A 72,089-nucleotide genomic window follows, 5' to 3' on the forward strand; every position below is an offset into this window, starting at 1 on the left:
TTCTTCACCATACAACCTAAGGGATCCGGAATCGTTGACTGCGACGCACCCATACTTAACAATGGAACGTCGTCGACAACGAATACTATACACGCGTACTATTCAACAGTCACACCCGTTTCCTCTGGCAACAGCACCACGTGGTACGGTTACCAAGTGAAACGTACACAATAACAATAAACACTCAGGGAATTCCCGTACACACACAGCTGTTACACCAGTCACTATATAATCAATATTATGCCCTTTGGCGTAACTATACAGTCACCCACGCTATAATTCTCTATATACGAATTACCCGTCTATAACACACCCCAGTAACATCGTCTTTTACAAATAGCGGTTACAGTACGGTTAGCATAGGTCAAAGCACAAGTTAAGGTCACAATACAATTATTAGTGGTTATGGTGTTAAAACATGCAATTGACGACAATGATTAGTACTTATATACAATGTCAGTAAATATACAGGGTTATGGTACCGTGCACTATAATACAGCAACACACTATTAACACTCTCGCTAGACGGCTGAGCTCGCGCTATCTAACAAGATATACACTTTACTAAAACAATCGTTAACACATTTACAATTCCCAACTAAACTATTGGCCAGTACCTTGAATGGACTACCTAAAAACAATCTACATACGTTTTGGTTAGCCACACTGCCCAATCACCACATATATAGCGAGCTAGAGAACCGAATTTACACAGGCGCCTCTTAGTCGCACTATCAAAAGTCTAGTGGGTTCCAAATTTACACGCCTTCCCACTTAGCCCAGATAGGATGAGAACTAGCGAACCGAATTTACACAGGCGCCGCTTAGTCTCCCGGTCCCTCCGACCTAGCGAACGTAATATACACCCTAGAACGCTAGTCTAGACAAGACACCGGTGTCCGGCTAGGGCTATTTACACCAGAACCCCGCCTGACTAACCAAATCAAACGGTCTGACTAAAGAGCGTTCGATCGAGCGGTGCGCCTTCGCTCCTTCCCTCCGACAGAGGGGGCAGATACACAGATTCAAAACCCCTTTGGGCCTACCGCACAATCGGTATACCCCTAGTGGGTCCTGCCGTCTAAAACAGCAGTTGTCTTACCTCCTCGTTCCTGAACCTGAGTTCACACTCATCGACGGGGACACCCCAGCACTTCTCACGTAGAGGCCGATGATCTCCTGGACAACAGACCAGTGGCGCCGAGACGAAGGGAGGTCCACGCAGAAGTTCAGGGGTGCAGCCGTAGAGAACGTGGGCAAAGATAGACCGTCTCACGCCTCTGCCTCTCAGCTACCGTTGAACGATGAGTTTCCCGGCCAATGCACCAAATGATACCGGAGAAACTGACGGAAGCCAAGCACAGAGAGATGGACACAGGTTTCTTCAGGAAGGAAGAGATTCTTTATTGGATCACCGATCGGGACTCAGAGGGACTAACGTCACCAAGATACAGCAAAGTCTGAGCCCCGGACAATAGTGCAGGCTACTTATATAGGCATATAACTCCTCCCATATTAAGCTCCACCCGCACATTCTCTCAACCAATCAACCCAAATAAGAATTAACTTCCTGTTTGACCGCATGGCTTGTCCAGCACAATGGAGGAGGGGGAATACTATATCCTGTATTCTTGCACATGCTCCGTACACTACTGATCGTATCTTGCCTCGTGCAACCAACTGTAGCGGTACTTACCTTATCCGGGGGCCGGACGCGGTCCTCTCTTCAAGCCGCGCGCGGTCCTGCGGCTGCACGAGCCGCGCGCGGCTCGTCCGACTGTTCAGACAGGAAGGCGGGCAGTGACCGCGAGAAGCGGTCACGTGTCCCGCCTGCAGCTAAGAGCGCGCCGCGAATCTCGGGCGCGCTCTTAAAGAGACAGTGGGAGCCTAAATTGCAAAAAGGCTCCCATTGGCTCCTGTCATGCCAATCACCCCATACACTTACCTGTTGGGGGAGTGGAAGTGACAGGAGCCAATCACATTAGTTTGAAGGCTACTTATACTTACCCTTTTCCCTTAGTTCCTTGCCCTATCGTGGTTTCTGCTACAGTTCCCTTTAGTGCTTGTTGTGTTCAGTTGTGTTTCTCCGTATTTGACCTTGGCTTTGTATTCTGACTTCGTTTTCGCTTTATCCTATTCTGTACTGTTTGCCGGCTTGCTGATTCCTGTGTACCAGTCCCCGGCTAGTTTTCGTTTACGCTGTCTCTTTGTGCCCTTGACCTCGGATCGTTCCTGACTCTGTCTTATCCTATTACGTCGAGTCCGGCCACTCTAAGGTCCGGTAGACGCATCTCTCCTCTGTACTGTCTTCTGTTAGGCTGGATCCTGCGTGTAGGGGTATATACTCGTTACATTACGATAGGGCCATGGACCCCGCAGATTTAGCTCAACAGATGGCGACCCATGAGGCTAGATTTGTAGAGCAGGATCACCGTATGGATCAAATAGCTCAGGCTCTCCAGACGCTCTTAACTAGAACCATTCCAGCAACCGCACCTAACCCTCCTGCACCCCTGCTTCCTGAAGTATCGACTATGCCTAACGCTACAGCACATTTAACGCCTCCTCCTAGGTACGGAGGGGATTCTAAGACATGCAGAGGGTTCATTAACCAAATAGAGTTTCATTTTGAAATGTATCCACGTTCATTTCCCACAGAGAGGTCTAAAGTTGGATTCTTTATGCACCAACTTACCGACAAAGCACTTGAATGGGCAAACCCTATTTGGGAGGCTAATGGACCTATGGTGCATAACTTTCACAGTTTCCTAACAGCTTTTCGCAGAACTTTTGATACTATGAAAAGGTCTAAGAATGCCGCTAGAGCATTAATGAGGGTTAAACAGGGTTCTAGGTCTGTGGCTGATTACGCTATACAGTTTCGTACCCTTGCCTCACAGGTCGATTGGACCAATAATGGGTTAACTACGGCCTTCATGGAAGGTTTATCAGACTCTATATTGGATGAGGTAGCAGCTAAGGAGCTTCCTATTGCCTTAGAGGACCTTATTGACTACCTCATCGATATAGATAATAGGATTCGTGACAGGCTCTATACTAAGAACAGGAATAGACGTTTTGTTACACCTATTCAACCCAGAGTTAATATACCGGAGAGTGTTAAAGTACCTGAAGAGGAACCTATGCAATTAGGGGTTGCCAAACTCTCAGATACTGAGAAATTACATAGGAGAAGGGAGGGACTCTGCCTATATTGTGGTAAGAGAGACCATATGGTAAAGGAGTGTCCTCTGCTCCCGGAAAACTCTCGCACCTAAGACCTTATAGGGGACTGGCCTTGGGTGTGATTTCTAAGTCTCCTACATTGCCTCCTAACCGATTGCTTCTCCCTGTTTCTTTACATATGGGAGAGAGTTGTATAGTTGAAAACATAGACGCCCTGGTTGATTCTGGGGCAGCCGAGAACTTTATAGACTCTGGTTTTGTAAAGAGAAACAATATTCCCATCAGAGAGAAGGAGATACCCTTGGCCGTTGAGGCCATAGATGGTAGACCATTGATATCTCCTGTTGTTACTCACGAGACTGCACCGCTACACATGTACACAGGGGTTCTACACTATGAAACCATTCGGTTCCAGGTCATCACCTCTCCCTCTTCACAGTTGGTGTTAGGGTATCCATGGTTACGTGCCCACAATCCCATTTTTGACTGGGAGACAGGGCAGATAAAATCATGGAGTGAAGCCTGCCATGAGTCATGTACTATTGAAGTCACGCCTGTGAATTCTATTAACGTTCCTACTGTTCCTCCTTTATCTACGACAATACCCTCTCAGTATTTAACTTTAAAGACTGTCTTTGATAAAAGAGAAGCTGACAAATTACCGCCTCACAGACCCTACGATTGTGCTATTGATTTGTTGCCTGGTACTATACCTCCTAAGGGCAGGGTGTACCCCCTATCGGTTCAAGAAAACCGTGTCATGGAGGAATACATTAAAGAGTCATTAGACAAGGGATTTATTAGAAGATCCTCTTCTCCGGCTGGAGCGGGGTTCTTCTTTGTATCAAAGAAAGAAGGTGATTTAAGACCTTGCATTGATTATAGAGGTCTTAACAAGATCACCATCAAAAATGCTTACCCTATACCTCTAATAACAGAATTGTTTGACAGGCTCAAACATGCTACGGTATTCACCAAATTAGATCTTAGGGGAGCATACAATTTGATACGTATTAAAAAGGACCACGAATGGAAGACAGCCTTTAACACTCGGTCAGGTCATTATGAGTATACCGTCATGCCATTTGGGCTTTGCAATGCCCCAGCAGTGTTCCAAGAATTTATTAATGATGTCTTAAGGGACTTTATTCATTCATTTGTTATTGTGTACTTGGATGACATTTTAATATATTCTACAGACATTCACACTCATCACAGACATGTTACGACAGTTCTGAAGACCCTTCTTGCTAATGGTCTTTATTGCAAATTAGAAAAATGTCTATTCGACCAGTCCGAGGTCCAGTTTCTAGGGTATTTGATTTCCGCCGAGGGTTTTCGGATGGATCCCCAGAAGCTCGCTGCAGTCATAGAATGGCCTCTGCCGCAAGGTCTGAAAGCCATCCAGCGTTTTCTGGGTTTCTCTAATTATTATAGACGTTTTATCAAAGGTTTTTCGTCTATAGTAGCGCCTATTACTCGTATGACTAAAAAGGATGGCAATACACGTGTCTGGTCTACTGAGGCACTTCAGGCTTTTGACTTTCTTAAAACTACGTTCGCCTCTGCCCCTATTTTACAGCATCCTGTCCCCTCATTGCCATATATACTTGAGGTTGATGCTTCCGATATAGGGGTAGGTGCTGTCTTATCCCAAAGAGAGTCTCCTGACAAGCCATTGCATCCTTGTGGCTTCTTTTCTAAACAAATGTCCAAGGCAGAGAGGAATTATGATGTGGGTAATCGCGAACTCCTTGCTATCATTTTAGCACTCAAAGAATGGAGACATTTGCTAGAAGGAACTAAGGATCCTATTCTCATATTTACAGATCATAAGAACCTATCCTACCTTAGCGAAGCTAAAAGATTGTCTTCACGGCAGGCTAGGTGGTCACTGTTCTTGTCTCATTTTAATTATATAATCACCTATAGGCCAGGTGACCGGAACACCAAAGCGGACGCTCTGTCCAGACAATTCGAGACTATTGACAAACAGGAGATTGATGTCACTCCTGTCATTCCCCCAGACAGGATAATAGCAACTACTATATTGTCTATTTCCTCGTCCCTCTTGCAGGCCATACAAGCGAAACAAGGCATGGCACCCAGCGAGAGGCCTAATGATAAATTGTTCGTTGACATTCCCGAGAGACGGGATATTCTGTCACTTTATCACGATACTAAGACTGCTGGACATCCTGGTATTTCCAAAACAGTGTCAGCCGTTTCTCGGTATTTCTGGTGGGATACCTTACGTAAGGATGTTACTGACTATATAAGTGCTTGTACTACTTGTGCATGTATGAAAACTTCTCGTAGAGTTCCTTGTGGGCTGTTGCACCCGTTGCCCGTTCCCGAGAGACCTTGGTCTAATCTATCAATGGATTTTATTGTTGAATTACCCCCTTCGAATGGTAACACAGTCATCCTAATGATAGTAGATCGGTTTTCCAAAATGGCTCACTTTGTGTCTCTTCGCAAGTTGCCCACTTCCAAGGAATTGGCTCTTATCTTCGCTAGAGAAGTGTTTCGATTACATGGTATTCCCTTATCTATTGTATCCGATAGGGGTAGCCAATTTGTTTCCAGGTTCTGGAAAGCCTTTTGTTCGGAGATGGGTATTTCCCTCTCATTTTCTTCCGCTTACCATCCCCAGTCTAATGGAGCTGCTGAACGTGCCAACCAGTCTCTTGAGCAGTACCTCCGTTGTTTTGTGTCTCACCATCAGGACAATTGGTCTGACCTGCTTCCTTGGGCTGAATTTGCTCGGAATAATGCCACTCATGATTCTTCCGGCAAAAGCCCTTTTTACGTTGTCTATGGCCAGCATCCCGTTGTTCTTCCGGCTGCATTCTCCTCACAGGGCATGCCAGTTCTGGATGAGCATTTGGCTGGTTTGCGTAATACTTGGGAGCAGGTTCAGCGTTCTTTGGTGGACTCTGCTGCCCGCCAGAAGGCTCAGGCTGACAAGCATCGCAGAGCGGCTCCTTCCTATGTTGTGGGGGACAGGGTTTTGCTTTCCACACGGAATATTCGCCTCCGGGTGCCTTCTATGAAATTGGCTCCCCGCTTCATTGGTCCTTATCGCATTATACATAAGGTTAATCCCGTTTCTTATGCCTTGGGTCTGCCTAAGAATCTGCGTATACCCAATGTATTTCACACCTCTTTGTTGAAGCCTTACGTACGCAACCGCTATACCCGGCATACTCCCCCTCCCCCTCCTGTCTCTGTGGAGGGTCATGAGGAGTTCGAAGTATCTGCTGTTATTGACTCTCGTTTTCTCAGGGGTCGGCTTCAGTACTTGGTACATTGGAAGGGTTATGGGCCTGAGGAGCGCAGTTGGATTTCTGCGGATGCTGTTCATGCTCCCCGCCTTGTACGTTCTTTCCATTCGCGTTTTCCTGCCAGGCCTGGTCCTGCCCGCCCGGAGGGCGTGTCCTCAGGGGGGGGTACTGTAGCGGTACTTACCTTATCCGGGGGCCGGACGCGGTCCTCTCTTCAAGCCGCGCGCGGTCCTGCGGCTGCACGAGCCGCGCGCGGCTCGTCCGACTGTTCAGACAGGAAGGCGGGCAGTGACCGCGAGAAGCGGTCACGTGTCCCGCCTGCAGCTAAGAGCGCGCCGCGAATCTCGGGCGCGCTCTTAAAGAGACAGTGGGAGCCTAAATTGCAAAAAGGCTCCCATTGGCTCCTGTCATGCCAATCACCCCATACACTTACCTGTTGGGGGAGTGGAAGTGACAGGAGCCAATCACATTAGTTTGAAGGCTACTTATACTTACCCTTTTCCCTTAGTTCCTTGCCCTATCGTGGTTTCTGCTACAGTTCCCTTTAGTGCTTGTTGTGTTCAGTTGTGTTTCTCCGTATTTGACCTTGGCTTTGTATTCTGACTTCGTTTTCGCTTTATCCTATTCTGTACTGTTTGCCGGCTTGCTGATTCCTGTGTACCAGTCCCCGGCTAGTTTTCGTTTACGCTGTCTCTTTGTGCCCTTGACCTCGGATCGTTCCTGACTCTGTCTTATCCTATTACGTCGAGTCCGGCCACTCTAAGGTCCGGTAGACGCATCTCTCCTCTGTACTGTCTTCTGTTAGGCTGGATCCTGCGTGTAGGGGTATATACTCGTTACACCAACTGATCGATACGTCAGCATATGCACGTACACATGCCACGTGGTAATCTCGGCCTACTAAATTTATTTTTACCGAGATTCCACCACAGACCTCCAGTGTCACGGAATCCCCATAGGAAAGCATTGAGTAATGCTTTTCTATAGGGAGATCCTAATGCGTGCAAGGGACATCGGCGCTGGATTCAGGTAAGTGTCTGAAGGGGTTTTAACCTCTTCAGCGACGTCGGATGCGGGGGCAGGAGGTTTGTTTTCCTGGCACTAAAGAATCCATTTAAAGGACCACTATAGTGGCAGGAAAACATACTCGTTTTCCCTGCACTATAGTGCCCTGAGGGTGCCCCCACCCTCATGGACCCCCTCCCGCCAGGCTGAAGATGGAGGAAGGGGTTAAACTTACCTCTTTTTCCAGCGCCGGGCGGGGAGCTCACCTCCTGCTCTCCTCCTCCTCTCCGCCTCCTTGGCTGGAGCTGCGTGCGCATTCAGCCGGTCTCATAGGAAAGCATTTACAATGATTTTCACAGTGAGAAGCACGCAAGCGCCGGTAGCGGCTGTCAATGAGACAGCAACTAGAGGCTGGCTTAGCCCCAATATAAACATAGCAGTTTCTCTGAAACTGCTATGTTTATATAAAAAAGGGTTAGCCCTACCTGGACCAGGCACCCAGACCACTTCATTAAACTGAAGTGGTCTGGGTGCCTATAGTGGTCCTTTAATTTTATTCTTGCAATGTATGAATGTTATGCAGTATAGACATGTTGTCTGTCAACAATGATAAATTTTGTGTGCCCCCTAAAGCGTTGGCCAGATAATTAACCCTCACAGATTATGTAACCCCTGCCAGTTGGAAAATGGGATTTTTTTTTTCTTTTTTTATCCAAGCCTACATTTGAAGCATTCGATCGGGGCAAAATTTAAGCCTATTTATGTGCACTTGAATAGTGTGAACAATGTCTGGATTTTGAAGTCCAAATAGGCCTGTATACAGCTGAATGGTTTTGACACACACACACACACACCATTCTGACTTTGGGGAATAACCGCATTAGTTTTAATCTTCTCAAAAATGGTCTGATGTTGAACCAGAGGATGGTGCCAGCAGTCTGTCAGTGAAACCACCACAGTGGTATGTCTTAGTTGTGCTGTTTAGTAGAGTGCCCCTTTCAGCCCTCACTGGCTGCTGTTGTGTGGAATCAAAATAGCATGAGTTCCTACAGCAAATCAGAAACTAAGATTTAAACAAATTAGCCACTGTTCAATATAGAGGAAATGGCTGTTTGATCTGAGTGATGTAAGTCTGTGTCGCAAGGGAGTCCAGGTTAGAAATACATGTTTTATTAACACGTTAACAATTTTGAAGCTAATCCATAAGAACCTTCACTGGACTAAGTAAAGATCAGAAACATCAGCTGGCTCATCCAGTGATACATTCTATAATTATGAGAAACTGAAATGTAGTATCTGAACCCTTAAAGTGAACAGCCACCAGCTTAGCTAAGTAAACAAACCCAATGGGTGCTAGGTATATGCACAGTACTTGCAGCATAGGGGGGGTTTCCATTTCAAATTCTGTTTCTGCATTTTAGCAATTGAGTTTCAACCCTCTCTCTACATTCACTGCCCCATCTAATCTTTAACCAATGATGAGACACATGTAACACTCTGCAATCACCCTGTCATGCACTAGACGCAGGGGTGGGGAACCTTCTAGAGCATTGTCATACTGTGTAGCCTGCCTCCTCTCTGTGATTTGGTGTTAGTTTGTAGGACAGGGGTTACAGAGGAAGTACTCAGCCTGTTTAGTCCAGCCCATTCTGTGTGTACAAGAGCGAGCCAAGCACACTCTCCTTTCACAGAGCCTCACACAGGCTGCAACAATGTGGCTGTACCTCATCACAGGGGTCGTGCTGATCCTCATCGTCCTGAAGAAGTGGTTTGGAAGCCGGGGACCCAACCCGCTTGCTGTGGACACCAGGAAACCACCTAAACCGCTGGTATTTGATAAAGCACTGAGGAGAAAAGTGATTAAAAATGGTAAATAAAATGACTGCCTGTCACCTTGAAATACAGGATGAGCAATTACTGCTTGTTTCTACCTGCTGTAACACCTAACAAACGATTAGAATTGTTAAGATCTCATGTTTTGCCTGATATTCTACTCCCATTTTCTTTGTCTATGTTCATTAACCCTGGCAGTAAGAGGGAGCATCTCATTCATTTGCCCATATTTTAGTACAGTATCCCAATCTAATACAAACAATAAAACTCCCTAACCTGGCTGGTTTTGTTATATAACAGTGATTACATGTAAAAAGAAATGCACACCCTACCAAGGAGGACACATCTATAAACTATAGTAAATCCTTTAGATTGTAAGCTCACCAGCTATCTAGCAATCACTTTATATAAAAGAGCTTCAATGGCTAGATATCTGCTTACGGGCAGGGCTCTCTCTAGGTTTGTGTTTGTCTGTGTATGTTGTATGTCCTTCACTAATTGTACAGCGCTGCAGAATCTGTTGGCGCTTTATAAATACCAGTAATAAATAAAATAAATAAATGTCTATTTATTTATATAGAGCAGACCTGGCCCACCAGATGTTGCTGAACTACAACTCTCATGATTTTCTAGCTATCTATTTCATTTAAAGACTCATTCATAGAGCATCAATAGAGCAGATGCTAATAAGGTTTTCATTTTATTGTATGGACTAATTGTGAGCTTTTAGTCACTGTATAGATTTCCTGTACTGTGTATTTTGTTTTTTTTTTAGCTGATTGGTATAGTCACAGCATGTGATACATAATTAGTCATGTATTAGTTACCGGTTCACCGGCTTATGATGTTCAGATGCCAAATAGGCATAGTTTTGTTTAGGAACTTGGCAGATCCTCACATTGGGGTCGCTGAGCCTCACCTTTAACCAGGGGATGCAAGGCTACATTTTTATTTATTGATTTGCTAATAAAGTGTTTTACCAGGAAGTACATGGGGATATATACACAGAGGGTAAGAACAGGACCAGTTAATGTGTAAATTGGTTTAAAATTCCACAGATCTGAAAAACAAACCACCTGGTACGTGTTAATTATACTCCCCTGCCTCATAGATTTTACTACGTTTTCTATTGGTGATTGCACTTTATGCAATTGGAGCGGGACTGTATAATTTTGTCCACGTGCCTGCAGGTTAACTAGGTGTTTGTGAAAGCAGTATAATTAACATATACTAAGCACTTTATATCTGTTCGTAAGAAGAACAGTTTATGGAAATGTTATTGCTTTGAATAAAAAAATAATGTTGTAAATCTCATTAGACTGAAAATTGTAAATCATATTGTACCTTGTCTTTCACTGCTACTTCCTCTTACTTGTTCTTCAGTCACTGGTATCTTTCTAAAGTGAACAAACAATATATACATAAAGTATATAAAAATAATATTCCCCTTTAGTTTGCACCGGTATCTTTCTTCCTTTTGTTTTTTATCCATTTCTTCTTTCTTTTCCATTTTTTAAAGTATGTTTGCATGGCTGTTTACCATCTCACGTCTTGCTGAGAGCACATCTTTAATGCCATTTATGTGCTTGTATATTTATTTTTAATTCTTTTTTTTTTTTTTTTCTCGCAGTTTTCTCTCCAGATAAAATACCTCAGAATCTGGATGCCATTGTCATTGGCAGTGGTATTGGAGGACAGGGAGCCGCTGCTCTCCTTGCCAGAGCTGGAAAACGGGTTCTTGTCCTGGAGCAACTCGGTAAATTGGGTGGAAGCTGTCACACTTTCAACGAAAAGGGCTATGAATTTGATGTTGGTGAGTATGAAGAATGTGGGCAAGTATTCACCGGCACATCTGGCAGTCCAGCATGTGTGGACTAAATTTCCCAGTCAACCTCCTAATAACATGAATAACCGGTTGTGATGAACATAGACAATAAGTCAAGTAGTTGCGTGGATTTTCACTAATGTTGTGTAGGTACGTGCTCTAAGGGCCGATTTCTGAGCATGCTTTTTGGAAGTATTGACAAAATGCCACCCACAGATACCTCTGCAACATCAGATGACAGGATAACTTGCCACAGATTGTTATTGAATGGATAAACACCATATAACAGAATACCAGAGTTTCTTACAACAGCATTCAATCCCAAAGTCAGTATACAGGGTAGATACACAATCACAATCACAAACAATACAACAAACTTCGGGATACGGCTGAGAGTAATTCTAAAAGGAACATAAAAAAAATATACAAAATAGTGAAGTACAATTAACACATCTTATGCGCTATATATGAATGCACTCACAAGATAACGTAGAATATATCGCTCATAGGGTGCCTCCCCCGATGGATATGGGTGGCTGGTGGTCCCTTGATTCCTCGTTAGACTTCTTAATAATGCTCAGGACTTCAAATGGGTAATGGTAGAAAAAGATGCTTTTATTGATAAAAGTTGAATAATCACCATCAATCAAATATATTAAAATTAAATGAAAACGGTATGGTCCTACACGTTTCGTTCTGTAAAGAACTTCCTCAGGGACCGTATATAGAAATAAAATCAGTGTACAATCATAACATGTAAAAAATACATTCTATTCCCACCATCCCCTAGTCCTCTTTAAATAGGGCTACTCCCTATGTCCATTGGTGGTTCCGTGGGTGGTACCCGGTGTCCGTCGCTTGATTGGTCCTGTAGGTAGATAATTCAGCTGTTTCACATTCTCCTCGCTTTACTGGTGATAAAATTTGGCGCGTTCGGCTAACCGGAACCGGAAGTATGGGTCATATCGCACTTCCGCGTTCCATATGCGTTCCACCTACGGTTAATGTGCGTTCCACCTTCGTTTTATTTCAACCTTATCATGCAATCATAAAAATCAACAAAGAGCAGTATATCCTATCTACTGAGAGGAAAAAAGGTGTTAGTAACTTCATTCTCAGCACATTTTGTCTATAATTCAAATCATAACAGGTCACCATCCTTAAGTTATCATCAAACAGTGATACAAAATATTTAGATACACAATCCTCTGGAGAGTTTATGAATGGGATGTTTTGAAATAATGTTAAATATTATCAAATTACAGTTATCAAATTCTGAGGGTCTCCTGGGTAACAAATCATTTATCCTTTGCCTCTCAGGTATCCATTACATTGGACAGATGCATGAGCGGTCCCCAACACGAATATTGATAGATCAGCTGACTGATGGGCAGCTTCAATGGGCAAAGATGGATGACCCGTTCGATGTAGTGCTTATAGGGAACTTGGAGAATGCTCGTCGCTACAACATGCCTGTCGGGCAGCAGGCGTATACAGAGGAGCTGATAAAGGCTTTCCCAGGGGAAAAGAAAGCCATCCAAAACTTCATGAAGCTGGTGAAGGTTAGTCTAATGAGGGGCAAACATTGCTGTCATTATGAGAGGAACAATGTATGCATGATCTGTGTATTGTGGTACCAAACCACTCTTCATGCATCCTTAATGGTTCAGGCTTATCAAATCCCAACTATAACATAACTGGGAAAATATCTAATTTTAAAATCAATAGGACAACCTTTGTGTCGAAATGCAGTGTCTGGGATTAGTTGCAGAATGTGGAGCAAACCCTGAGCCCCTGTGCTTTCCTCCCCGTGTCTCCCTGCAGAAGGAGCTATGCACATAATCCTATAGCTTTCTGAATTATCTCCACAGGTGGAACAGAACGCTATAGATGTGCATGAATGTATTCTGAGCTCAGCCCCAAAATTGGTCAAATGGTTCTTATTGGCCCTCAAATGCTACATATTTTATTTATTTATTCTGTTTAACTGAGAGTGACACATACAGTTACAGTAATACTGTCCAGTATAAGTTCAGCTTTGTCTGTGTTTTTATAACATTCTGTGTTGAAGTGTTTTATTTGACATCGATAGTGTCCCTTCATTTTCTACCACTCCCATCTCCCTGACATGAAAAGGGACCATAGATACCAATTACCATTTCATTTTACAGAAGGCATCTGGCCGAATCTCAGATATGGTTGTCCTGAAGATGTTGCCACTGCCACTTGCACGGTTCCTGTGTCGCATTGGCCTTGTGAAACTGATCTCTCCATTTTTCCGGTATGCTAGCCGCAGTGTGTCTGACGTCATCAATGAGCTGACTGATAACAAAGAGCTGAGAACTGTATTAAGTTACATCTTTGGAACATATGGTATGGCATGGTACATGACTCAGGTGCACTATATCTGTCTGGCTAATCATTTCCTGTTCCCCTGCACCTCTTGTCTCAACTCCCCTTCATTACTTTGAGATTGCAAGCTCACATGCTATCTTGCAGCATACTTTGGATAAAGTTGCTATAAGATTTTAAGCTTACAGGGTCTCTCTGATTCTCTTGTATTTGTATGTCTCAAGTGTTATATTTGCTTCCCCTAATTTAAATCTGATAAATACAAAATAATATTAATAGAGATAATGATGAGCAATAAATTGATGATGTGTTCTGAAATGGATAAGGAATAAATCACAGAACAATTGTATGCGTGATCTACATGTAGCACAAATGTGTGTGTGTGTGTGTATATATATATATATATATATATATATATATATATATATTTAGATTATGGAGAAATTTTGACTTTTTATTATTTTAAATTCTTTTATTGATATACAATCTTTAGTTTTAACAAAAAAGTAGTTCAAAATATGTCCAGCAGCTAAGTAGGACAAACAAAACATAGGTAAGTATAAGTGGGTGACCCAGGCATGATAGAGAAGGCCTCTATGGGCATAATGATAAGCTTGTGAGGGTTAGCGGCAGTGACGCACTCACATTTTCACATTATACTTAGTGTAGTAGTAATAATAAACCTGTTAATATCAAGTAGCCCAAGTTACCTTCTTTTGACAATGGTATGCCAGTTGGGGGCTGCTATTTGTTTTACCAAACATGCTACGAAACCAGCAAATCAATCTGTGAAAAATTGAAAACTTAGATTGAATGACAACTATATAACTTCACACTATAGCCAGTGGTATTTTGTAAAGTTTAAAGATGCCGCCCTTCCCTTAGACATCCTAGACATATGAGCCATTTAACAATCAAGACTGATAAGTGCATCTAATTTAGATTTTATTTTTTTTTACTTTGCTGCACACTTGTCTTTTTTTTTTAAATGTTATACGCAAATGTGTGAGAAAATGTGGGTTTTTTGTTTTTTTTTATTTTTTTTTAGATTTTATGTATACTTAATGTTGCATTAGGTGTGTGTATAATATTTATAGGTGTACTTAAAGAGAAAGTTTAGCATTTGAAGTGGAACAGACACATAGCAGATGTTTGAGGCTTTGTTATAGTTCTGAAGTTGGATAATTGCCTCAGTCGTTAAGGGATTGAGGACTGGTACAGGAAAGCATGTATGATTATTGTGAAGATAGGAAATGGAGAGTAATGAACCTTGTATGGGCGAGGTTAGGTGGAGTACTAGAATGGTCATATTCTATTATCCATTTATCCACCTGAATTTCCTGAGGGGTGAGATAAAAACATCTGAATAGAATATTGAAAAACTTGATTTCTGATTTACCCTATATATTAATTTATGGAAAAGGCAGAGCTATCATTAAATAAACAACCACATTGATGTAATTGGACTGCGTGGTGCTAATTTATGCAACTGGGGATTTATTGGTTAAATTAAGTAATGGTGGAGATTGGTAACTAATATAATTTCTATATTCTCTCAGGTGTGTTCCCAGATAAAGCCAGCTTTTCCCTTCATGCTGTGCTCATTGACCACTTCCTGCATGGGGGTTGGTACCCTACAGGTGGCGCCAGTGAAATTACCTTCCATCTTGTTCCCACAATTGAAAGAGCAGGAGGTGCCGTGCTGTCAAAAGTTACAGTGGATAAAATCCTGGTCAATGGAGAGAGGAGAGCTTGTGGTAAGGAAAGAATAATGGCAGAAAATGTTATAAGGGGGACACTTTTCCTAAATCCGAAATGTTATGCCCAGGTAAAATGAGTTTTAAACATTTACTATTTATAATTCGATCATATTGTACTTTTCATTCTTATTTTCTTTTTTTCCTTTTTTTTTTTTTTATTCTTTTGACACAGGTCATAGCCTCAGTAGAAAACATTACATGAGATAAGCATTTGTATGACATCAGAAACATTCGGCAAAGCATAACAATGCGTCTAACAAATTGGGCAATGGGCCATGAGCTGAGGGAATTTGGTTTTAGGTTGTAGGTGCTAGCGCTTTGTCTTAGGCCTTTTGTGCCTAGGGATATAGCTGATGGGATCAATGGTTTGCTATAGGCAGTAAGGTTGGAGATGCTTAGAGTAGAATAGTGATATAGCGATATAAGCTTCCTACCAGGGTCAGATGGGATGCATTTCACCTGTAGTAGGGGCAGATAGACATTACGCCAGTACAGTGTAAAATTACCCCATAGCCCCAGGGAGTGGGGGGGAGATCTAACCCGATAGACAATTATAGGGACAATATCTAAAATGCTGTAAAGTAATTTGTTAAATTGCTCACATGAGTGAAGAAGAGTTCTGCTCGCAGTTAAAGGGTACCCCATACAAAGGCCAAGCCACTCTTCTCCGTCAGGTAGTGGCCTCTGTCCCAGATCGTCGGGGGACGAACGGTGTCACCTTTGTGGAATCCCAGGCTCTAGGTGGTGCCACTGTGGTACTTGGTCTTGCAAGGGACAAGGAGTCCGCTGTAGCCCCAAGGTTGGCAGGAGATCTGTAGCCCCTTGCATGTCTTGAATGTTGGACGAGGAATCGCAGTGGTGGACTAGCACTGTGCGAGGTTGCCTCCACTGGTATTTGATGTTATGCAAGAGAAGGAGAGCTGTGAAGGGCTTAAGAGAGTGGCACCAGGCCAGAGTGGACTCTGATCGATCTGCGTAAAAATGAGAGCTGAATGTTCTCAAATAGATATGGTGAGTGGCTTCTTGTTGCTTGTATCACTGCTGATCTGTCTCTGTGACTCTGTAAGTGCACCAGAAGGTCCCTTGGTGCTGCAGTCGGAGTCTTAGCTGGCCACGGAACATCCCCTCCAGGGCCATTTGTTTAGCCTGTCTAGGAGACAAGAGGGCCAACATAAGTCTCCTAATAAAGTGTGGTGCCTCTGGTATCTTCTCTCCGATTCCCCTGATATTGACGTTCAGGCTTCGCCTTTGATCTTCCAATTATGCAAATCCGAGATAGAATTTATGATTTTGCTGCTGCAGGTCGTGCACTGCTTGTTGCGGGAGTCTTCCTCCAGAGTACTCAGACGGCCTGTCAGGCCCTGCAGGTCTCTGAGGATCTGGGCCTTATCAGCCTCTGCTCCATTTATGAAGTCGTCTGAGATGTCAGAGCAGTCGTCGGCATAGTCGGTCATATTTGTGCGCATGACGCTGCGAGTTTGCTTCCATAGGTCTATTTACAATTTGCCAGGGTTTGTTGGGGTTTTTTTTTTACCCATCTCGCTATCTGCAATTTGGGGTCCATTGGGCACCGTTTCTGAGGAGTTTGGGCTATGGTAGAGGGTCCAGAGTGGCTGTCTAGTGCAGAGCTTAGGTGGCCATTCAGGTCAGTAGCTTGCCTCCACCCCTTTATTTTCTATTTTATTCTTCTTTTCCTCTACATAGACATTTTTTGGTAGAATAAAATCTCCCCTTTTGAACTGCTTGTCCTACTTACTCCCCTTTTTTTTTTTTTTTTTTTTTTTTTTTTTTTTTTAGTTTGTTTCTTTTGTGTCCACTTTATAAGTATTTGTATTCTTTATCTTTACTTTGTTCGCAGGGACATTTGTGAGCCTTAAAATGCCACTTACGTGATTTCCAACACAAAAGTTCCTTATGTTAAACTGGGAGACATGGTTCTGTATGTCCATAGGCTCTATGACTTATACTTCACCTCTGCCTGGTCACCTTATTGCAGTACCCCATGATCACAACCCAGAAGGCATTGAGGAACCTGACTCTCCCTCTAATGTTAGGGAGACAACTCATTACTTTTTATTTACAGTTCTGAGATTTTTCTGTAAACCTGCACTTCCACGGACAAAAATAGCAAGACCTCTTTTTCTATAGATTAAAACGGTGGCCCACAATATGCGTTTTAGGTACCCTGCAATTCTATGAATTTAATAAATCTGTAACATATTTGACGCTATATTAATATTCCTAAATGTTTTGCAGGTGTTGTTGTGAAAGCAAAGGGACATGAACCCATGAATATTTTTGCCCCCATTGTGATTTCTGATGCTGGTATTTTCAACACATATGAAAAACTTCTACCCCCTGAAATGGAAGCTTTGCCAGGTTTGTAAGAGTGACTAGGAAAATACTGGGTCTTTGATACTGGGCAAATATAAGCTGCCTAGGATGGGGATTGTAGGAGTTTTATATGAGAGAGAGAGAGAGAGAGAGAGAGAGAGATAGAGATATCACATAGAGTGATTTTAAAGAAAGTCTTTATTGCAGTGTTTCTCAACCTTTACCACATACCTGTGTCTCGAGAAAGTAATTTCTATTGATTTAAATTCCAAATAAAATGTGTAGACACTGATATTTAAGTTAATCCCATGTTGGAGAACTAGTCTGATTAAACACAGTAAAGAATATTTCTTTTTAAAATAAATATGACATAATGTGAATATTGTGTATGTAAGAGTAGCGTATGAACTATTAATTTGAACTCTGAAGTATAAACAAAATGAAAATATACTACACACATAAGTTACATACAGAAGACACTGACACACACATTTATACACAGAGGACACTGACACACATACTCTCACTGACACACACTCTTATAGATTTGACAGACACTTTCAGCAGTGCACAATAGCCACTATACTTACCCGCACTGTCGAGTGCCTGAGCTCCTTCAGGACTGCACTAGTATGCTGAACTTTAGGATTAACAATTCAATTGTCTATACTTAATCACCTTGACAGATTTCATGCCTTACTTATCATAGATAATTTCACATGGATTTTCACTTGTCACTCTCTATATTTCACCCTGAGCAAGTCTGTGCAGTTCCAATTAAGAGAATCTTTTGATTCAAATTAGTTCATGGCTGCCCCTCCTTGCCTCAAGCAAGAGCCTCAATTGCCTTTAGTGTGTTCGCCTGATAGTTCTCGTAATAGTTGTTACGAAAACCATGACTTTCGTGAACTAAAAGAAAAATTGACATCTGACACCAGCACGCACAGTATGCTGGTTTCAGACACCCAATTATTGCACAGCCCGCCAGCTCGGTCCTTTCTATCAAGGAGGCTATCCCTAGAGGTAAAGCTATGTGTGTTAATTGAGTGCAAATACAGACATTCTGTTTCATTTCCCATTCTTTTCATAGTCCTCTCTAATGATATATTTCATGCTTCCGTCAGAGATCCAGAATCAGCTGGGATTGATGAAACATGGACAGGGAGGTTTCAGCGTTTTTATCGGCCTAAAAGGAACAAAAGAGGATCTTAATCTTCCAGCTGCAAATTATATATACCTCCCAAGTACAGACCTGACAAAGTTGTAAGTAGATGTCCTACCCCTCCTCAGGACCACCACCATAACATGCATGCTGAATTTTCCTTCCTTATGTTAACTGGGTGATACTCTCATCTGTCACATTGGTTCTGTTTTAAGCCTTGGTCTAAGATAGTAAAAGTGGGGCAATTACCACGGAGACTGTGGAACCAGCAGGTGCATTCCATCGGTGACCCCTCCCCTTTTACAATTTTTGCATCACATACATTGTATCTAGTAATGCAAGTCACCCAGTGGAATATAGTGTGGCCATTGACTGCCCCAGCTCCCCATTTTATTTCCTATTAGAGAAAATGCTTAGGTGAATGGGCTTGAAAGTCAGATTCCAAAGACCCTGGACTCTTATTTGATTCAATACAATCTGTTGGTTAAAGCCTTGTTACAATTATGTGCACTGGCTCTGCAATTTGCAAATTTTGCATATTCTGTGAAATTCAGGCAGATTGCATTGGGGTTAGGATTAATGTTTTCCATCATGCTCCTCATCATAATGGCTTTATTTTATTATCTTTCTATTGGTGCCTTTATGCTTTACTATATGTTTATTTTTTCATGTACTGTTTTGAATGCATCACAATAAGTTTAACCTCTTAATAACATTAGGACGTTTTATGCAGTCCTAAAAAAAAGTGGGCTTTTACCCTGTTAGGACCACATGGAATGTCCTTGCATTTTGGCGTGAAAAGGTTTAAATCCCTGTTCACACTGGGGAAAATGGTTGATACCCTGGGCTTCCCACTGTCAGCTGGAGCCATTTTTAGAGGCCACTTAGTAGCACCTGAACTGCATGTAGGGTTCAAAGTGAGCGCTGCATATAACCTTGTAAATGAGCGATGGTGTTCAGTTGCTGTTTTTTCCAGCTCTCCCCAGAAAGAAAGACCCCCAGTATCAGAAAACATCCCTGCATTTCCCCTTGCTGACCGTGACCTGCTACCCAGCACCGACCACATAGTGATCGTCCGGGATAGCATGCAGCTCCCCCTCATGCCACAATCACACAGTATAGAGCGTTGTGTGATCTGAATTCTTTCTGCTAATGTCAGTAACCCATACCCTGGGTTAGGGTAAGAGTTAATGCTTGGTTAGGGATAGTGTAGGGTAATACATTAGGGGTAAGATTAAGATAGGTGTAAGCATAGGGGTAGGGTTGGTATGGCATGGGGGCGGGATGGTTGGTAGTGGGTTAGCATTAGCCATCAAAAATGTATTTAGATCCTTGCCATATGAGGCATTCAATAATCATAACTGGTACGTAAATTAATTTTGAGTACAATTTCTTTAGTTGCACTTGATGTGTTAAAAAATTATCATAAGCAAAACTGTGAAAAATATTTGGTTTCTATGTATTCATACTTAATGTTGTGTTATGTATGGGTGCAAACTTAAATTATAGTGGTGCAAATATTGTATGAATTTGACGTTTTTTTTTTGGGGGGGGGGGGGTTAATGTTAATGTAGCTAAAGAATGTTAGTCCCAGTTTAAAAATAAATAGATCAACCAGTTTCTTTTGGACAAGTTGATCATGAAATATGAAAAATCTCAAGCACACCAAACATAATTAAACATAATAAAGTTTAATTATTTAATAAATGCATATCAACAAAGTACTTATCTGCAATACCATGCAAATCTATACATAACCGCATCAATAACAATAAAGTGTTCTAGACATAAAGTGCTTAACCATATAAACCCATATACCAACAGACACAGGGCCAACTGACCTAGACCTGGAGACTACACAAACCCTAACGTTTCGGCACCTGGGGAGGGGGGGGATCTCAAAGCTAATAGTACTTATTCTCACTTTTTATTAAGGTGTTCTTGCATAGCAAGACCACTTAATGTTATCTCACATATATATTATTATTATTATTATTATTATAGCCAAATTTACCACCCTAACTCCTCCCACAGTTTTTACACTACATAGACAAAAATATACCAAAACGTGCGGATTGTTCCCGATTGGTGTGCTATTACTTTGTGGAACGTTTCGCCGAATGGTTCATGGAATATCGTCGTTCTCGAGGCAAAATTGGTCCCATAGGAATGAATGGCAAAATATTCAAAGCTAGTGTGGGAGCTGGCAAAAGCTGAAAAATCAGAACATGATTTCTAAACTGCCACCACTCCCTCATTTTCAAGCCCACCTACACAAATCATATATCAAAATGTTCAGCTATCCCTGCTGCCACTAAAAATGTCCACAGCTAAGCCATAGTCCTGATAGTTTTCACAATATGACCATTTGTTTGCAACTCACGCCGTCCATTGACATTCATTGAAACTCCACTCTAGCCAGCTCAAATTTGAAGGGCAATTTCTAAACTGCGACTGTGCCTTCATTGTTAATATTTCAGAGACATACTATGCATCGAAATGTAGGTCTGGGTCTTGTGATTCTCACAATATAAACCTCTTCACTGTAGGATTTATAGTTTTTAAAATATGACCGTTTGAAGATGGCAACCGCCAAAATACTCTGACCTGTGCCAGGCTGCAGCAGCAAGTGATGTCATAGGGCCTTTTGTATACCTGCTAATGTTTTTATAAATGTATGGTTTAATGTAACTGTGCAACAACATTGCAATTAAATGTGCTATATAAATGATAACAGTTACTCCGCCCACTCCAGTTGTAGACTACTGGTGGAGGCAAGAACACTTCACACAATTTCCCCAGAAATTGTAGCTTTTCTAGTTCTTATTCTTATTATAGCCAAATTTGCCACCCTAACTACTCCCACAGTTTTTACACTACATAGACAAAAAATTTCCAAAACGTGCAGATTGTTCCCGATCGGATTGCTATTACTTTGTGGAACGTTTCGCCGAATGGTTCTCGGAATATTGTCGTTCTTGTGGTGAAATTTGTCCCATAGGAATGAATGGCAAAGCTAGAGTGGGAGCTGGCAAAAGCTGAAAAATCAGGACATGATTTCTAAACTGCCACCACTCCCTCATTTTCAGGCCCACCTACACAAATCTTATATCAAAACGTTCAGCTATCCCTGTTGCCACTAAAAATGTCCACAGCTAAGCCATCGTCCTGATAGTTTTCACAATATGATCATTTGTTTGCAACTCACGCCGTCCATTGACATTCATTGAAACTCCACTCTGCAAAGCTCACATTTGAAGTGCAATTTCTAAACTGCGACTGTGCCTTAATTGTTAATATTTCAGAGACATACTATGCATCGAAATGTAGGTCTGGGCCATGTGATTCTCACAATATAAAGCTCTTCGATGTAGGATGTATAGTTTTTAAAATACGACAGTTTAAAGATGGCCACCACCAAAATACTCTGACCTGTGCCAGGCTGGAGCAGCAAGTGATGTCATAGACAGGGCCTTTTGTATACCTGCTAATGTTTTTATAAATGTATGTTTTAATGTAACTGTGAAGTACTTTGGGCAACAACGTTGCAATTAAATGTGCTATATAAATAAATAAAAGTTGAAATGCATTTCTCACTCTATCAATATCGGCAATATTAGTGGCCGATACCGATATTGCCGAAAATACCTAATATCGGCCGATAATATCGGTAAAACCGATAATCGCTCGATCCCTAGTTGTAGACTACTGGTGGAGGCAAAACACTTCACACAATTTCCCCAGAAATTGTAGCTTTTCTAGTTTTTTTTTTTTTTTTTGTTTTTTTTTTCTTCATTTTTTTGGTGTAGAGATTAATTCACAAGCTCTTTATGACATGTCAACAGAGGTACACAAAACAAGATAAATGACGAGGATGTAGTAGGACATGTTGATAGAACTGCACATTTTGTAGGAATTACATTTATCATGCTTAATATGATATTTGTTTAGATGCGTTTGCAGAAAGAAAAACGTCCAGGACACCGTTCTATGTGGGTAAAACAAAAAGGACTTGCATGCATGCTAAATAAGAGAATCATGAATGTTTGCAAGACAAACATATGTGTAAACCACTGGGTATCAGCAGAAAGCAGACGGCAGATGCAGGTAGATTGTAGTGTGCGGCCATGGGTGATAAATCCAGGTCGTAAGCTGGGAGTGTGAAGGAGTTAGCCGATTCCTGCCGGGGGTGAGTCCCCTTCTCCATCCCAGTCCTTCCACCATGCCCAGTCATCCAGACAGCTCAATAAGTTCCTCCCCAGGCAGGCATCTTGACCTGCAGTCAGAACTTGTGACAGCCAGCTGCATGTCTCGTACAGCTGATAGTAGGAGTGGCAAGCCTCCATGTGTAAGTGTGTGCGGAGATTGTACCCATGCTCGTTTGCCCGGTTTCGGTGCAAGTTGCAGAATGTGTAGTCGCCAGAATAATGAGGTGTCGACTGATGCTGCCTTGGCAGCTTCTAGTCATCTCCTCCGCAGTACCCAACCAGGGAGATGTGGGAACGACTATTTCAAGCTGCGTCTTCTATTGCGACTCACCTTGGGGGCCACGACTCGGCTCGCAGGAGTAGAAGTGAGTCCCGTTTCATAAAGCTTGGCCCAAAAAGCTGCGCAGATGCGTTTTAAAGTGTAAGAGGAGCAGGTGTTCAGACAAGGGCGTCTGCGGGAAGGTGCTTCCGGCTGTAGGCCTCTGCAGAGTGGCCATCTTGATAACTATGCCTCAGCCCCTGGGTTCTGCCGCAGGCTGGATTGTTTGTCGACGGGATTTCACCAATATACCAGTGGGGACCGGTATATCCGCCTCCCCCTCCCTGTTTGTGGCAATAGGTTGCAGGAAAATCCAGCACGGACTTCGAGCGCCAGATGCAGGCAGACAAGTAGCGTATAATCAGCAGGGTACTGCCCGGGGTGGCATGCAGGGTTGGTGCCTATATTTGGGCTTGTTGTGTCGAGTTTCAGACTCCTTGGGTTAATTACCCTTAGGAGCTCAAGCACCGTGCGACCCCCTTTTTCTCACTTTTATACAAAAATGATACTCCGACATCAACCCATAATTAAAAATTAAAGATCGGATAAAAAAATACACAATCTAATTATCCATTGGTGAAGGCTATTGCCAATACCGACTTCCGTGTATGACGTCCTCTCGCAAAACAGTATTAAACAGTGTGTCATTGGTATACGGGTTTATATAGTTAAGCACTCTATGTCTAGAGCATTTTATTGCTATTGATGCAGGTATGTATATATTGGCATTTTTTTGCACATAAGCACTTTGTTGATATGCGTTTATTTATAATGCATGAGATTTTTTCTATTTCATGATTTCTTTGTACCTGGTGGGGATACAGGTTCTTCTCATTTAGCACCCTTGGTTTTCATAACTGCACGCCACACGAACGTTAACCCATATCAGTAGAGCTTTCACTATAATATACTGTGCATCTTTTGGATAAGTTGTCTGAATCTGTTCCTCTTCAAGAGCCCACTGATGTATTAAGAATTTCAAATGGTGGGGACAGATGATAGTGGGATAAATCTCCTCCATTATGTTTGAATGTATTCATGTATTCTTTGTATTCAAAGTTTTGAACTCCGGTTCGGATGTACAATTTCTCTTACAGAGAGAAAGATTATTATACTTCCAGTGCAGATGAAGCCGCAAATAACATTCCAATGTTGTACATCTCCTCTCCTTCTGCAAAAGACCCCACCCATGAGGAGCGATGTCCTGGTAAGGTCTTCACCAAATTGTAGCATATCCATGGAATTCCAACATAAATACTTCCCAAACTTTAACATGTGCACTTAACTATAACCATAGTAAACAAATTACCTTGATCAGCTTTTGCTCGGTATGTGTTTTCTCATACTCCAAGGAACCCCAACCAGAGAGCAGAACTCCTTTTTCATACTGCCCTCTATAATTACCTCGGTTAGCTATTGATAGCTATGTCCTGCTGTACCCTCTTTTAAGATTGTATACTAATCCCATGGTCATTCATTTTAAGGACTAACATTTTCTTAATGTTTAGATAGTCTGCCGGAAACCCTGCTGCTCAGGATACCCCTCCTGGCTTTAAGCCATTAACCCTTGAAGTGGCAGCTGGTGAAGGTTAAAAGATTACTCCAACTTCCATGACAACTTCTGCTTTTAAACAAAGTTATGGAGGAAGGAATCTGTATATGCAGTTTCTCAGCTTGAAACTTTGCACGTATAGGAATATTTACAGTATTGTGCCGGGCGCTGGTTACGCCCCCAACACATATGGCTACATTTCTGGCTGCTTAATTTTTAATCTGTGCAGGAATTAAACCTGCAAATACTAACTGGTGCCCATAAAGCAGTATAGATTAAAACATTATTTAAAAGGGGATATAGTAATCTTTTAAATATGGTAAAACCTACTATACTATGCTTGGTGGGGGGGAGAGGGGAGGGGGAGGGATAAAAACATTATATATATATATATATATATATATAATCATAGGCTGTTTTAATTAACAGATGGGAATCCCTATTTTATTTCTGTAGTTTCATTTTGTTAGTCATTCAGGGTTATTTACTAAGCTGAGAATTTTAAATGAATTTCAAATTTGAGGCCAGAGTAGCTAAACTGAAAGTCTAGCTGAGACTGTTTCCAGTTCACTACTTGGACCTTAAATTTGAAAGTCACTTTGACTTTTCACTTTAGTGACTAACCCTGGTGGTGTATGTGGCACACTTTGAGGTCATGGCACACTTGCCTATTTCCTGTGATCAAGAAACTGATCGTGCTAATGCTACTCATTGAATGACTCGCCTCAGTAAACTCAGCATAACGTTCACTATGTTGATATGACCCACAGAGTGATTAGAATACCCATCATTGCAATAAGTCAGGCTTCCCCAAACTCCGGCCCTCCAGATGTTGCTGAACTACAACTCCTATGATTCTCAGCCTATCTATTTCATTCATAGAATCATAATCACTTGCTCAGAAAGCACCCCAACTACCTACGTAACATGCTCAGCCTTGCCCTCCATGGCCCTGTATTTCACAACCTTTTTTTTTTAGCAGAATTACCCTTATATGTCTGGGGAAAAAATAATTTCTAACTAATATTAATTCAAAGGTTTCTCCAACTATCCAGCCCTCTGTTGTGGTTATGGTAGGAGTACCCTGGCTCTGTTCTCCAGTAATGGGGCAAACCCTCTTACAAGGTTTTGCCCTCTTACCTGTGTCCCTTCTGGGCGCAAGGCCTCCTCTGCAGTAGGCTTTACAAGGTCTGGATGCCGATCCTTGCATTCATTGACTGAGAGTATGCGTTAAACCTCTGGGCTGACTCATGACGCCCCAATTACACTGCTGGAAGTGGAATTATACCTCTGGCGCCAAAGGAGTTAAACAAGGTATGTGCTGTGTTTCATTGTGAAATGTTGCACATACAGATTCCAGGCACCATGACCACTTCAAATCACTGAAATTTTAGTCTATTTTGCTAACTATGTTATTAATATGCAAAGCACTATCTTAGCTTTCCTGACACTACTAATGATATTTCGTGTCAGATCTCTGAAATCTCCTATACTAGCTGCCTTTTAAAAGGATCAAAGGGTACACTGACTTTATGTGAGTTGAAGGGAATTGATATTCTCTCCCTTATCTCATTGAGTACTAGCAAAATAGATTTATTTTTGAGCATTGCACGTTACCCCCATTGCTCAACTTCCATATGATGGCACAACCTGTGTATTTGATGTAGGTTAGGGGTAGCCTTGCCTTTTTAATTATATATTTTTTTCTAAAAAGGGGAACATTGGTGAATGGGGTGAAAAATAATATAAATCTACACCTACATGAGAGCAGCTATTTGCTTTTTTTTTTATTCTTTATTTAGGTCGTGCATGAGTATAACAGACATGTGTGCGTAACCACAACGGTTGTCGTACACAGAGCATAAAACAAAGGATTATAAACATGTGGTATTAGAGGCTAGGCACATTTTTTGTTTTATATAAAGAAGACTAATAAATATATTCTGGTCTAGGCAAGCATTTTCTTATATATTTGTCATAAAAGTGACCTGCTAGAGGGCTCGTAGGAAACGGTTGAGGCTATAGTCTGTGCGATATTGCGCTAATTTACAGAAGTTTACATATGCAAATTTTACGAATGCTTTTACTGTTCCCTGGTAAATATTTGCTTTTTTCTTGATGCGGATCATTTATATTTGTCATGCCAAAGTATATTTTTACATTTCATATTTTTGTCAATTGTAAAATTAACCAGGAAAGTCCACGATGACTGCCCTTTCTTTTGCACGCTATGATTGGTTTCAAGAGTGGAAGGATAAGAAAGTACAGAAACGGGGAGCAGATTATGAAAGTGTGAAGAGCGCATTTACTGAGGCCATACTGGAAACACTTGTCAAGATCTTCCCTCAGATCAAGGACCAGGTAATGGGACCACAAAGGATACATTTTGAGACCGTTGGGGAAATGAAGAATGGTACAGAGATTACCACTCAGGGTTACTTCTTTTTGGAAGGAATTAAATGGTTGATTGGAAATTAAAAGAAGCAGTAACAGATCCAAAAAAGGTTTTGTGAAAGAAAAATGACAAGAGTGCTATTCTCGTGACCCACTGTGAAAAACCTCTTTAACCCCTTAAAGACCAAACTTCTGGAAAAAAAAAGGGAATCATGACATGTCACACATGTCGTGTCCTTAAGGGGTTAAAGTGTAAACTGTGAGAACCAACCCAGGTAAACCTTAGGAACAAATAAGAAGAAATGGATAATTTCAATTGAGGAACAGGCCATAAATATCACAAGACACAGAGCTAGAGATAAAATGCGACCGGTTGTGCGCTTAACTATTGTAAAATCCAGAAGTAGAACAGACCAAGCTGCTCAAAATTGTTTGTGTCAGGGTTATTCAGTAAACCATGCATTTAAGCATATTTAAATCCAATTTGTAAAACTGAGACCAAAATAACAAATTTTAAAGAATTCTATAACCCCGCTTTTGTCACAGTTTGGCTATTCTGTACTTTCATTTGCTAAAATTTTGGAGTTTAGTGAATAACCTTTTATGTCTCTACCATCTATTTGAGGTTCTGCACACCTTTCTATTTCTCACCCCTTTTCAGATCGATTGCTACACCAGTGGCTCTCCGCTCACCAACCAGCACTACCTGGGGTGCTCAATGGGGGAATTCTATGGAGCAGAACATGATATTGCCAGATTGGACCCAGAAACCACAGCCATTAATAGGGCCACAACACCCATAAAGGGACTTTACCTGACTGGTAAGTATCAGAACGGTTTGATTTTTCTTGATGTTCTTTGTCCACGGACACTTCGTGCATGTCCAAAGAACAAGGATCTATCAATCTGCGAATATTTTTATTAGGCACTTCATCTCTGAGTCAGTCAATGATCACATCAACTGAGTGGTTTACTTAACAATCAGTAAGTTGGAATTGTAGACATATTGGAGTATATTTACAATTTAGCTATTTTATGTCTATATTTTGGACTTATTTTTTAATTCTGTCCATTAAAATAAATTAAGTATGAATGATGTGAACAGGGAACTTATATTTCTTTTATTTATTTATTTTTATATTCTTTATTTTATTTGTGCAAGTTATAACAAACGAGCCTGTGTTGCCACAACAGCAATACCAGGCTGAATATTGTCATACATTTGCAAACCTGGCAAGTGGAGGTTCTGCACATTTTTATAATAAAAGTGATATAGCATTGGTTGAAGAAGGTATGCGTGGCATAACAGAACTTATAGTAGTCAGAAAGTAAGTCCAGCACCCAAATAGTATGAAGATGGGAACACCTAAGTGTCCAGTCCCGTAATGGAGCAAATAAACATTCTTTACATAACAGCTTAAAGCAGCACTGTCATGCCGAATCACGTTTTGTTTTTTAACCCGCCTCCACTACATCCAATTGACCCCCTTGTCACCCCCAAATGCCCCTAAGCCCCCCACATTACCTATTTTTTATTCTTTATTTTCTGCCCCGATCTTTATTCAGGGTGCCGCCATCTTTGTGTGGGTAGGTGAAGTTCCTGTGGGACACGTCATCTGCCCACACTAGATAGCCCTGAGATACCTGCACATGCCCAGTGAAACACCTGGACATGCGAACGGGAATTTCACCCATTCATTCATCAGACAGACGAATGAATGAATAGAAAAAATCAGACGAACAAACTAACACTGAGTATCAGTGTTCGTTTGTTTGTTCGGTTTATTACAAGGAGGGAGCTACCGGCGTGCAGCTCCCTCCTTGCAATATGTAAAAATAGAAGCGGCAGGGAGCAGTGCTCCCCACCACTTCCTAAACCCCCCAGGTCTCCCTCTCACTCTATGGGGGTCAATATGACCCCCATAATAGCATAAGGGAGATTAAAATCTCCCAAATGCCCCTACTCGCTATACCGCGAGTAGGGGCATGTCCACAAAAAAAAATGTTAATAAGGGGGGGGGGGGGGCCTACTGTCCTCTCCCCCCCGGCCCCCACCCCTGGGCGGCGGCGGGTGGGGGCCATAATGGTAATAAGGGATGGGGGGGGGAAATCTACTGTCCTCCACCCCTGGGCGGCGGGTGGGGGCCATAATGGTTATGAGGGGGGGGGGAAACCTACTGTCTTGCCCCCCGCCCCCCACCCCTGGGTGGCGGGTGGGGGCCATAATGGTAATGAGGGGGGGGGGTACCTTTTTATTTGGCCTTTTTGGGGGCTGAAAAATGAAGATTTTAGAAAAAAGAAGACATCGAATGGTAAGTTTTAATTTTTCTTTACAGGTTAGCAATTTTATTCCCCCCTCACTATTTTTTAGGGTGAGGGGGGTAGGTAGGGGCATTTTTATTTGGGTGGGGGGTGGGTGACTAGGGGCTTGGGGACCCCTAGTCACCTTGATGGGGGGGGGGGGGGGAATTGACTTGGTGCCGCCGCCCAGGGGTGGGGGCGGGGGGAGGACAGTAGGTGTCCCCCCCCCATTATCATTATGGCCCCCACCTGCCGCCCAGGGGTGGGGGCCGGGGGGGAGGTCAGTAGGTCCCCCCTTATTACCATTATGGCCCCCACCCACCGCTCAGGGGTGGGGGCCGGGGGAGGGGGACACAATAGGTCTCCCTCCCTTATTTTACTGTAGGGCCCCCACCCGTCGTTTAGGAGTGGGGGCCAATAGGTTTTTTTTTTTGTTTGTTTTTTTTTACAGTGAGCAGCCACAGGCTGCTCACTGCTTACTAGACATGCCCCTACTCGCGGTATAGCGAGTAGGGGCATATTATTTACTAATACTAAGTCATTTTTACTTAGTGTTAGTAAATGTGGCTGAAAGACCAGTTTAGGTCTTTCAGCCTTTTAGTAGATAACTCCCAAATTCCCACGGTATCAGGGAGCTATCTACTAAGCGGCTGCAAGATGCAGCCACAGCAATGAATAGGATCGGAGTTTCATTCATTCAAATGAAATTCCGATCCGAACAAAGTGCCGAATTGCGTTCTAAAACAAATGAACATACTGTTCTCATTCAGTTAGAACGCAATTCGTCAGTTTCGTCTAAAATGACAGGAAGCATCGCGGGAACACAGAGGAAAGGTAAGGATTATGGGAAAATTGCTCTGACCAGCGGAAATGAAGCACACTTTGCTCCTCCGCTGGTCAAGCGGAGGAATCCTCCCTAAGACAAAGAGTCCCTACTTTGTCTTATGATTTTAAAGAAGACAGGAAGAAAAGAATAACAGATCCTGAGAGAGGGGGAGAAGAGGAAGAGATTGAGGAAAGGTAAGTTCGGCATGACAGTGCCGCTTTAATTAATTTATGTTAGACTATAGTGTAGGAACCGCACTGCCCATCTGCTAATCCTATATTAGGTGGGTACAAAGGTATTGTTAGGTCTATTGCTGGGTCTAGGGGTTTAAGAACTGGCTAGAGAGTTACATGCGGTATCCAGCAGGGAACTTCTATTAGGAAGGCTGAACTTGATGGACGCAAGTCTCTTTTCAGCTATGTAACTATGTAACTATTGCAATGATTAAAAATTATGCTATAAGAAAGTGCCCGTTTCCCCTTACTGAGGTTGTTGATTTTTGTATCTTTTCACATTGTGGTGGCGTTCAGACTTTATTCTCTTGTCTTGCAGGTCACGATGTCTTCATGTGTGGGTTTGCAGGAGCTCTACTTGGAGCTGTGGTCTGCACATCTGAAATCCTAGGACGAAATCTCTTTGTGGACCTGGAGTTTCTAAGAAAGAAGATAATTCAGGAAAAAGCCCAAAAAAATGAGTGATCTGAGCTCTGATCACAAATTTATGGGTGGTAGGAAGGTGGGTGAGCTGACCACTGGTTATTTTCCAATTCATACCAGAGTTGTACATCATTCTACTACATAGCAGTAGCTCACCAAGAATCCGCAATGGATTCAAAGCTGTGTCTGGTTAAATGCACTCTTATTCCTAGATTTATTTTCTCCTCCTGTTCCAATGTGATCATGTCCCCCCCTTATTCAATCTTCTCTCTGTATTCCCACCACATTGTTTCTGTCCCTCAGTCTCCATCTGTCTTTGTCCCATTTCCCCAAAGATCATGTTTCTTTCCCACAATGTTCCTGCATCTCTACCAATTCTTTCCCTGATCCTTGCCTAACTTTATGTTTGGGAAAAGCTGCGAAGGTGGACAGTAAAGCTTGCAATGATGAAGTAGAGGAGTAGCAGAACCACCCTTGTTCTACTATGTGGAAACACGGCTTGTGACGTAATAATGGATGAAGGCAGCGTCCATCCCTTTAAACATGCCACTATATGTCAGGACCTAAATATGCCACTGCACGGTGCAATAGCTTTTTATAAATAAGGCCAATAATCTTGGCAATCTATTTTGTAATAGTTACTTATTTTTTGTAAATTATGATGAAAATAATGTAGCCTGACGATGTAAAAAAAGTCTCTACATAAAGAAAGATTATTAATCCTGATTTTATGTCTAAACGATTTACTGTATTGATGTATTTAAAATCTGCTGGATTTGTTTTCAGATGAAAATAGGGGTCTATGAGAAAAAAAGCATGTCCAGACACAACTGTGATTGTATCGTTAACATGGAGCAGTAAAGAAATACTGATCCGACAAGGAGATCAGCCATTATAATTGTTTTATATGCACTTTTAATGTATAGCAAAGTTGAGCTGCCATATTGTTAGAGAATTTAAAAACAAGCATTTATTCCGTAAACTGAGCACTATGACATTTGACAAAGGAGTTGCAACTTTTAATGAGGTGGGGGGAAAAACGAGTTTCAGAATTTTTTTTAACTTGGCTATTTTGGCCTAAACGTTTCAGTTTTCTAATAATTTCTCAGTTTACTGAATAAGCCATTAGGGGTATTGTTCAGGTGAAATCCCCTTTTATTATGTGGAACCTTAATTCCATGCTGGTGTTGGGCTCCATATAACACATACAATACAATTCTACCCTCAAGCATTTTTTTTTCCATGTATGGTATTTGTTGTTACCACTTCTGCAAGGAGTATGTACCATGCAAAAACGTCATGTTCGAAAATTAAATGTGGAAACATCAGCCTGATTTGTGTTTATGTACATTTAGAGGAATTTTTATGTAATGTGCTTTTTTTAAGAACTTTTCAAATTCAGTGCAGAAGTATTACATGTATTGCTTTCTAGATACTAATGTAAAAGAGCAAAGGGAACCTTAAAGAGACACTCCAGACTCCTAAAGCACTTAATTTGCTGAAAGGCTTTATGTATAAAAAAGTGGTCATCTTTATTTAATTGTGCAAAAAGTGCAGATGTCAATAGAAATGTACACTTTTATGAATGAACCTGGTTACACCCCCTTGACTTTCAAGCAAACAGTTTATGCTACTTCGTGGTTTTGTTAGCTCAGTGGAGCTAGACTCAAGATGCAGCAATAACTCACCTGCCTTGCAAAAACTTCTCAATGAGCTGCATTTGGCTAGGTTGTGATTGGATAGCCACAAAAGTTTGGGCAGGGTTAGAAGGGGAAGGATTGCAAAGTCAGAACTGTAACTTTCCTAAGCTATTTTTCAAACAAAAAAAGGGGGAAATTGAAAACGCAAAACCCCCAGTCTGTTAAGGTAACAGTGAAATTCTAAAGGTAGAGTGACTTCTCTAGCAAAAAATCTTAACTTCATGGTTGTTACTAGGTAGACTTTAGGCTTTATTCGTCTGTGCCAATCATAGATTGTCGCAACCAATAAATAGACACAAAGGTAAAAGAACTGTAGGTAACAAAAAAAGGAAGAGTATGTAGGGAAAAGCTACTGATAACGGTGTTATGTCGAGGTAAATGGTGAAGAGACTGCAGTAGCCGGAATAGAACTAAAGTCCCCCCTGTACGTCATAAAATAATATCAGTATATATGTCAGTATACAATGTAGATATTCCCAACATCCTCAGCCAGCTAGAAAAAAACATTATACTGGCAAAGAACATCAATATCATAGGGCTGTCTGCTCCAGTAAGATAATTACCGACAACCTGTAAGACCAGAGTAAAAAATGTGTGATCTTATAAGCTACATACCTGAGATGTAGCAAAAAATGCCACAACTTACTACCAGCTGCTCCCTCAATATCCCCCAGAGGTGAGAGGGTATAGTGCTACAAAAGGTAAATCGCTGGATCCCTAAAATAGGATCAAAAACTAGGATCTAAATACCTTGGCTGCCTTAAGTAATATAACCGCCTACTACCGTCCTGTCACCGAATGACCTACTGTTAGATCACTCTACCACTAAACTAGATAGGCATACTGGTGAAAAAAATGTGCCAATGGTGAAAGTAAATATAAAAAATAACCCAACACACATTACGGTGCATAACTGCATCTTCGTCAGTGGTAAACACCAGACTGAAAAGTGAGCCAGTTTCAAAAGGGAATGGAAACCCTACCACAATCAATTTCACCAATCAAATAAAACTACTGCCTATAGCTGAAGTGAACCAATAATGGCAAACGTATCTCACGCTCCTGGGCATAAATCCAATGCAGAGGAATGCCCTCCCAGCAACGATCGGGTGATACAACCCATCTCTGAATACCTAACCTTCGCAATAGGGTAAATCTCTATTGTTGCATGTATTCACTTAATTCCTGTCGCGGAAACACAAATCCCTAATAATTAAATTTGATGTATAGGACAAGATGGTCAAATAAACCAACTCATGGGGGCGGGGCCTGACTGCGGAGGGGAGCCGACGCATGTCGCTGCTGCTCCCGCATATCAACTCACCTAAAGCCGTTTTTCGATGACCGGAGGCAGTAAACCGACGTCTTGGTACTCCCAAGCGATAGGGGACATCGAGACCGACATGTTGACACCACGCAAGTGGATCTATGTACCGGACCCGACGCACGCAGGATTGCGGCCTACAAGCATGGCGGCGGTGGGGGAGACGGCCGCTCTCCCACTGCTGATACACGCGGCAAGGCGAAGTTGGAAACCCCGTCCCCCCCATGGACCAGCGGGGGTTATCCCGGTCCCCACCGAAGCGACACACATGGCTGCACGGATGGCACCTGCCCGCTTGGGCTCCGGATGCTCCGGGCCCAGCAGTATGGCAGAAGCCCCTTGCCTTATAGATCCTGTACCCGCGCAACCCACAAGCCTGGATTTGATCTTCCAACGATTTATGGAAAAGCTGGACAGACTCTTCGCAACACCCCATATGCAAAACGGAGGTACAGCATGTGGGCCGGGGAAACAGAGGCGGAACGGGCCTACTAAGGGCATTACATACCCTTTAGCGCCAACGTCGAGCACCGACTGCCCACCCGGGCCGAGTGTCACCAGGAGGCTAACTCCTCAGCATCGGCCACACCGCCAGAAGCCTAACCGCCGCTGGCGGCGACGGAACACCAGGGCTCTCCGAAGCGCCCTTACAGGGAAAAACTTGGCCTCTAGTAGCACCCGAGTTTGTGGCGCCAAGATGCAGACCCCACACGGAGCCTGGGGCCAAAGGGAGACCCGGCCGCCCTCGCGCCTCTCCAGCACTCAACGAATTCCTAAAGTACCGACACCCACACTGATAACACAGCCCCTCGCCGGCAGCAGACATAGACGGGGTACCCCCTCAGCATCTACCAGAGAGGACGTCTCACCGAGGCATCAACCCGGCCACGATGTTTGGCCTGTCCGTCCAGCACTCAGAGCCGGCATAGGCTGAACAAAACGGACTGTATTTACGATTGACTATGACCCTGCAGACTTAACTGCAGAGACACAACAGGTTCCCGTCGAGCAATCTATTGTTTAACAATTTGTAAGCAGTATGGTGCTAGTATGCTTTGGCATTCTGTATTTGCCTTCCTTTAGTCTAATCAGGGCTCTCTTTCACATCTTTAGTCTCAACAAGTTCATTATGACAAAATTGAGCATTTGTTTACTAAGCCAAGATAAATATTACTACCTGCCCTAAAGGTGCCTCCCTTGCTCACTAAGCAAAAATGTGCACAATTCTGCTAATATGTCGGAGGAATTATATCATGTTTACTATCTTACCCAACATAATAGACGCGCAAAACGTGCATGTATTCAGTATGTTTAGAGCCTTAAAAATGCTCCTTGCTTGTTTTTTCTTCTGCGAAAACGATTTACTTTATTTTAGTACATTGTAGACTTTTAAGAATCGACTATACGTGGTAACGATGCTTAACATATACCTACCTTATTAGCCTGTATACTGTTATTGAAGTTATAACGCTGCTTGATATCTCACTTAAGTCTAACCACTTTCTGTACTACTACGCTAAACTTACTAGAACCACTCTTCTTAATATAAAATGAGGCTACAAGTTACTCAGAGATGATATAACTTGAATTGTACTATACCCGTTATGTATGAAACTTTATCGTCTCCCTTCTCTCATTCTGTATCCCATATAATTTTATGCCTCAATAAAAAAGATTGACAAAAAAATAAACCAACTCATCTATTAAAATCCCCACCCCCATTACTAATCCCAAACGGGTATGGAGGGGATATACCACTAAGATGTATAAGGGGAATACAGCATATGGATGTACTGTACCTGGAAGATGAAGGGTCCACAACAAAGTGCAAGTCCCAATAAAACAAAATAAGGAAATACTAAAAGACTGTATAAGAAATATAAGACCTCAATCATTGATAAAAGACAAATTAGAAAAGCCTTCATTCAGGCCGAAGAGTGTCTTCAGACGATAGATCCAAAAATACTCTCTCCTCATACGTTTCTTATACAAATTGTTTCTCCTCTGATCTAATCCGACCAGTTCAGTGCCAGCGAACTTAAAACCTTCGAACTTCATGTGGGTTGCCTCCAGGATGGTGTTTTAGGTATCTCAATATGGGTGTCTTTGTATGTCTATTGGATTTGCCAAATTGATGTGTTAGATTATCTGAAACTTAAATGGGCAAAGTGTCTTGTCCGTGTACTTAAGGCCACACTTGTGCATCAATAAATAGACGAGACCTGTTTAAATTGCAATTGAAAAATTACAATACATATTTGTTTGGTGTTACTGTTATTGGAAATAAATTTGGAGTGTTTGAGCGCAAAGTTACAGACCTTACACCTCCCACAGGTATACGTGCCTGTTAGTTTGTTAGATAACCAATTCATCAGGGATTTTTTGGGCTGAAAAGTGGCTCTGTACTAGTAAGTCACCCAGGTTCCTTCCCCTCCTAACAGTGATAGATCCTTGTGGGGGGAGTACCTCACGTAGTTTACTAACCTGTGTTAACAATGGACAATATCTTGCCAAAATGTTTTTTATTTGGAACCACCCAGCATCAAATGTTACAATGCATTTGATGTAAGTATCAGTCCATGCTTTTCATTCTGATTCATCAATAAGGTACCCTGTCTGTAAGGAGTGCTCCTTGGTTTTCATAGTCCTGTTGGGGTATCCATTTTCACGAAACAGTTCTTTAGCTTTCATTTTAAAGGTTTCTATGTCTGAGTAGATTCAGCAAAGATGGAGATACTGCCCAACAGGAATACCCCTTGGTGTTATCTTTGATCCTGGGCTCACCTTTGTACTTCATATCTAGTAGGTCACTAAAACCTGTCGATACCACCTTATAAACATTACTCACATCGGCCCCTTTCTTACGCAAGATACTGCCAAGGAGCTTTTTGATGCTCTGGTAATCTCTATAGTATGGATTACTGTAATTCTCTACTAACTGGTCTTCCCAGAAGCCGAACTACCCTGCTACAATCTGGAGTGAATACTGCCGCCAGGCTGATCTTCCCCTCCTGTCGCTTCTCCCATACCTCGCCCCTCTGGCAATTTAAAACTAACCCTTACCTATAAAGCCTTAAACAACTCTAGCCCGTTACATTTCTTTACGGATTCGTAGTTATGCCCCTTATTGGTCTCTCCGCTCTGCCGGTGAGCTCCTCCTGTCCTATTACTGCGCTTGCAGGACTTTTTGCTGGCGGCTCCTTTCCTTTGGAACAGCCTGCCTAACCCCATTAGACGCTCCCCTAGTCTTCAATCATTTAAGAAGTCGCTCAAAACACATCTGTTCAGAAATGCTTATGGCTTCCAGAATAAATGAACTTCTATGTCACGTATCTGTCTCTCTCCTAAAAATCCACACTTCACTCACCTCCAGTTCTGCTACTTTTCCACCTTGTTTGTTTTCTGTCCCCCTTGCTGCCCTGTTGTGTTTTTATACCCCACCTCCTCTAGACTGTAAGCTCATTTAAGCGAGGCCATCTTCTACCTATATAAGTTAGTGCCATATAAATTACCAATAATAATTAAAGAGACCTGCATCACTTGACAATATTTTTTTTAAATCCGCAAGAAAACATTTTTTAACAAAAATACAAACCAACATAAAGCAAGGAAAAACTTTTGGACAGTATGAAACAAACTTGTATTAACCCTTTAAGGACGGCGGGCGTGCTATGTACCTGGCTCTAAACGCCGGGGGGCGGCATAGCACGTCTCCGCCGTTCTATGTACTTACCCAGTTGCCGGCGATCACGGTCTGGGAATTACCTGGTCCCCCTCCTTTCTCTTCGGCCCCCCTGGGCCATGTAATTGTGAGGTCCTTGTGAGGTCCTCGCAATCACATGGACGGCATAGCCGTCCAAGGCAGTGCCAGCAGGGGGAGTGCCTGTAATGACAGGCACTCCCCCTGCTGCCTGAAAAAATAATTTAAAAAGTTTAAAACAGTGTAAAATAACATTATATATACTTAGATCATATATATATACACATATACATACATATATATATACATACATAGTTGAAGTGTATTTTAATAATATATATACAATTAGATATATATTAAAATACACGTAGAATGATATTGATTAAATATATATATATATATATATATATATATATAATTATCATTCTTTATATTTATATATAATATAAAATAAATAAATATGTAAATACTTAAAAAATAAAATAAAAAATTAATTAAAATATATATGTGTAATTTCGTTCTAACTGTATTTTAAAATTAGCATATATATAGATATCAAAATACACGTAGAACGGGGGCGGGGCCGGGCCGCCGAGCAGAGCGGTCGCAGGACAGCTCGGCTCCTGCAAAAACAGACACAAAAAGCTTGAATATCGTGATTGTAATGGAAATAACCCACCAAATCTGCGACCCTCAAAGTGACCGGGCTGCTTGAGCTGGGGAGAGACTTGCTCCCGGAGTTATAGTCCCTCAGGGGAGAGGGGCCGCTGTGCCAGGCGGGCCTTTGCCTGGTGGTGAGTGGAGCGGACGGCCGCCGCGACACTATCCTGCCCGAAGGGGCCCGACACAAAGGTGCTATCTGCGGTCCCGGTCCCGGTCCCCCCCCCCCTCTGGACCGGGGGGGTGATCCCGGTCCCCACCCTAGGCCCACCAGCGAGCAGCATACCTGCGCCAGGCTGAGATGGAGACCCAAGCCTCTGAGGAAGAACACAAGATGGCGGAGTCAGTGAGCGGGAAGTTGGAGGTACGCACCTCACACTGGTGTCAGGCGGACATGGGCCATGAGGAAACCGGCGAGTATCTGCTGAGACCCATTCTGGGTCAAATCAAGCGGCGGAGGTGAAACCGGGATCATGCCGAGCAGCAGCACAAGCAAGCGGCGGAGGCCTACACCAGCAATGTGCACCTACAGCATGTACCCCTGGGGGGAGAGACAGTGCCCCGGCGACGAAACCCTGCACACTATGATTCACAAAGCACCGCGAAGATGCCGACTCACAAGACCAGACGTCCTGCAGATGCGAAGTATGTTCGGACACAGCACGGCGGCGGGGATCCAGCCCCTACCAGAGGCAGACACCGGACTATACCGCAAGTAAACCACGAGGGGTCTGTGGATCCGCCACTGACCTGGACAGTACCTAACTGGACAGTAATAAAGCTTTGGTCCCTATGCTGCCTCCGCTATACTACACAGACCAGCTTCATGACATGCAGCCACTGACTCCCATATGGCTGGTGGGGGTTTAAACAGGGGTGGTAAAACCTAGCGAATGTTTAAAGCTTTTTTCTATAGGCACTGTATCATTAACTGCAGACAGGCTAGCTTGCACACTCTGATGTACCTTAGGACCAACAGTTACTGCTATATAATCCTATGATAAGCTTGTTTAACTACTGATATATCTAATCTCACTTCTCATGCAACCCATATTGAAAATGACCAGTCTGCTATATAAATAGTCGTACTCTACTATTAGGCTAACTAAGCATGCTTTACCCTAACACTGTTTGTTTTTTCATGCACTTAGCCTGATTACTCTATAAAACAAAAAATGTGCTCTTTCTCACTTGCCACGATGCCCTGAAATGTTTATGTAAGCGAGTTCTACGCTGTTGTGGCGTTACATATATGTATGTGAACCTAAGCACTACCAAAATAAAGAATTAAAAAAAAAAAAAAAAAAAAAAAAAAAGAGAAAAGCTCTATAAGCTGATGGTTTTCAAAAATAACAAAAATGTAACAAATATTGTGGCACCATCTTAAATAAGTATGTATTTTACCTTTTAGTTAATCCCATTTATAAATAAATAATAAATACAATTTATTGGGACATTTACCTATACATAGACACGGTACTTACATTAATTAACCCATATTATAATATTGACAGTAAGTGGACCTCCTACCTCAAAGTATACTATATTGCATATCCAACTATAATGTCTGTAAAAATAAACAATTGTCTACTATGTACATCTATTAATGAAAAAAAAAAAAAAAAAAAAAAAAAAAAAATACACGTAGAACAAAATAATATATATCTATATACATAAGTATAAATGTATATATCACTATATATATATATATAACTATATATAAATAAATATAATTTAAAAAAATTATATACATATATATATATATACGTATATATATATATACACACACACACACACACACGTGTATATATAATAATTCTATGTATATATTCATGCAATAATTTTACATAATTAGGTCATCTTATTAATTACAATTTGCGGGACCTGCCTGACAACCCAGGCTGAAAGTCCAGTGAATTTAATTTGCTAGCACTATATTTAACCCTGTAACTTTCCAAGACACCATGACATGTCATGATCCCCTTTTATTCCAGAAGTTTGGTCCTTAAGGGGTTAACTTTCTTCAGCCTCCTTTCAACTCTTATCTACCCATATCAGTTTCAGACCAGTCCTCTAATGACAGAAACAGGGCATCATTGTGCATCAGTGACCCCCTCTCTTCTCCCTCTGTCAGGATGGCGCAAGGTGAAAATATCTTCCACCTGCACATGTGTAAATCTGTCAGGTATGGCCAATGCACCTGTACATCATTCCTAGGTATATGACACTGACTGGTTAGAACAGTGTCCTCAATGGCGTGGGTTTGGAAAGCATAAGAAGGAGTATGGTGAATATGTTTTTTTTTTTAAATCATATTTACTAAAAACTAAAGCTTTTGAATAAGACAGTTGCATGTCACTTTTACTGGCCGCTTTAGAGTAATGTGTTGAATTGCTAAACTGATATCTTTCCACTGCATCATAAACATTAGATTCCAAAGGTCTAAGCCAGGCATATCACATCATAACCCTTATCTGTTCTTGACAGTCAAAGGCTACGGTTCTATGGTCTCTGAATCACTTAGTCAGATTGCATAAGAGAATGTCATTCTGATTGCACTGAGTAATGTGCTGGCAACATATACATATTTGTTACAGCATGGCATATTTAATGACACCAGCCAGTCCTGTTTTGTTGTTTGAATGGAACACTCCAAGCACCATAACTACTACAGGAATAATAAATAAAGAGACAAGCGAATTACCCTGGTGCCACCTCAGTGTAAGTAGTCAAATTGTTGACACTGGGTACTGGTCACTTTCTCCATCAAGTCTTTTGAGCTAAGCAGTGCACCATTGGTCTTGACTCAGTGCAGTGAACTTCCAGGAGGAGGTGACCGGCTCCAGACAGCACTGTAGTGATTGTGGTGCGTAGGTGTTACTTTAACTCTGTTCTCCTTCAACTCTAAAGGGACACAATAGCTGACTAATAGCCAAACAGTACTCTACCATACAAGCATGCATAGGCTGGCAATTGGTAGGGGTGCAATCGATCACCAAGTTGTTAGCTGCACCCTAAAACTGTTCTTTTGTTTTAAAATAGTGATAGGTGAGCTGGAATGCCCGTTGACACATTTATCTAGGAGTGAGACAGCAGCCATGGATTGTGTTGGACCTTTGATATCTTCAGACAGATTTTCCTTTAGCTTATACTCTTGCTGTGCTTTTGTTTTATTCCCTGCCCCTTTCTTACTTAATTACTTAATTCAGAACATCCTTAATTAAAACATCCTTCTAGCCCAAATGTTGACAACATGTTCACTTATCATAATGTGAAATCTGTATGATAGGTAAATAATATGAGGGGCGTGGCTTGACCGCTCATGGAGTAAGTCGCACGCTGCACTCGCTCCCAGGCCCCAACCCGCATAAGCCCGATTACAGAGCAGAACCCGCGACCCACATGGGGAAACCCAGACGGAACACCCCTCGCCACCCTCCCACTCCCCACACGAACCTTCGTTTGGGTCCCATGTACGAGTTTATGTCCACTTGGAGGCACACGAGGCGCAGACAAGATGGCGCCTACCTCCCCTCCTTCCCCAAGCACCAGCAGCACGACTGGTTCCGCGGAGAGAACACCTGATGCAGATGCCTTAACCCAGATGTCCAGGGATTTAGCTCTCATCTCGGCGAACATGCTTACGAGGGGTGATAAAGCTGCCATGATCACTGAACTGCGCACCATCATCCGAGAGGAGATTGCTGGGGTGCGTAGGGACTTAACAGTCCTGGAACAGAGGGTGACCGACCTGGAGGAACACCGCCTCCACTCGACGCACCACCAACAAGCCACGGACCTGGCGATGACACGTCAGGGGAATATCCTGCTTGAAATGCGTAGACAGGTCGAGGACCTGGACAACAGAGGCCGCCGTAACAATATACGGGTGCGGGGCCTCCCTGAGGCGGATGACGAGTCTCCCCACGAACTATTGCTTGGCCTCTTCAGGCAACTGCTTGGCGACGACTCACCGGCCGTCATTCCACTGGAACGTGCCCACAGAGCTCTACGGGGCCCCAGGAGAGACGGCCTGCCCAGAGACGTTATCTGTTGCCTTTCCTCGTTCCCGCAGAAAGATGCCATAATGAGGGCGGCCAGGGCCCAGCGCACGATCACCTACATGGGCACCCAGGTTTGGTTGTTCCAGGACCTGTCGACTCTCACGCTGGATGCCCGTCGGGCGCTGAAACCCCTGACGAACATGTTGCTCGAAAAACGGATTCCCTACAAATGGGGTTTCCCGTTCAGCCTACAAGCTAGGACCGAGAACCGCTGGCACACGCTACGCTGGCCTAATGATGTTCCCCGATTTCTACAGTCTGCTGGACTGCCACATGTCCATATCCCGAACTGGATTCTCGAGTTCCCGCCCGCTCGCCCCACCGGACCTTACCCGGCGGCAGAGAACCTCACAGGGGGACATGCTGCACCCCCCCCCGCAACGCCGTGGCGGCCCAGATGGCCCGGAAGAATGAGGCCTTACCGCTTTCTTGCTGAACCCATGCCTTACGGACCATGGACCACTACTTAAAACATTCTCCCACTTAACAGATGAGGACTTTTGTTTCCTGCCGGCACCTAGCGACTCCACTCCGCGACATAAGGGGGGACACGACCTACAGGCCTAGATCGCCGGAGTCCGGGCCGAAGACGAGAATATCACCTAGCAACACGGGCCTTGTGGACTCACAGGGGGTGGGGTGCTGCTTGCTTGGCAGGCCGCACACAGCTAACCGCTTTGCTTCTGCCATTGTGGGGTGGGGGACTGGGCCGTGCATTCCTGGACTCCGTGGGCATGAACTTATATCTGCAACCTGTAAGTTAAACACCCCTATGGGTGATGGTTCCTGCTCCCGGTAACAGTAAAAAAATTTTTTCTCTTTATTGTATTCACAATTGCATTTACATGTTCCCAGTTCTTCGCTTTGCTAGTTAGGATTCCACAATTTTTTTATTTGGTAACGGGCAGCCTAGTAACCTACTGCTCCTCCTACAGTGCCCTCGCTACCTTTAGTGCACCGCCCCCTCCCCCCCCTTACCTATTGACGCCATATGCCCCCCTCCGGGACGGGTGAAGCTAGTATTTGTATAGCACACAACCTGCTACTTGGGGCCCTCGCCACGTGATGCCGTGAGCCAGACCCGTGCGGTTGCTTTTTCCCCCTTCCGCACGCTACAACTGCACTCTATATCCCGCTCCCATTATAAATCGTAGCCACTGTGAAGGCCTCTATGTTTCAACCTCGACCCCCCCTAGTGCAGATTGTACAGTTCATGTTGAGTGCCCTGCGCAGACATACCCGCATTCTGCGTGATGTCCGTACGGGCAGAATCGAACCTCGCAAGGGCCTAGGCTACTTAGGACAGTGCTGTGGTTTATATGGTTCACATGTTAACGCTCTCTAAAAGGCATTTGGTAAACGTATTTGTTTTATGCAACGATTTGTTTTTTATTTGTTAAATGTGGTGAGGCTGTGCTCTGACATTCTACACTTAACTTGGTATATTCTGTTTATGTCCCCATCGAGTAGCCATTGATACTCCAGGTCCACATGCCACGCTGAGACGCCGTGGCTTGTGTTAGTGGTAACACCCATGTTCCCGGCACTCCCTAAACACATGTTTAACCTCTTGGTGGGGTCCGAATGGAGCGGTTTGGACCGCACCCGCAGGTGCAATACATGAGGCGATGTGATTACTAAATTACCCACAGGATACCTTTAGCATATTTATGAACATAACTTAAACCACCAATGTCAGCTTGCAGTCTTGTTTCGGATTTAGATTATTACTATGTTTCTGCGATGTTTTTCCAAACCGCTCACCCAGATTGCCTCCATACCCCCAACGTCAACCCGGAGACCTTCCTTGGGTTAAGTCTTGATCTCTATCATATTTTGGATTGTAAATGTTTGCTGTTTTAAATGCTTTTTTTTGGAATATGCTGTGTTTCTCCTCCATCAGGAAGTGGATGACCCCCCCCACCCCCCCCCACCTCCCGCCTTCATGACTGCGCCATAGTTGTGCCCCCTCCAGCCGGCGGCCCCTCCTCCATAGCCCGCCCTCCATAGCATCTCAGGACTCGTCCCCCCCCCCCCCCCCACCCCGACCTGTGAAATCCCTGACACCTAACCGCGGATAGCGGGTTGGGTGCCGAGGGTGGCGGGCGCTGACCGCCCACACTTTACCGCGACAGTCTCCGTGTGCGGACTTCTCCGCACCTCCCGCAACTGACCTCTCCCTGTACATAGGACCGGGGTTCGGTGAGACCCTTTAGACTTTTATTGTCTCCTGAACACCACCTACCGGTCTAGGTTCATTAGTTGCCTTTACCTCCCTTACCTCTTCGATCCTTCCCTCCCCCCCCCCCCCCCCACCTATGGATCCCCCTCCCCCCGGGGTTCTCCCCACGGGGATGCGGACGGAATTTAAACCAGACTTGCTCACGTTTTGGTCCAATAACACCGGGGGCCTCAACCAACCGGAGAAGCGCTCCCACCTGCTGCGCCGTCTGTGGTCGGAGAGAGTGTCTGTGGCTTTCCTGCAGGAGACGCATTTTAGGGGTCCTGACGCGCCCAAACTTGAAAATAATCGTTACAATCTGGCTTACTATGCCAACCACCAGTCGTCTAAGAGAGCGGGTGTAGCGATACTCATAGCGAAGTCTATACCTTTTAGCCATACGGAAACTCTCCCTGATCCCGAGGGCCGCTTCCTTTTCGTTAAGGGGACTATTGCTGACCACAAATACACGTTTGCCTGCATATACAGCCCCAACCGTGGACAACACACTTTCCTTTCCCGCACTCTGACAAAACTTAGTAAATTCAGGGAGGGCCTTTTGGTGGTCGCGGGCGATCTAAATATGCCCCTTGACCCGCTCCGAGACACGTCTCGCGGGTCCAGCACAATCCCCCCCCACTGCCTTAGAACTGCTGCTAGGGCGTTGAACGGCCTAGGCCTTGTGGACTGTTGGAGGACCGCACATCCTGATGGTCGCGACTATACTCACTTCTCCCATGTCCACCGCAACTACAGTCGTATCGACTATATATTCATGCCTCAGGAATTCCTCTCACTACTCCACGATGCCCATATCGGACTCACGACCCACTCTGACCATGCACCGGTTAAGGTTCGCACGAGCTCGCCCCTCCACAAACCTAGGGACAGACAATGGAAACTCAATGTATCCTTACTGAACGACGTTGCCGTCCGTACATCCACGCTCCAAACGCTCTCACAGTACTTTGACACGAACGAGGGACCCGACACCCCCCCCTGACGGTCTGGGAGGCACATAAATGTGTTATACGGGGTCATTACATCGCCCTCTGTACACAGCGCAAAAAAGACAGGCGCAGACAACTCACAGACCTCACGACTAAAGTGTCAGACCTGGAAGCCAAACATAAACAAACGTTAGACGACGACGACTACCTACGACTGACCGCTGCACGGAGAGAGCTTAGAGATCACCTTTCCCAGGGACTATTACACACTATTACGAAATCCGCCAGGTATTTTTATGAACATTCCAATAAAAGCGGTAAGCTTCTGGCGAAGATGCTACAGGCAAAGAGGAGGGCACACCACATTCACAAAATTAACACGCACGACCGACATAGCACGAGACGGCCGGACGGGATACTTGACGCCTTTCAGACATACTACAGAGACCTGTACAACCGATCGCAAACCACGCCAGGGACAGACACCCAGACACACCAGAAGAGGGTCGCGGACTACCTCACCAAACACGTCTCCAAGACACTCACCCTAGATCAATCAGACGCCCTAGAGCAACCCATAACACTTGAGGAACTCAAAGGCACACTGAAACTCATGAAGCCGCATAGGGCCCCCGGTCCTGACGGGTTACCGATTGCGTACCTCCGCACGTACAGTGACACCCTCCTGCCCAAACTTTTGTTGGGGCTGAATTCGATCCGTGAGGGCGGGCAATTCCCCACTGATACCTTAGCTGCCACTATCACGGTAATCCCCAAAGAAGGGAAGGATCCGACTAACTGCTCGAGCTACTGACCAATATCATTGTTGAATTCCGACCTAAAACTTTTTGCCAAGACCCTAGCTCGACGGATCTCCCCACTTCTCCCGGACCTGGTCCACCCAGACCAGGTAGGGTTCATCGCAGGGAGGGAGGCCAGGGACGACACGATACGAGCACTCAATATAATACACTCGGTTACAGCTGAGCGGAGAGAGGCTGTCCTACTTTCGACGGACGCCGAAAAGGCGTTCGATCGAGTAGACTGGACATACCTCGCGTCTACCCTCCGACACTTTAGATTCGGCCCCCAAATGTGCACCTGGGTGTCGGCACTATACACGACACCGACAGCGCGGATCCGAGTCAACGGGACCCTTACACAACCATTCCCCATCAGTAACGGCACTCGCCAGGGATGCCCCCTGTCCCCCCTCCTGTTTGCCCTCTCTCTAGAACCATTCCTGGAGGCGGTCAGACAGGATGGGGGCATTACAGGGGTGTCGCTGGGAGCTGAGGAACACAAACTGGCCGCCTACGCGGATGATATGCTGTTTTTTATAGAACAACCTCTGATCTCCATTCCTAACCTTCTTCAAGCGTTTCGTGAGTACCGTCAAGTTTCCAACCTTAAACTCAACCTTGATAAATCTGAAGCCATGCCACTGCTTAGTGACACCGGTTTCGCCGACCGCCTGAAAAGCCTGTTCTCCTTTTCCTGGCAACCCACCAAACTAAAATACCTAGGCACCTGGCTAACACGCGATCTGACCCAATTGTACGCAGCTAACTTTCCGCCCCTCCTAACGACCATTCAAAAGGATCTTCTTCGATGGACACCACAATATCTCACCTGGTTTGGCCGCATCCAGGCACTTAAAATGAACGTCCTCCCTAGACTGTTGTACCTTTTCGCGGCCCTACCTGTCGCGATACCCCAAACGTTTTTCCGCACTCTTACGAGGGAAATACGCAACTTCATCTGGAATCGCTCCGCATCCCGCATCCGTAGAGCCACATTAGAGAGGCCAAAATCGGCGGGGGGTGCCGGGCTGCCCTCCATGCAGCAATACTACCGTGCTACACATCTTCAACGGGTTGTGGACTGGCATGCACGCCCTGGGGCCAAAAGATGGGTACCCATGGAGGTGCACCAGGCCGGGGGGACGATCCCAGCCAGGCTGTGGCTTGGATCCCTCACGCTCGCGGAACTCCGGACCCACAACCCACTTATCGATGCTACCCTTAGGGTATGGTGCACACTGCGTTACGCACACCGACTCACCACGTCCCCGAACCCACTTACGCCTCTAACCTACAACCCAAAACTAGCAGGAGGTCTCCCCCCCGCGGCTTTTCGAAATTTCACACAGACGGACTGGATCTATCTTCGACAATGGACGGGAGACAGAGCCCTTAAACCGCTGACTGACGTAGCGACGGCACAGAGACCGACTACACTGGACAGGTTCCGTTATCACCAGGTGAAGACCTATTACATGAGCCTCCAAGGTTTAGATCACTTACACAGACCATTGACAGACTTCGAGCGCCTATGCACAGACAGGAAACACCTAGATCATGCCGTATCACATCTTTACACTATGCTACAAGCTCTGGGTAACGAAAGCCTTCTAGGATTCACGGATAAATGGGAAAGGGAGACAGGGACGCACCTGACGGCCCAGGAGTGGGACAAAATCTTCCTCCTAACCCACAAGTGCTCTATTAGTTCTAAGTACCAGGAAATGAGCTATAAACTGCTCACGCAATGGTACAGAACCCCAGACATGCTTCAACGTATGTTTGGCACTTCCTCTGGCGAATGCTGGAGATGTGGCTCTGCCCCGGGCACTACCCTTCACATCTGGTGGAACTGTCCCCGCATTGTCCCATTCTGGCAGTTGATACACACTAAGATCACCGAAATTGCAGACCCGGACCTTCCACTGCAACCGCTACCAATGCTTCTGCACCACACAGCCATGTCGGTTCAAAGGTATAAGAAGACGCTCACGATACACCTGCTCTCTGCCGCGAAAAGTCTCATCCCTCTGCTCTGGAAAAGCCAGGCAGTGCCCACATATAGACAATGGGTGGATAAGGTAGAAGAAATTCATAACATGGAAATGTTGACCGCTTCCCTGCAGGATCGCTCGGACAAATGTGCTCTCCTGTGGTTTCCATGGGCGTCCTACATAGCCCGTGGACAGGCCTGACCGGCCTACTCTGCCGTTAATATAACATAGGCGATTGAACTTGCAGTTGTGTTCCGCACCCCCAGGGGATAGCCCTGGACACAGCCTTTCCCCTTCTCTCCTTCCCCCCCTCCCGCCCCCCCCCTTCCCCCCCCTCCCGCCCCCCCCCTTCCCTGTGCCCGACCCAGGACACGGTTTTCAGCGACTAGAGCCCAGCCCTCACTACGAGTCAGGTATTCTCCCAGGAAGGGTGACCTCCACCTCCCGACCCAGAACTGGGTACACACTCCTCTATTACCCCAGATCGGCCTGCTTTCCGTGCCATTTGCCCGCTCCTTGGCGGGACTCCGCCCCCTCAAGAAAGGTACAGGCAGGCTCGATGTCAATCGTTCAGATATTACAGATTTTGCTGGTGTACTTGGCATAGCCACTTAAACTGTTCAGGCTGGCTAGGTATTAAACGTAAAGGTATTACAGTAATCGCTTTTGACTTTAGGTAGCCAATCAAGCTGTCCATAAATGTACTGTATTCTGTAAAGTGTAACTTGCTTCCCCCCCCCCCTCCCTTTTCTTTTTTCTGTCTCCCTCCATATTTTGAAAACTATTATAAATAAAGAATGTCAAAAAAAAAATAATAATAATATATTCTGTGTGTAAATTCAAGGAACCTATGGTAAAACCTACAACCCACGCCCCAAACCTTCTGCTCTATTATCCAACCATGTCCTCTATCACCATGTGCCCTCCTTCCATTCTATATCCCAAACTTCCCTGACATATGGAATACTCTAAATCTCCTTCATTCACTCCTCACACACTTACATCCTCGCTGAAAACCATCTTTGAAAATATCCATGTATGCAGATGGCAGAATGTATGCAGATGGTTTATATTTGTATGCATGCTCTACATGTAAACACAGATTTTCTTGTATGGGGTATGTGTTTGTGAATGCAAGGATGTATTTGTGTGTAGTTTTGGTATTAAGTGCAGCTGCGAAACTCACAGATATGGACGCACTGGTACATTGCCACATACACATACTGTGTAAAAAGTATGCAGTCTCTTGCTTTCATAGTTTTTGTGTGTGGGAGAGTGGCTCCCTGTGGTCTAGTGGTAGCTAGCTGCTGCAGGCCAGGAGGAATTGATATGTAATCACATCCTTACAGTTCCAGCTCTTCTGCTATCAGACCACATAGAGTTAATGAGGCCCAAGTGGGCCCTACAGCTGAACAAAGCCCCTGAACAGAGTATGGCATTTAATTCCCTGATGGTAACCATACATGTGAGGACCTCCCAATGACCACTACAACTCTTTGGGCCCTACTGTGGCTGCACCTCCGATAGTTCCAATCCGATATGTCTGATGCAGGCCTGGATTGCCGTGATGGCCTTGTGCCAAAACAGACGTGATCAAAGGAGGTCTCAGCCCCCAAGCAGGCCCATGTACAGCTCTAACGATCCATGTGGCTGATCATCCTGGCTTTGCTTCCATGACCACATCAGAATGGGCCTGAGTACATCAATGGGGTTACCTGAGCTTGTGGTTAATAAAGCAGAAGATGAGGAACGTTGCGGAGCCACAAAGGTGTTTAGGCTAGAAATTATTTTACAGGATTTCTTGGTCCTTCTATTTCACAAAATAAAGTGCAATAAAGCCTTTTGTAGCCTAATGATAAAGGTAACTATGAGATTGGAAGAGCCCAAACAAAGTAAATATCTAGGTAGAATTGCAATTTTGGAGATTATATAAATATTTATTTCCCCAGATTTCTGTGGGAAAAGCAAGTCTTATGGCTTGACTGGTATGCAGATTTTAGTTTAACATTGTATTAACTATCCACAGACTTCAGGTGGAAGGGGCTTTCAATCACAATTTTTCCCCCACCATAGCCTTTTTGGTTTTTTGAGAGAGAGAGAAATATAGATATAGATATACACACACACCCCTACCATGAGATTTGGTAGATTTGGTGTCCAAACTAGCAACTGTTTGCAAAGGCAAGTAACCGGTTTTGTCTTAAATTTTGCAAATCAGGTTTTCATTTCATCACAAATCACTTTATAATAGTTAAACCCAATAGTCTGTCTTCTCTCAACTAGTGAGCTTGAAGGACCACTATAGGCACCCAGACCACTTCAGCTCAGTTCCCCCTAGTTTTAACCCTGCAGCTGAAAACATAGCAGTTTCAATGAAACTGCTGTGTTTACATTGAGGGTTAATCCAGCCTCTAGTGCAGGCATAGGCAACCTGCGGCACTCCAGAAGTTTTGGACTACATCTCCCATGATGCTTTGCCAGCATTATGGGTGTCAGAGAATTATGGGGATGTAGTCCATAACATCTGGAGTGCCGAAGGTTGCCTATGCCTGCTCTAGTGGCTGTCTCCCTGACAGCCACTAGAGGCCACTTCCGCGATCCTTAATGCGAAAATCGCATTGAACTCACGCTGGACGTCCATAGGAAAGCATTGAGAAATGCTTTCCTATGGGCGGTTTAAATGCACGCATGGCTCTGGCCACGCATGCGCTTTCAGAGCCGACGTCGGCAGGGGGAGGAGAGGTCACCAACGCTGGATTAAGGTAAGTGGCTGAAGGGGTTTTAACTCCTTGAGCCCAGCGGGAGGGGGGCTCTGAGGGAGGGGGGACCTAATAACCCTATAGTGCCAGAAAACGAGTTTGTTTCCTGGCACTATAGTGTTCCTTTAGGTTCAAACTACTACATTGTATTTGCCTATTCTTCCAGTAGAGGTCACTGCTTCCAAACAATATACTACAAACAAGGGAAGCTCAGTCAGTTCAGTGATCACATACAATTAAAGGGACACGCTATGCGTTATAACCATTTCATTTATTATTATGATTCTTTATGTGCCAACACATTCTGCAACATTGACCAGGGGTACAAACTGGTACAACGTACAATACGTATTAGTGACAACACAAAATGTGACAAACTAGTACAGGAGGAGTTGAGTGTCATATTCCTATGGAAACTTACAATCTAGTTTGATATAAGGAGTGAAAAACAGGAGGTGTGGACTGCAAAGGTGAGAATGATACTACTAAAGAGGGAAATTAGGGCTTTTATTGAGGAATTGGAATCAGGGCCGGACTGGGGATTCCAAAGCAGCCCTGGAAAAAAAATCTATGCCAGCCCTATAAGTCATTGCGCCATATATTGTCGCATGTAATATGTAAGGCTATGTCTTGCCACCCTAGATGATTGATATATATATATATTGCTTTTTCAAATATAAAATATTGGTCCTTTCAGAGTAAAAGTTTTAATTATACAGTAAGCATACTCACATGCAGACACAGACAATCTCACTGACACAAGTTGATTGATACACAGCCTCACAGACAAACAATCTCACTGGCATACATAAGGTCATTGACATAAAAACACAAGCTAACTCAGTAGAAGGCACACACACACACACACAAGCAAGCCCACTCACTAGCAGGCGTGCGCACACACACACACACACACACACACACAGAACTTAATGCAGTGGTTCTGGTGTCTATAGCCTGTCCCTGCAGGCTTTTCAATATAAACACTGACTTTTTATAGAAAAGGCAGTGTTTACATTGCTTCCTAGTGACAGACACTCAGACGGTCACTAGAGGTGCTTCCTGTGTCAGTGCGGATTGGCTGAGATCATCAAGCTTGATGATCTCAGCCATAGAGGCAGGGCCAGTCGAGGGGAGACCAGCGCGACGTGGGGGAAAAAAAAGGTGAGTAAAAACACACATATACACACACATACCATGACAGACACACACCATGACACAGACAGACCGTGACACAGACACACACACACACACACCATGACACAGACAGAAACACACACACACACCGTGACACAGACAGAAACACAGACATACCATGACAGACAGACACACCATGACACAGACAGACACACACACACATACCATGACAGACACACACCATAACACAGACAGACCGTGACACAGACACACACACACACACACCATGACACAGACAGAGACATACACACACCGTGACACAGACAGAGACACACATACCATGACAGACACACACCTTAAAAAAGACACACACACACACCATAACACAGACAGACCGTGACACAAACACACACACTGTGACACAAACACACATTACATGACACAGACAGACACACACACACCATGACACACAGACACACACACATCGCGACAAAGAGAGACCGTGACACAGACAGACACACATTACATGACACAGACAGACACACACACACACACCATGACACAGGCAGACCGTGACACAGGCAGACACACACACCATGACACAGAGACACACACACACCATGACAGACAGAGACACACACACAATGACACAGACAGACACACACACCATGACACAGACAGACACACACACACACCATGACACAGACAGACACACACACCATGACACAGACAGACACACACACACATGACACAGACAGACACACACAATGACACAGACAGACACACACACACCATGACACAGACACACACACACTCACACTGACACACAATTTCTACCTGTGTGCTGGCGGCCGCATGGGGGAGCTCAGTCTGATGGTGGCCATGGGAGAGCTGGCTCTTCTGGCGGCCGCAGAGGGAGCCCTTCTGGCGGCCGCTGGCTGGGGAAGCTCTTCTGGCGGCCGCTGGGGGAGCAGGCTGTTCTGTCTCTGCTCCCCCTCCCTCGCATGCAGCTTAATGAGACCGGGGCCGGAATATGACATCATATTCCGGCCCCGGTCTCTTTCCAGTGCGCGAGGGAGGGGGAGCAGAGACAGAACAGCCTGCTCCCCCAGCGGCCGCCAGAAGAGCTTCCCCAGCCAGCGGCCGCCAGAAGGGCTCCCTCTGCGGCCGCAGGTGAGCCAGCTGCCTGCCCGGCCCCAGGTGCCGACGGCCCACCGGGAAATTTCCCGGTATCCCGGTGGGCCTGTCATGTTACATGATATTGTTTTATTATAATGTACTGTTTCTTTAATGTTCATCTTAAGTTTGTCTCTTGGGCCACTCCATAGTTTGCATGATGCTTCAGATTCTCCCCTCCCCCTCTCCTGTATTAGTGTATTCTATGCTGTACATCTATATGTGACTTGTGATATCTCTCCTACCTGCATGGAAGAATCGTTCTTTTACCTGTTGTGACTGCACATTCTACAGATCCTACGACGAATAAACAGCGCCAGATCTTCTTACATGTGAGTTGTGACTGAGTAAACTATCTGGGAAGGTGATTTGGTATGGATAATCTCATCAGGGCAATGAGCGCCATGTGCTCCTGAAAACCACATTCATAGCCTTTGCAGCCGGTCCAGAATAGTAAAAGAACGTATCCAGCAGCTTGTACAGAGATTGCTGTGTCACAGTGTGGTGGAATCTCGGTAAAAATAAATTTAGTAGGCCGAGATTACCACGTGGCATGTGTACGTGCATATGCTGACGTATCGGTCGGTTGGTTGCACGTGGTAAGATACGATCAGTAGTGTACGGAGCATGTGCGAGAATACAGGATGTAGTATTCCCCTCCTCCATTGTGCTGGACAAGCCATGCGGTCAAGCAGGAAGTTAGTTCTTATTTGTTTTGATTGGTTAAGAGAATGTGCGGGTGGAGCTTAATATGGGAGGAGTTATATGCCTATATAAGGAGCCTGCACTATTGTCCGGGGCTCAGAACTTGTTGTATTTTGGTGACATTAGTCCCTCTGAGTCCCGATCGGTGAACCGAATAAAGAATCTCTTCCTTCCTGAAGAAACCTGTGTCCATCTCTCTGTGCTTGGCTTCCGTCAGTTTCTCCGGTATCATTTGGTGCATTGGCCGGGAAGCTCATCGTTCAACGGTAGCTGAGAAGCAGAGGCGTGAGACGGTCTATCTTTGCCCACGTTCTCTACGGCTGCACCCCTGAACTTCTGCGTGGACCTCCCTTCATCTCGGCGCCACTGGTCTGTTGTCCAGGAGATCATCGGCCTCTACGTAGTAAGTGCTGGGGTGTCCCCGTCGATGAGTGTGAACTCAGGTTCAGGAACGAGGAGGTAAGACGACCGCTGTTTTAGATGGCGGACCCACTAGGGGTATACGATTGTGCGGTAGGCCCATAAGGGGTTAATCTGTGTATGGAATCTGCCCCCTCTGTCGCAGGGAAGGAGCGAAGGCGCACCGCTCAATCGAACGCTCTTTAGTAAGACCGTTTGATTTGGTTTGGAGTCAGGCGGGGTTCTGTGTAAATAGCCCTAGCCGGACACCGGTGTCTTGTCTAGACTAGCGTTCTAGGGTGTACAATTTGTTCGCTAGGTCGGAGGGACCGGGAGACTAAGCGGCGTCTGTGTAAATTCGGTCCGCTAGCTCTCAACCTATCTTGGCTAAGTGGGAAGGCGTGTAAATTTGGAACCCACTAGACTATTGATAGAGTAGAAAGACTAAAAGGGTTCTGTTGTAAATTCAGCCCTCTAGTTCGCTATATGTGGTGCTTGGGCAGTGTGGCTAACCAAAACGGATGTAGATACTTTTAGGTAGTCCATCAAGGTACTGGCCAATAGATTAGTTGGGATTGTATATGTGATAAAGATTGTTTAGTAACGTGTATATCTTGTTAGATAGCGTGAGCTCTGCCGTCTAGCGAGAGTGTTAATAGTGTGTTGCTGTATTATAGTGCACGGTACCATAACCCTGTATATTTACTGATACTGTATATAAGTACTAATAATTGTCGTCTATTGCATGTCTAACCCCATAACCACTAATAATTGTATTGTGACCTTAAATTGTACTTTGACCTATGCTAACCGTACTGTAACTGCTATTTGTAAAAGACGATGTTACTGGGGTGTGTTATAGACGGGTAATTCATATAGAGAGAATTATAGCGTCGGTGACGGTATAGTTTCGCCAAAGGGCATAATATTGATTATTTAGTGACTGGTGTAACAGCTGTGTGTGTACGGGAATTCCCTGAGTGTTTTTATTGTGTTACTGTGTACGTTTCACTTGGTAACTGTACCATGTGGTGCTGTTGCTGGAAGAAACGGGTGTGACTGTTGAATAGAGTGTGTGTATTGCATTCGTTGTCAACGACGCTCCATTGATAAGTATGGGCGCGTCGGAGTCGACGATTTTGGATCCCTTAGGATGTATGGTAAAGAATTTTAAAAAGGGATTCACAGTATGTGATTTTGGGGTTAAAATGTCTCCTGCCCGTTTGATCACTTTGTGCACTAGGGAATGGCCTACTTTGGTTGCGGCATGGCCGCCACGTGGCAGTTTGGATCCAAATCTGGTACAGCGTGTACACGTGGCTGTATCAGGTAGGCCTGAACTTTACGGACAGTTTCCATACATTGATTGTTGGAGTAAACGACTTGCCAAGATGGGTCCGAATATGCCACGAGGAGCAATGTCGCCTCATGGTGGCCAGGACTTGTTTGTCCACTAGGACCACGGTTAAGCCCATTTTGGACACGCCCCCTGAGTCCGAGATCCCTATGCCACCCCCTTATTTCCCTATAGAGGAAGGTGATACAAGTACAGGAAGTTCCACACCCCCTCACCCATCTACTTCCTCCTCTAGCTCAGAATCCACCCCACGCCGTAATAAACCTCCCCTTCCGACACCAGCCCCCGTTAAGTCCATCTATTCCGATTTGGCGCCATTTCAAGCTTCCGGTCAGGCTTCCTCTAGCCTGGCCCGGAATATTTTATTCACCGGCCTTCCCCATGATGAAGCTTCTCTATCCCCACGTCTTATTACCCCCCGACCGGAACCTCTAACCGACGCCCCTCCACGAAGCCCTATACTAACCCGACAACTGACCGGTACTCAAAAACCTAAACATTACCAGATGCCTCTTCGTTTGAATCCTGGGTCAGCCTATCTTAATGCTTTAGGTCAAATGGTGTATGCTGACCCAGTCTTCGTATATGTCCCGTTCACGACTACCGATCTCTTGAATTGGAAGACTCACAATTCCTCGTATACTGAAAAGCCACAAGCCATGACCGACCTGTTCACCTCGATAGTCCAGACACATAATCCAACTTGGGTTGATTGCCAGCAATTATTAATGACATTGTTTAATAACGAGGAGAGGACTAGGATAAACCAAGCGGCTATTAAAGCGCTGGAGGAAGAAGCCCGTACTTTAAACCAAGCAAATCCAGCAGCATGGGCCGCAACTCATTATCCTAATACCGATCCCGACTGGAATGTTAATGGCGCAGATATGGTTCGACTAAAAGCCTATAGAGACGTTATAATTGCTGGCATGAAAGCCGGAGGGAAGAAAGCCATAAATATGTCGAAGACGGTTGAGGTGATTCAGAAAAGTGATGAAGCGCCTAGTGTCTTTTATGACCGATTATTGGAGGCATACCGCTTGTATACCCCCTTTAATCCGGAAGACACTGATAATTCCCGAATGGTAAACTCTGCCTTTGTCAGCCAAGCTTATGGAGATATTAAGCGCAAGCTACAGAAGTTAGAAGGGTTTGCAGGAATGTCCATCACCCAACTATTAGCGGTAGCAAATAAGGTGTATATGAATAGGGAATCAGAAAGTAAGAAAGAGGAAGAGCGCAAGATGCGTAAAAAGGCGGATATGCTAGCGGTAGCGATCGCAGGCGTAGATAGACGGGGCCCAGATAGAGGCGATAGTAGGTGGAATAGGGAACCCCTGAGTAGGAATCAGTGCGCGTATTGTAGAGAAGAAGGGCATTGGAGAAGCGATACGAAAAAAAGAGAGCAATACGAGAGAGACCCACCCAGGGCAGGTTATGGAAACTTTAGAGGCAGAGCGAGAGGTAGAGGAGGTCCCGGAGGGAGTAACAGTGGTAACAGAGGAAGTGTAAGAGAAGATAGATACTATCCCGCAGCGCAAAGGTCCCGCGATAGAGAAGATAGGGACTTTGTAGGATTGGCTGACACGGTCATGGAGAGCTATTGATACCGACCGGGCTCCATCCCCCTTGGTCGAGCGGAGCCTATGGTCGATGTATCAATAGGGGGAAAAAGGAGTGCATTCATGATCGACACTGGTGCTGAACATTCGGTGGTGACTGATCTGGTTGCTCCTCCATCTGGAAGAACTATTACCGTAATAGGAGCAACTGGAAGGAGTGCTGCAAAACCGGTTCTTAAAAGTCGACTCTGTACATTGGGAGGCCACGTAAAATATCAATTCCTTTACATGCCTGAATGTCCAGTCTGTGGCGAAACCAACCTCGCCACTGGGCCCTGGAGAAGCCTGTTTGCTAGCCTCCTACCTGCTGACTATGGCCCCTGGGTTATTTGGGGCATATTGTACTTTATATTGCTGCTACTGGCCCTTTAAAATCAGCGATGGACATATTGGGACTTTTGGGACTACTGTCCCTTTAAGACTGTGGAGCATATTCCAGTATACTGCCTTTAATATTACATATGTATTTATGTGTTGAGTTTAACCTGGGATATGTATGCAGCATTCATCTGATTGTTCGGTAGAATCACTCCATTCATTATATTGAGTGAAACTACCGAACAACCAGACCACCCAGGAATAAGTGTGCCTCCAATTACACTTTGCAACAATGTTGCAAACGGGTAATTGGCAATCAGTGTAATGTATTCTTTGTCCTCTGGGTGGCCGCCATTCGGGAAACAAACACGTGGCGGCGGCCATCTTAAACTACCGAACAGCGGTGTTTTGCCGTCGAGTGTCTGGAACTAAAATCGGACACTTGACTAGGCAAACACCGCTGAGACCTCCATACTTCCAGAAATTCGTATAGAAACTACCGAATGACCGCCGTTCGGTAGAAAGAACCCCACAAACAAGGGAATTCATTCAAACCCTCTCCAGGCTCTATAACACTGGCAATTCGTCTGTTTTCATTCCCTTGTTTGTGACCGACCGCAGGGCCAAAATGCATGGAACTGTTTTCGGATACTTTACCCATGCGGTCGGTCAAATCTTTGGAACCCCATATCTCACGAACCGTTCATCCGAATGACTTGAATTTTGAATATGTTGTCCCCCTGAATAAGGGCTATCCAGCGATGCTGGATTTAAAGGTGTACCCCCAGGGTTTTGGGGTACATCCAGAACTTGGCTGAAAAGGTGTACCGGATAATTGGGTTTAATGTTATCTGAGGGGAGGGGATGTGTGGGCTGAACCATGTATGTGATTGGATATTTTATGCCTCCCCCTGGGTGTGGACTGTATGTGTATTATTGTAATAAAAGCCGGGCTGGATGAGCCAGTCCAGAGTTCCTGTTTTTACCCTCAAAGTGATGTGTCGTCTCATTATTGGGGGGGAGGATTTATTGCATGCTGTTCCAGTTGACTGCTAGGAGTGCAAGCCTATTCGTATGGTTCCTATTCAACGGTCTACAGCATTCCTATGCTTGAGAAGGTTCATATGCTGCATCGGTTCGGTGATTGTGGTGTCTGCCAGAGTGCTTGGAGTCCTCAGGAAGCACTAGGAGCATTCATTAACGGAGGTACCAAGTGATCCGTTACACAGTCCAATTGCTGGGACGTGATATGCTATCCAAATTACAAGCGCAGATTACGTTCCTACCAGATGGAACAACATCCTTAAAGTTTAATGGACCTTCAGGTATTATGACATTATCCGTACCAAAGGAAGAAGAGTGGCGACTTTATACAGCATTGACTAGTCAAAACCCTAAGAGTGATGAATCCTTATTCAACATACCAGGAGTTTGGGCAGAGAACAACCCACCAGGACTGGCCCGCAATATTCCACCCATTCGGATTGAACTAAATCTTGGGGTTTATCCAGTGAGCCTACGGCAATATCACATCCCGCAGAAGGCTAAGAAAAATATTCAATCTTATCTGGATAAGTTCATACGGTATGGTATCCTAAAATTCTGTACTTCCCCCTGGAACACCCCATTGCTGCCTGTTCAAAAGCCTGGTACAGATGAGTATCGTCCTGTGCAGGACTTGAGAGCAGTCAATGATGCGGTTGTTAGTATACACCCAGTTGTGCCCAATCCGTATAACCTGCTTGCTTTAATTCCGGGCGGGGCTATAGCTCTGTTGCGAATTCGCAGTACACCTACCAGAAGGATGGGTCTCTCTCCTTTTGAGATCATGTATGGGCGTCCACCTCCCGTACTTGGTAACTTAAGGGGGGATTTGAGTCAGTTGGGAGAAGGAATTACCCGGCAGCAGGTTGTAGAGTTGGGTAAGACTATGGAGGAGGTACAGAAATGGGTACAAGATAGATTACCTGTGAATATTTATCCCCCAGTTCATAGTTACCACCCAGGAGACCAAGTGTGGATTAAAGAGTGGAATAATGTACCGTTAGGGCCCAAGTGGAGAGGTCCTTATGTTGTTCTTTTGTCTACCCCTACAGCGATAAAAGTGGCCGAAGTGACTCCGTGGATTCATCACTCCAGGGTTAAACCAGCAGCGGTGGATTCTTGGCAAGCTATATCAGATCCAGAGAATCCCTGCAAGATCCGGTTAAAACGCACGACTCAGTCGGAGTGACGAGTGTTACAAAAACCTTATTGAACTATGTGCCTTTAAATGTTAGTTTCACTTGTCTGACTTATTTGCAGTCGTTGGTATGGTTCAGCACGAATCCTTTGTGTAAACGTATAGGTGGCCGCCATTTCAGGACTTTGCACGTGTTCGCGGCCATCTTACGCACGACCAGCGGTGTTTGCCAGCAATCGTCTGGAACTAAAAACGGAGACGCACCCAGGCGAACACCGCTGAGACCTCCAGGATAGTATAACTTCGTGCTGGACCTACCGAGCAGCTCACCGTTCGGTAGGACGATTAACCTTCGCAGGGGGAGTACAGCGACCCCCAGGATACCTATGGATGGCAATGGGTTCGTGGAGTTTCACCGTACGAACGGAGACCGACCGCAAGGCCTAAACGTGTGGAACCATTTTCGGCCAGGAAGTCTGTGCGGTCGGTCAAAACTTTGAAAACCCATAACTCTCGAACCCTTCATCCGAACGGGTTGGTTTTCGGATATGTTGCTCCCCTGAACAAGATCTGTACAGCGGTGTAGGATTTAAAGGGGTACCCCCTGGTTTTGGGGTACATCCAGAACTTGGTTAGAAATATGTACTGCATAATTATGTTAACTGTTTATCTGAGGGGAGGAGATGTGTGGGAGGTATCCAATATGTGATTGGTGATTTTATGCCTCCCCCTGGGAGTATCCTTTTTGTATGTAACCACAATAAAAAGCAGGCTGGTCAGCCCAGTCCTCAGTTCTTACTTGACCCTCAAATCGCAGCCTCGACTCGTTTTGTTGGGCAGAAAGGTATCCTAGCTATACTATAGCTAGTGGGATTGTTCTACACTTACAGGACTCTTATGGAATATTAAGGAAAGCCTCTCTCTCCTCTTCAGCAAATAGGAATCCAGACGACTAAGCGGTCCAGCTCTCAGCAAGCCTAAGGGTAACCGTAACATTTGGTGGCAGCGGTGGGATTATCCTGGATTTCCTAGGAGAGGTACGGAACGGATGGAGAGCACCTACACAAAATTGAAGCGTACCACCCTAAAAGATTTACTGGAAAGCAGAGGAGGGTACGCCAGCAACCGGCCAAGGAGAGAACTGATCGCAGAACTGACCGAACTGGATCAAAGCTTCACAATGGCGGAAGCACCAACCACGAATGGTGATGAAAAGGCAAGGATTGTTCGGGAGAGGCTCTCCCTATACGGGCCAAACCCACCTATAGAACTAGTACAGCAGTTGATGGCGGAGGCAGACGAGGATATACGAAAGGCCCGAGCCCACGCACTTGACCTAGTAAACGCACAACGCAATGCTGAAGCCCCGCAGGTAATCGTTCCTGTCGAAAACGCTGGGAAGCCCAAGATACCCTTTGCGGCATTTAGATCCTTCCTAGAGAGCGAGACGGGAATTGATGAATACTTGGCGGACTTCGAAAGGCAATGCGCCCTGCACCAGATTCCCATCAGAGAGTGGCCCACGATCCTGTCTGGGAAACTATCCGGGCGAGCCCTGGAAGCTTTTCGTACCTTGGGTACTGAGGAAGTGACACAGTATGAGCGAGTTAAAGAGACACTGCTAAGACGGTACGCTGTAACTCCAGACACGTATCGCCGGCAGTTTCGAGGCACGAAAAAGAAGCCTAACGATACCCATATGGAATGGGCGCACCGAATGCGGAGAGCGGCAAATCACTGGATGAGCGGGAGTAAAGCTGTGACTGGTGAGGAAATCTTACAATTGTTTCTCTTAGAACATTTTTATAATGGCATGGAACAGCAGGGGAAGGAGTGGCTGCGAGACAGGCGACCTTCCACCCTAGAAGAAGCAGCCAAATTAGCGGATGAACATTATGACTCACGTCTTCACGAGCCAACGAGCTACCGGGCTCCAGCACGGGTTGAGCCCAGAGAGGTTTACCGTGCACCTCCTCGTACGGAGTTCCGAGCCCCGGTACCCGCAGGGCCCACCCGACACTCAGGGCCACCCAATAACAACTCTGATCGTCCCAGACCAACTTGCCACCGGTGCAAGCAACCAGGGCATTTCATGGCTAACTGCCCTCTTAACACGCACCAGACACCCAGGAATTACAATTACCCCTCGGGGCCATACCGTTCTGCCCGCGCCCTCTGTGTTAACCAAGAGGCCTCGATGGAGGAATATTTGGGGCCGCTTCACGAGGCAGACCCTGTATATGCTGCTTCAGATAACCGCCAACACCATCGGCAGAAGGTATGGCTCGAAGGGCGATCTACCGAGGGGTTAAGGGACACAGGGGCTACCATCACACTGGTGCAGAGTCATTTGGTGCCAGAACACAAGCGGTCAGGGCAGACCGTGGCCGTTAGAGTGGCGGGGGGGGATGTGTACAAAATTCCGACCGCTAAAGTACACCTTGATTGGGGAGCGGGAAAGGGGGCTGTGAACGTGGGCATAATGGATAATTTACCTGCGGAAGTACTACTGGGCAACGATTTGGGCCCCATGACTTCTGCCTATGCTCCAGCGTACAACAACGAGGCGAACCCAGTGACTACCCGAGCACAAGCCCGGACGGACCGAGAACCCTCACCAGTGCGGGAGACCCAGGTAAGACCGACCCCGACTGTTCCTGACATGTTAGGTCCCATACCCTGGGACACCCCAGATACTTTCGAGACCGAGTCTAGGAATGATCCGACTTTACAAAAATACCGGGAACGAGCAGAGACCGGGGGGAGCGGGGCAGATAACGAAACTTTTCTATGGGAAAAAGGCAAACTATACCGCTTGACGGAGAAAAAGGGGCAACGTAGGCGACAGCTGGTAGTGCCCCACAAATACCGTCGAGAAATCCTCAAGATAGGACACGACATCCCCTTGGCAGGTCATCTAGCTGTGACCCGTACGCTACACCGCATTACCCACACATTCTTTTGGCCAGGAGTACACGCTGATGTTAGGACTTATTGTAATACTTGCGATGTGTGTCAACGAGTAGGAAGGCGAGGCGATCACCCTAAAGCCCATCTAGTCAATATGCCCATCGTAGAGGAACCCTTTAGCAGAGTTGCTATTGACATAGTAGGACCATTGGCCACCCCTAGTCCCTCCGGTAAGCGCTACATCCTTACCGTAGTAGACTACGCTACCAGGTACCCCGAGGCTGTCGCCCTGTCCAACATCCAAGCGGATACGGTAGCGAATGCACTGGTACAAGTGTTCTCCCGGGTAGGATTTCCAAAGGAAATCCTGTCTGACCGAGGCACCCAATTCACAGCCGAATTGACCCAACAACTCTGGCAGGTCTGCAAAATTAAATCCCTTCTGAGCTCCCCCTACCATCCCCAGACGAACGGACTTTGTGAGAGGTTCAACGGAACCCTCAAACAAATGCTCAAAACGTTCACTCAAGAATACCGAGATTGGGAACGCTTCCTGCCGCACCTCCTGTTTGCCTATCGGGAGGTGCCCCAGGAAACGACAGGGTTCTCTCCCTTTGAGTTGCTCTACGGAAGAAAGGTACGGGGCCCCCTAAACCTGATCCGGGAGCACTGGGAGGGAGAGACAGAAACTGACGGTGTCCCCATTGTGCCATACGTGCTGGAACTCAGAGACCGAATGGAGCAGCTAGCCAGATCGGTGCAGGCTAACCTCCAGTCGGCCCAGAGAAGACAGAAGGTATGGTACGATCGGGGGGCCCGAAGGAGAATCTTTACCATAGGACAAAAGGTGTTGGTACTTAAGCCGGTAAAGACAGACAAATTGCAAGCATCATGGCAGGGCCCCTACCAGATTGTAGAGAAACGGGGCGATACAACTTATGTCATAGCCAGTTGCCACGACAACAACCTTAGGAGGACGTTCCATGTAAACATGCTCAAAGAATACTTGGAGCGACCCGAGAACGTGACAGCCGTATGTTGTCCTCCCCAGGAAGACCCCGACAGTCTACCCATCCCCGACCTATTAGAAAAGAGTCCCCCCACAGGGATAGTATCCCAGGTTCAGATAGGAGACCGACTTAACCCCACTGAAAGGGAGCAGCTCAATACACTCCTCCAGGCCAAACACCTCACCTTCTCCCAGAAGCCAGGGTACACTACCCTAACTACCCACCAGGTCGACACCCCCGGGCAAACACCCTTACGCCAGCCCCCGTATCGCATCCCCGAGGCAGTTAGAACAGGAATGAAGCAGGAGATAGATGAGATGCTCCAACTCGGGGTGATTGAGCCCTCCGATAGTCCCTGGGCCTCCCCGGTTGTCCTGGTACCCAAGAAAGATGGGACGACCCGGTTCTGTGTAGATTACCGGAGGCTCAATGAAAAAACAGTGACGGACGCGTACCCGATGCCCAGGGTAGACGAGCTACTCGATCGTATAGCCAGGGGAAATTACCTGACCACTATCGACCTCTGCAAGGGTTACTGGCAGATTCCCCTGGCCCCGGAGGCTATCCCCAAGTCGGCATTCGTCACCCCATTCGGCTTATACCAGTTTAAGGTAATGCCGTTTGGGATGAAGAATGCCCCAGCTACATTCCAGCGCTTGGTGGATAGGCTCCTGGATGGCTTCCAGAGTTTTGCCTGTGCATACCTGGACGACATAGCGATTCACAGTGAGTCCTGGGAGGACCACTTAGCTCATGTAGGAATGGTTCTGGATCAGATCCGGGCTGCTGGCCTGACTCTGAAACCAGAAAAATGTCACTTTGGGATGGCCGAGGTACAGTACCTGGGTCACCGGGTGGGGTGCGGAAAACAGCGACCAGAGCCAGCCAAGATAGAAGCTGTTGCCAATTGGCCCACCCCCATCACTAAAACCCAGGTTCTGGCCTTTCTGGGCACGGCAGGGTACTACAGACGATTTGTACCCGACTACAGCACACTTGCCAAACCCCTGACTGACTTGACCAAGAAAAACTTACCTCGACAGGTCCTGTGGTCTCCCCACTGTGAAAAGGCTTTCCAGGCCCTCAAAAACGCTTTGGTTAATGCTCCTGTCTTGGCGGCTCCAGCTCTTAATAAACGTTTTATCGTCCATACAGACGCTTCCATGTTCGGGCTGGGAGCCGTCCTCAGCCAAGTAGGTGAAGATGGAGGGGAGCATCCAGTTGCCTACATCAGCCGGAAGCTCCTACCCCGCGAAGTCAGCTATGCAGCGGTCGAAAAGGAGTGTTTGGCCTTGGTGTGGGCATTAAAGAAATTGACTCCCTATTTATATGGACAAGAGTTCACTCTGGTCACCGACCATAACCCGTTGGTGTGGCTAAACCGGGTCTCTGGAGATAACGGCAGGTTATTACGTTGGAGTTTATCATTGCAACCCTTCAATTTTACCATTACCTACCGACCCGGGAAACAGAATGGCAACGCGGACGGGTTGTCCAGACAAACGGACCTCAGCCCAGCATAACCAGCGGTCTGGACAGCCTTAGTCTGCCCCGAAAAGGCGTCAGACGGTGTCTGCCAGAGTGTTCCACAAAAAGGGAGCACTGTTACAAAAACCTTATTGAACTATGTGCCTTTAAATGTTAGTTTCACTTGTCTGACTTATTTGCAGTCGTTGGTATGGTTCAGCACGAATCCTTTGTGTAAACGTATAGGTGGCCGCCATTTCAGGACTTTGCACGTGTTCGCGGCCATCTTACGCACGACCAGCGGTGTTTGCCAGCAATCGTCTGGAACTAAAAACGGAGACGCACCCAGGCGAACACCGCTGAGACCTCCAGGATAGTATAACTTCGTGCTGGACCTACCGAGCAGCTCACCGTTCGGTAGGACGATTAACCTTCGCAGGGGGAGTACAGCGACCCCCAGGATACCTATGGATGGCAATGGGTTCGTGGAGTTTCACCGTACGAACGGAGACCGACCGCAAGGCCTAAACGTGTGGAACCATTTTCGGCCAGGAAGTCTGTGCGGTCGGTCAAAACTTTGAAAACCCATAACTCTCGAACCCTTCATCCGAACGGGTTGGTTTTCGGATATGTTGCTCCCCTGAACAAGATCTGTACAGCGGTGTAGGATTTAAAGGGGTACCCCCTGGTTTTGGGGTACATCCAGAACTTGGTTAGAAATATGTACTGCATAATTATGTTAACTGTTTATCTGAGGGGAGGAGATGTGTGGGAGGTATCCAATATGTGATTGGTGATTTTATGCCTCCCCCTGGGAGTATCCTTTTTGTATGTAACCACAATAAAAAGCAGGCTGGTCAGCCCAGTCCTCAGTTCTTACTTGACCCTCAAATCGCAGCCTCGACTCGTTTTGTTGGGCAGAAAGGTATCCTAGCTATACTATAGCTAGTGGGATTGTTCTACACTTACAGGACTCTTATGGAATATTAAGGAAAGCCTCTCTCTCCTCTTCAGCAAATAGGAATCCAGACGACTAAGCGGTCCAGCTCTCAGCAAGCCTAAGGGTAACCGTAACAACGAGGAAACTTGTGGATTACAAATTTTATTGTTTCAGAGATTAGTAAGTGAGTGTTGAGACGGCCATAATAAAGCCTGTCCGCTCACCAACGTGTAGTTTAAAAAGCCAGGAAAGTCTCGAAGGGACCCCTGTGAAGACGAGCAGAACTCCATTCCCTGCAGCCCTTACATCCTGGAAGCTGAGGTGCCATCGCACGGACGAAGACTGAGGATGCAGCCGACGAAAGATGTATTTGTGATAATGTTTATTTATATGTATTTTTATATTCAGGAAGGTAGAGGTACCGACACTCCTAGCTGTGAGGTATGCATTAAGACTACAAGAACAGGTAACCATATTTCCCAGACCCTAATTTGGCATTCGCAATATGAGTGTAAAGGTGATGTGTCTAGGTGTAGATACTTAAATGTAGAGTATAGTGTATGCCATTTAGGGATAGGAGAACCTAAGTGCTTCAATCCAGAGTATCAACCCCGTACAATTTGGTTGACCCTCAGGAATGGAGATCCTCAGGGGACCCTAATAAATAAAACGGTGTTAGAATCCGTACATTCTTCGGGTGTTCTGCTATTTGATGCATGTAAAGCAATATCAAGTGGTAGAAAGCCGTGGAATGTCTGTGGGGATCTTAGATGGGAGAGAACGTATGGGTCTAATGATAAATATATATATGTCCCAGTAGTAAAAATAAGTATGTGAGTCCTAGATGCCCAAATAGGGATTATAATTTTTGCCCATATTGGTCTTGTGTGGGGTGGGCAACTTGGGGACAGACAGCAGACAAGGACATGATTGTGACTAAGTTGCCTACCAATCCATACTGTAAGTCTATGGAATGCAATCCAGTCCATATTCTTATAAATAATCCTGACCAATTCTTGGATAGATATGGTAATTTATTTGGGTTTCAAATATACGGGACGGGTTTAGACCCTGGGACAGTATTGTTTATAGGGATAGAGACCGATACGGTAACCTCCCAAACTCATCAGGTATTCCATTCGTTTTATGAAGAGATGAGTATAGATAATAAGATCCCCCATAACGCTAAAAACCTGTTCATAGATTTAGCTGAAAGTATTGCCGGTAGTCTTAATGTAACCAACTGCTATGTGTGTGGAGGTACTAGCATGGGAGACCAATGGCCTTGGGAAGCAAAGGAGGTAATGTCCGGTTCTGAGGCAGTTGAACAATTAATATCTTCACAAGCCGATTATCAGATGAGTGTTAGAGGTAAATCTGAGTGGAGATTAAAGACCTCCATCATAGGTTATGTTTGCATAGCAAGGAAAGGAATTATGTTTAATACTTCTGTAGGAGAGTTAACTTGTCTAGGGCAAAAAGCTTATGATGATGATACAAAGAATACAACTTGGTGGTCGGCTTCAAATGTCTCAGAACCATCTAACCCGTTTGCAAGATATGCCAATTTAAAGGACGTATGGTTTGATTTATCTATCACATCTAGTTGGAAAGCCCCAGCAAATTTGTACTGGATCTGTGGTAAGAAGGCCTATTCGGAGTTGCCACAGGACTGGGAAGGGGCATGTGTGTTAGGTATGCTCAAACCATCCTTCTTCTTGTTACCTATTGAAACAGGTGAGACTTTGGGTGTTAAAGTGTATGATGTGAATCATAGGAAGAAAAGGGGACCCATAGAGATAGGTGCCTGGGAAGATGATGAATGGCCTCCCCAGCGTATTATAGATTACTATGGGCCAGCCACGTGGGCAGAGGATGGTACCTTCGGATATAGAACCCCAATTTATATGCTCAACCGCATTATAAGATTACAGGCGGTGGTTGAGATAATTACTAATGAGACCTCACAAGCGCTCAATCTTCTAGCGAAGCATAATACCAGGATGAGGACAGCAGTGTACCAAAATAGATTAGCCTTGGATTACCTATTGGCAGTAGAGGGAGGTGTATGTGGGAAGTTTAACCTGAGCAATTGCTGTCTTCAAATAGATGACGAAGGGCAAGCAATAGCTGAGCTTACTAGCCATATGGTTAAACTAGCGCATGTGCCTACTCAGGTATGGAAAGGGTACAATCCAAGTAGTTGGTTTGGTAACTGGTATGAGCAGTTTGGAGGGCTTAAGGCATTGGTAGGCGGAGTCATACTGATTTTAATGTTGTGTCTACTCCTGCCATGTCTTATTCCCTTAGTAGTTAGGTCTGTGCAAAGCCTGATAGAAAATATAGCAGAAAGGAAGGCTGCAGCACAGATAATGGCTATATATAAATATAAGGCTCTAGATCAGGGAGAACCAATGCAGGAAGAGGAGTGTTGAGGGATTCACATCATAGGAACAGTCTGGTCTGGTTCATGGTAACCTGAGACGTATGCAAACCAAGGTTAAGTGATGCCTCAAGTAATTGTGAAATATCAAGAGGCATCAAAGGGGGGAATGTGGTGGAATCTCGGTAAAAATAAATTGAGAGGTCTGCATACAACCCCAGCACAGCTTGTTACAGCCCCACACTGTATACAGACACTCTTCACTGCTACAGCCAAGCCTGTGTACTTCAGACCATCATGAGTGGAAAAGGCTCAGTATGTGATGAAACACCACAGCATGCAACACATGGAGAAAGCCAGGATGAGGACCCAGAGCCCAGTGTATTGGCTAAACACTCTGTGAAACCTACTTGGAAGGTTAAAGAGAACTATGAATCCATGAGAACTGAACTAGCAACCAGTTTGAAGTAGATTTGGGATAAAATCCTCACACACATTGATGTGATTTCATGTCCCAGCCATAATGTACTGCAACTAAAGGGCGCCATAAAGCATCTCTCTGCTTCATATGAACTGTCCCAGACTACAAGCAATAAATATAAAACTATTCTGCAAAACATTAACACTGAGGAATCATTAGAGCAACTTAACAATGTCCAGCTTCTTAACATGGAAAGAGAAAGCTTTATCCTGCTAACTAAAGCAAAGGCAGAAGCAAAATTAACGCAGCCACTGGACACTGTATCTCACAGATCCATATCCACCAGACATTCTAAAAGTTCCTCTAGATCCCGAAGTTCAAGGCACTCAACGCTTAGTGAAAAGCTTATAAACGCCCGAGCCGAAGCAGAGGCTAGCAAAGTACAGGCCGCATATGCAAAAAAGAGAGCAGACATGGAGGCTGAAGCTGCAGCGATGCAAGCCGAGGCTGCAGCAATGCAAGCCGAAGCGGCAGCAATGGAAGCTGAGGCAGCGTCTAAAGCAGCACGTCAAAGGGCAGCAATGGAAGCTCAGACAGCACGTCAAAGGGCAGCAATTGAAGCTTTAAAGGTACAGAGCAACTACGAGGCAGCTGCAGAAAAACGAAAGATTTTGGAACAAGCTATCGGTGCAGAGGAAAATGCTAGTGAAAGGGTCAGCATCAAGGCAGATATGGAAGATCCTTTCGAACGCACTAAGAACTATGTTCTAAACCACAGCAGCGAGCACTCAATTGCCTCCATTCTTCACGACAACGCAAGGACTTCACCACACCAACAGGCAAAAGCTGTTCCAGCAACTTCTTACATGCAAAACCACCCCAGTACAGCGCCTGACTATCATGCTGATTCTGCATATGTCACAGAATTGCACACCAATCTGCAAGCAAGTCACCAACCTCCCGCTAATAGTACCGTTCCAGACTTGAACCCAACAACTCAGCTGAACGCCCTTGCTACACCATATCTTCCAACGTCTCTTTACAACAATACCATAAACAACGCAATGCACAACATCCAACCAGCGACCTCCTACATGAAGTCAGAGGCAACCGATACAGCAGAGTTGGTAAAGTATATACTTCGAAGAGAGCTCACCAAGTCAGGCCTAGTAAGCTTCGATGACCATCCTGAAAATTACAGAAGCTGGAAAGCTGCCTTCAAAACTACCATAGGTGATCTTGGTATTTCTGCTGCCGAGGAGCTGGATCTGCTGATCAGGTGGCTTGGCCCACAATCTACAGAACGTGTCAAGAGCCTCAGGTCAGTCTACATCGACAATCCAACAGCAGGTCTCACCGCTGCATGGGAACGTCTAGAACAGAGTTATGGTAGTCCTGAAGCCATAGAGAATGCATTGCTTAAACGATTGGAAAATTTCCCAACGATATCCGGTAAGGACAATAAAGAGTTCCAGAGACTCAGTGACCTTCTTCTCGAAGTCCAGCTTGCCAAAACCGACCCTAAACTACCGGGCCTCAGTTACTTGGACACTGCTCGAGGAGTTAACCCTATCATTTACAAGCTTCCGTATAGCCTACGTGAAAAGTGGATCCCAGGCCAAATCACGATGGGAAGAGTACAGATCAGGTGCCTAATTCCACTATGATATTTTCCTCATGCACTGAAGTCTGTGGGAAAGACCAATGTGACAAGTCTTGTGCTAAAATATGCCTAGTGAACGTTCACCACAAGGATCAGCCAGAAAAGACTTTAAAGGTGTATGCTATCTTAGATGATCAAAGCAATCGATCACTTGCCCGACCTGAACTGTTTGATCTATTTTGCATAAGAGCAGAGGTTCACCCTTACACCCTAAGCACTTGTAGCGGCACTACCGAGGCCTTTGGAAGAAGGGCCCATGGACTTATTGTGTCCTCCCTAAGAGATAACTTAGAATTGCCCTTACCTACACTTGTAGAGTGCAACCAGATACCAGCCAACAAAGAAGAAATACCTACACCAGAAGTTGCCTTCTGCCACCCTCACCTAAAGTCAATAGCAAGTGAAATCCCACCACTTGACAAAGATGCTAAAATCCTTCTTCTGCTGGGAAGAGATATTCTAAGGGTCCACAAGGTGCACAGGCAGGTCAGCGGACCCCCAGATGCTCCGTTTGCCCAGTACCTGGACTTAGGCTGGGTCATCATAGGTAATGTCTGTATAGGCAAAATGAAAAGGCCTACTAACATTTCTTAATTTAAGACAAATATATTGCCGAATGGTCGTAATACTCACTTTAAGCCATGCCCACATCACTACTGGGTAAAGGAGAAGGTAACTAGCTGCAAGTGGCAACATGGCAACACAAACCTTTCCCGCACAAACGATGACAGGTTTGGCTCTACAGTTTTCAATGCAAGCAGTGAAGACAACATGTTAGCTCCTTCAGTAGAAGACAAAGAATTCCTTAAAGTAATGGACAACGAGTTCTTTCAGGAAGATTCCAATAGTTGGGTAGCACCCCTACCCTTTCGCCTCCCGAGAGAGAAGCTACCCAATAATTTACATCAAGCCATTAAAAGATTCTCCTTCTTAAAGCGTACTTTGAGCAGGAAACCAGAGATGAAAAGACATTTTGTAGACTTTATCCAGAATATCTTTGATAGAGGTCATGCTGAACCCACACCTCCACTGAAAGAAGGAGAAGAATGCTGGTACCTCCCTTCCTTCGGTGTGTATCACCCACGAAAGCCAGACCAAATCAGAGTTGTCTTTGACTCCAGTGCCCAACATGAAGGCATCTCACTTAACAACATGCTCCTCACAGGGCCCAACTTGAACAACAGCCTGATTGGAGTCCTAAATCGCTTTAGACAAGAACCTGTA

At 45.0% G+C, this 72,089-nt stretch overlaps 1 protein-coding gene across 2 annotated transcripts; it reads left to right on the top strand.

Annotated features, from left to right (window-relative positions):
- Positions 1-9,106: 9,106 nt before the first annotated feature.
- RETSAT (retinol saturase) lies at positions 9,107-32,231 on the top strand. Of its 2 annotated transcripts, XM_063448517.1 has the most exons (12): positions 9,107-9,347; positions 10,942-11,124; positions 12,457-12,698; positions 13,308-13,509; positions 15,048-15,245; positions 17,505-17,627; positions 18,707-18,845; positions 24,369-24,478; positions 27,018-27,184; positions 27,879-28,038; positions 30,897-31,079; positions 31,787-32,231. In XM_063448517.1, the coding sequence occupies exons 1-11, from the start codon at positions 9,191-9,193 to the stop codon at positions 31,040-31,042; spliced, it is 1,827 nt and encodes a 608-aa protein (XP_063304587.1). In that variant the 5' UTR covers positions 9,107-9,190; the 3' UTR covers positions 31,043-31,079; positions 31,787-32,231. The 2 variants fall into 2 exon arrangements, with proteins under 2 accessions (XP_063304587.1, XP_063304586.1); XM_063448516.1 differs by having other exon boundaries at positions 30,897-32,231.
- The last annotated feature ends 39,858 nt before the right edge of the window (positions 32,232-72,089 follow it).

Source organism: Pelobates fuscus, chromosome 3 (genome assembly GCF_036172605.1).
Source record: "Pelobates fuscus isolate aPelFus1 chromosome 3, aPelFus1.pri, whole genome shotgun sequence".
In the NCBI taxonomy this organism is placed as follows: Eukaryota; Metazoa; Chordata; class Amphibia; order Anura; family Pelobatidae; genus Pelobates; species Pelobates fuscus.

Excerpts from the sequence above, each read along its gene's own strand:
- RETSAT (XM_063448516.1), top strand. The coding sequence starts at position 9,191 with ATGTGGCTGTACCTCATCACAGGGGTCGTGCTGATCCTCATCGTCCTG. Across the intron at positions 15,246-17,504 it reads TGGAGAGAGGAGAGCTTGTG|GTGTTGTTGTGAAAGCAAAG; the intron begins GTAAGGAAAGAA and ends AATGTTTTGCAG. Across the intron at positions 18,846-24,368 it reads AGTACAGACCTGACAAAGTT|AGAGAAAGATTATTATACTT; the intron begins GTAAGTAGATGT and ends TTTCTCTTACAG.